Genomic DNA, 72,089 nt, shown 5'->3' with positions numbered 1-72,089 from the left:
AGGACATGGCCCTGGACTACCATAACTGAATACTAATGCAAACTCCATGTTGAACCCCGAGAGGAGTGGAGCTCACCAATAAGCTGATAACTGAGGTGATCCTACTGCGCAGGTGTATGCTCCTGAAAATCGGTATCTGCACCATGAAGTGCAGGCCCCGGGCAAAAGAGACGTTAGTACATGGTGAATAGTACTAGTATGTAAAACCTGCTGAAATGAAGAACATGTCACAACATAGGTATAGGACATGAACTGAAACTGAATGTAACTTGAACATGAGCATGAAACGTGAGTAAAGTCTGAAAACAGTAAATCAATGGAAATACATGTATATAAAACTACTTGTAACGTGGGGAATGCTATAGTATAATCGACAACATGATCTGGTACTTGCGTCCTACCAGCAGAACACTCACACCTTGCCAGGGATATGAGATTTAAGTAATAATAAGCATGTAAGGATCCAAACTGAATAATGAATGTGTTGCCTCCTTGCTGACAACCCTTATCCTACGGTGGCTACGTAGTTTCAGGCTTTACTGAGCCTTCTCGGTTAACTAAGCAAATCCCAAAAAAACATGAACTTGATATAGTTGGGCTAAGAAGCCCATGATTTTTGTGAAATAACTTGTAATCATGATTTCACGAAATAACTTGTAACATGGTTTCATGAAATATCTTGTAATATGGTTTCATGAGTTAACTTGTCATAGTCTTGCAAACATGTTCTTGATTCATGAGTAATAACAATAGTTCATAATTATATATATATATATATATAATTGACTTGAAAACATGCTTGTAACTTGCTAGATAAAATCATAAAGTTTCATATAAACATAATGAGAACACATGAGGAAGAATTCATGATTCATGGATTAAGCTAGGGTTCCTAACAACCGTAATGGAAGATTAGGAATACAATAACGAATATAGATACAAAATTCATGTACATAAATACATAAACACGGGCTACCAATATGTTGGGTTTAATGCCCTAGGATTTGAACTTCATGGATATCAAGAAACGGAGCATGGGGAAGAACGTAGAGATTCCCACATGTGGATGGAAGTTCTACATACCTTAATTGCTACAAAACTTGAATTAAAGACTTGAATTTTGGAGAAGATTTACTAAATCTTGATTATTGAACCTTGATGGGTTTTCTTGAAAAACTTAGATTAGGAAGAATGATTTCTTGCTTAGATTATTAGAGTATATGTTAGAATTGAGTTGGAATAATTAGAGTAGGCTTACCTTGGTGTTCTTGATGATGGAGGAGGGTAGGAGGTCGGTCTAGGGCTTGAAAGAATGAAAAATAATGATTTGAACTGATATGGACGAACATATACTGTTCTGGAAAATTAAATTTTACACTCAGTTAAATACTGGCCGTATTTTGAAATACGGTCTGTATTCCGTATGGACTGCACTGCGTCTCTTCAGTAAAATGGTCATAACTCTTTGCACAGATGTCTGTTTGACCCCCATAATATACCGTTGAAAAGGTATTTCAAAGCTCTACAACTTTCATCAAGGAAGTTTTCCCAAATTCCAGATAACCTTTGAAATACGGTCCATATTTAACAATGTAACCTCTAAGTGTCAAATTCCAGAATGCTCAGAAATCTTTGGTACCAGTTTACGACTTCAAATACGAGCCGTATACTGAAATACGGTCAGTGTTCATGGGCGTAAACCACCATCTTACAACTAAAGAGGAAATTTCAAATTCCCACATTCTTTATCTGGTTTTCTAAGTCTAGGATCATGGTCAAAGCTTAGGTTAAAGGTACGGGGTGTTACACTTATTAATTATAAATTAAATTATACACTGAATCTAACAAATGAAAATTTAATATGATTTGTATAATGAACACTCTTGTATTTCTTGTGACTATTATTTGATAGTTTATAACACTTTTTCAATATTATTACAAATTTATTTCCAAAAATTAAAGTAAATAATTTAATATGGTTAATAAATGAGTGTATAAGAAAACTAACCAATATATCATAATTCATGTTATTTTAAGAATTATCATAAATTTAACTAAACACTATAAATTAAGAATTTAATAGAATTAAAATAGGGGAGTATATAACAAAATCAACAATATCATAGAGGATGAAGAAAGCTATAAAGGAATTCATATTTTAAAATAATAGTTATGTCATACAAAAAGTTGAATTGTTCCATTTACTTAGAGTAAAGTATATATATTTTAATTATTATTTTCATTAGGTAATTTTCTTTGTTATATACGTTAGTTTCATTATAGAATTTGTATATAAAGAAGTACAAGAAAGCTAAAAAAAATAATCATATAATTATAGGTAAAGAAAACACAAATTAATAATTTAATATGGTTGCTAATTAAGTCCACAGGAAAACTAATTACATTATAATGCTTATTAAATAAGTATTACATTTAACTTAGGAATACAATATTTTTAAGAACATAAATTATATCTAATAAAAACTATAGTCTTTTACTAATTTCATTGTAATGGTCATTTACTATCTTATTAGTTTTAATAAATTAAATCTAACAAAAGAAAATTTGAGTTTTATAACAGTTTTATTGATATTATTAAGATATTTAAAAAATAATAATTAAATATGGTTAATAAATGAGTGTATAAGAAAAATAACTAGTATATCATAATTCATATTAAATAAAGTATTTGTTTGTAAGTTTCAAATACAATTTAGGTAAACTTGTAATAATATTTAATTAAATTTGAATATCCGATTATAAAACAGTCTTAAAGGAATACATAATTTAGAATAATATTTATTCCATAAATAGTTGACTTTTTCGATTTACTTAAAGTAAAGTACATATTTATTATGTATTATTTTGCAGTAGGTAATTTTCTAATTTTCTTTTTATTATGTACATCCGTTAGATGTTTTTTTGTATATTAGAAAGTAAAAGAAAGCAAAAAAAAAAAAAAACATATACAAATAATAATAGGTAAAGAAAACACAAATTAATGGCTAATTGGCCGACGAGAATTCTTAAACCTAATCCCTCCTCCAGCCACGCCCTTCCCCAGTTCCCCACTCTCCCATGCCCTTGTCAACAATTACTTTCTTTTTTCCCCTAACTCAAAAGCAAGTCAATTGAAGTCCTAGATCGCCACACTAACTCGTGAGAATTTATACAACAACGAAAAAGATACAAAAGAAGTTAGAGAGAACCCACCACTTCTATATTCAAGGTATGTTCATATATATATATATATATATATATATATATATTTGGATCTCGCCTTACACCTATTTGACTTACATTTTTAGTCCAATCCTTATTCCAACAATTTTATTAATATCACGCCTTTGTTTTTATTAGTATTCAATGGGATTTTAAAGATTTTAAAGTTGTAATAATGTTGGAAGGAGCCATAGTTCGTCGATTGCAACAACAAAGAGATATTAAAATATTGGGGAGAAGATCCTTTTAAGAAGTTTAAAAAGTCAACAGGTTTGTTTACTTATTTTGTTGCTTTGTATTTGCTCTTTTTAATCTGTTAAAATTTTTAGTAATAGAACTATTCGTTTTGAAATTCTATGTACACTCACAGAAAATTAGTTGTTTCTAATTCTTAGTGTTAAAATTCTTTACAATTATTAACCGGTACCTTTGAGGAATTAAACCATATAACTGACAAACTAAGACAGGTGTCAGATCAATCTAAGGTGAAGTTGAAGACCATAAAAGGAGAGAAAGAGGAAGACTATGCAGCCTTGGACTCAACAAGATGGTGTCATAGAATAATTGTGTATTATGGCTATTTTGAAATTGAAAAAAAATTCAATTATCTGTAACTTGGAACGTGGTTTGGAATCTAAAAAATGGATTCCTAGCTATATTATAAAATTCTTGTTACTAACAATGCTTGTAGAAAATTCAATAATTTGTAGTGATGGAATTGTTGAATGCGCAGCTAATTATATATAATTTCCCTATAAATTTTCATTTTCAGTTGCAAATGAAGAAATAATTTAGCTATAATTCTATATATTTCATGACTGAAGGTATATAATTTTAGCTATAATATAAAAATGTTTGTGGCAAATACTTCAAATCATAGCTATAAATTTTTTATTCATAGCTAAATATGAGTACTATTGCCACGAGACTAGACTATAAAAATAGCCACAAATTTAAGTTTGCGTGGCAAACAAATTAAATATTTTGCTACAATACAATACCTCGTGGCTACAATCTGAAGATAGCTACAAATTTTACTTGTCGTGGCAAAAGAACAAAATCAATTGCTATAAGTATATTTTTTGTGGCAAAAGGTTTTTTTTTTATTATTATAGCTACAACACAAAAAAATCGTAGCAATAAGTACTAGTCCTTAGCCACGGACCATATAAAGTTTGTAGCTAACTCTTAGCTACGCTACATTTTGCTACGGATGCTACAGAACAAAAAGTTGTGGCTAAAGTGTTTAGCCACGGAAATTTTTATAATTAGCTACAATGTATTTTGTAGCTATAGATACACAATGTTGTAGTGCCGTCTTCATCTTTTTTCAAAAAAAAAAAAAAAAAAAAAAAAAAGTAAAACAGTAAATGACCAAGTTACAACTTTGTAGGATATGCAAATTTAAGTTTATTTAGTTTGACGTGAATATTCAATGCGAATAAATATTTATAATAATAAAAAATAAGAACTTGATCGCAAAAGAATAAGAATACGGAGGAGCAAAAGAAAAAGAAATAGAATGAGGAGGAGGAAGAGGAGAAGAGAAGCATCAGTTTTGTTTGAAGTTTGTCAAAACTTACTATAGCTTAAATAATTTGAATATATGAATATAACCTAAATAGCAGGATGTAAATTGATTACCAGGTAAAACTTTTATTTTCGGAACAATTGCACAAATAACCGATTGGAGGACCGCTATTAAAGACATAGCCGCTAGTTACAAAATATTAAGGTTTAATCGCTTAGAGTTAAAATTTACAGGGTTTAAGTTAAAAGTTCAGATCTAAAATTAGGCTTGGTAGTTCAAACTTCAAAAGTACGAGTTTGAAGTTGAAGATTGTCATTTTCTGAAGTTTGACATATTGTTTGTGCCGTTTGAACTTCAGACCTTTAGATATGAAATTAGGACCGACAATCTCCAACTTCAAATTTGTATATTTGGAGTTTGAACCACCAAATCTAACTTCAGACTCATATAATAATTTTGAACTTTGATTTAAATGAAGTGCAACTACAGACATACAAGTTAGGTTATACAAAACCTAAGTTCAAACCTAAATGTCTGAGTTTGGCTACCTTAATTTTTGTTATAATTTTTTTTTTATCATAATTTGTTTTCCTTCAACCATTTGACTTATGTCTCCATGGATTTTGTCGTTTGATATACAACTTCCGCAAAACACAAATTTTATCCGCTCAACATAAGATATTTGTTTCCATGTTGCTGAATCCATATAAAGTTCCTCAATGGTGGTGGCATTAGACCACCATTTAGCCAACGCAGAATTGACAAAGTTATTCCCTATGTAGAGATAAGAAATAAAGTCGTATTCCAGTTGGAAAAAGAGTTAGGGAGATGGTGAATATTACAATTCTGCGAACGCAGAATCACAAAAGAAGGCAAAGCAGAAGAGGAGAGCCAGCAACGCTTTTGTCTAAAGCTTGCCAATCTTGATTACAAAATTAAATACTTCAAAAACTAAATATAACTTAAATAACATATATAAAATCAAATATCGGATACAATTCCAACATATTCAAAGAAGCAGCCAAGCCAGGCAAAAAGCTAGTTTCTCAAGCTTATTTTAGTTCTCGTCCCAATTGTAGCAACATTAGTGGAAGGCTATATATGCGCCTTTTCCCCCAAGGCCAAAGCAAGCTGGACCAAAAGTTTAATGTAACAAAGTTACGCAATTTCGTATAGTACAATAACAGATTTGACTTGTATTAACACTGACTTTAGCCTTTTAAATTTTGTTGGATCTAAGTGCAAAAAAATACATATATAACCTGCAGTTCAAGCAACATGACATTCACAAACATATGATTGTAACAGGAACATTACATCTTAGCAAAGCCTGAAGTTGAGTACTATTATATTTCTAACACAAATAAGTAGCAATTTGATGAACCGATAGCATATTGCAAATGACATCCAAGCCAACTAGAAGCACCTTGTGCATTTCTCCAAAAGACAACAACAACAAAGAGTAGCCAAACTGCAGAAAAAGATCAACTTTAAGCAAACAGAATAACTGACACAAGTAGATGAGATGTCAGGAATAAACAATCCAAACCCAGATATATATACTCCTGGTGTGTGTGCGCGCGCGCACATGGTTATCATGTTCGTCTTGATCAACCAAATTACCTTCTTATTTTTCGCTATATTTCGCATGTGATATGCTCAGTAAGTCGGTATTTTCTTAGCTAACTTGCTCTATTTATCTTTTCATTTTTCTTCTATGGGCGTGTTTGGCAGGGAAGAAAATATTTTTTAATTTTCTGATGTTTGTTTGGTCAAAAATATTTTCTCTAGGAAAACAATTTCCTTAAACTGCTAATCATGTATAACCCCCAATATTTTAATGTATAAGTTTATGAAACCTTAAAATCCCATCAAATTTTATCCAAATAAATGTATTTGGAGCCATGTTGGTTATTCTTCTATTTTCTTTTTGACTATCGATGTGTGGTTAAAGATGATTATCTGGCTATGATGACTTGTGGTTGGAGTTTTCTCCGTATTCTTCATCTTTTGTCTCTTTGGCTTGTCAATTTTTTGACTTCTTCGATCAGAGTTTCCAGAAATATCTATAATGAAAGTTTTAGACATCTTTGCATAGTTCGGCTTTACGAGGTAAAATGATTCAATATGCCTAACATAAATATCTCTTTCCCTATTTCTCCCTTTCCCCATCTGTTTGTGGCATATTAAAGTACTTACATTTTCTAAAATATGTTGAGAATTTTATTGCTTTTGCGTATTCATGTGTAGCTTTCTACAAATATATGCATAATTTAAGACAATATATAGTTAGATAGTAATTTCTTTAAAAATAAACGAGTATAATATTTGGATGAAAGAGCAATCGAATCTAAATTTATATGTAATTGTCGCTACTCGAGCTCCACAAATGTTCCATCATCATTTTTTGTTGGATGGACAAGGAGGATGATATAATTTTGATGTTCTGAGCTCTCTAAATTTATAATGTTATATATGTGTAATTTTCTTATTTTCAAGGATGTTATGAAATAAAATGTATACAAAACAAGGTAGATTTGTAAAGCCGTACAAAATTATAAGAGCAAGGTGATTGACAAAAAGTTCTTATCGATAAATGTTTAGAAATATTGAAGTACGTTTGTTGATGCACTTTATCCGCATGTGACTTTTATATTACCAAAAAATGTGGGAGATAATTAAGGAAGATACCCAATTATAAAAAAATTATTTATGAAGTTATTTTTTGGTGTTTAATATAGCGCGTAAATCACGAAAAATATAAGAAATTTATTTTTAACTTTTTCTTTTTGAAATCTTTAAAAAATAATTAAGATGGTAGGATTAAAATTGCGCGCATTTGCCACATCACTGACATATGATTCTTGTGATATATACAGTCAAACCTCTCTATAACAGCATTGTTGGGTCTGAAAATTTTCAGTTGTTATAAAGAATGACTGTTATACACCTATAACAACATTGACATTTAAATAATACTTCGCAGTTAGAAGCAGAAAAGATGCATAAAATCTAATTTTCTTTTTTAATTTTCAAATTCTAAGCTTAATCAAGTTGTGTACAACGTAGGAAAATCGTTTAATGATGAAAATATATCTATATTCATAAGATTTTTTTTTTGTCATAAATAGTGTATTAAATGATCAAATATTTGGTCAAAATCTCTACACTTATTATTGGTAATCATAAATATTCTATTTTTATAAAGATGGCTAATTTTTATATTATCGAAAAAAGAAGATAGCTATTATATGGGGGTAATTTACAAAGAGCGTACTTTTACAAAGTTGGTTGTTGCTGTTATAGGTGAAATTCTATTATAGAGAAGCAAAATATAATATAAAAAATTGGTTCCAAAAAAACTTGGATGTTATAGTGAGGTGATGTTATATGCGGGTGCCGTTATAGAGAGGTATGACTAAGATGGGAGACTCAAAACTAAAGAGGGTCATTTGTTGACATTGAATTTTCTTTTATATTTGTTATCAACCATGAAAATATATTTAGAACACCAGTAGTGTTGCGATTGAAACAGAGAAAAAATAAATTGGTTGATGAGTAAAGGTTGATGTTTTTAAAATAATTAACAAGAATTATTTAACTGTATTTTAACTTTACTTTAATGACTGCGCGAATTGCGGATAATTTCACTAGTTTTAAAGTATATATATATGGGTAAGTATCACGACCCAAGTAGCCATAAGTGGCACCCACACTAATTCTTCTAGTGGTCGAACTAATCCCCTTAACCCATCATCCTTTAATTAATCAATTTTAAAATATTCAAGGATATAATGATAATAATAATAACCAACTGTCTAGTCATGCCATAAATAAATATAAGGTGCGGAAATCCTAACTATTACAACCACAAAATTCGAAAATCATCGTACAAGGACTCTAAAACATAAAGCTGTCTAATGAATGAAATAACTGTCTAAATAATCATAAATGTCTGGAATGAAAGTAGACATCCAAATAAGGAAAGATCTTCAGGTGGCATGGCATGTATAGGAGCTCACCCTTGGATCTGATTGGGAATTGACCTCACACTAGATATGAGGTCTACAAGATGCCTCTAGAACACAATCTACACTCAAATAAAAAGTGCAACAAGGTAGTATCAATATAAACACTATGTACGGGTAGATATCATAGGCCGATTAAGATTAGTATCATGCATACTTTATAAAATAAATAGGATAGGCAGATAGGCACAACAACACATAACCAAATGATGTCATCAACAGAAATTAATCAATCACAGGACTAAGATAAGTCCAGCTATCAATCAATCACCGAGTTGATATAAGTTCAGTCATCAGCCAACAACAAAAATAACATGAGTCCGATGTAATGCAATAAAATAATGAAAGTATCACAACCATGTACACACATGCTGAATATTTTCCCAAATTGTCATGACCTGCAAGGGACCCATGGTGCCCATGTATCACTCGCTCCAAAACTGACCTCGGATCTCGAGCCCATAACTAGGCCATATCCTCATCTGACTCCGGCGACCACTTCCTCGCTGCAGCAGACCCGCTATAGCGGTACTACCACTACTGCAGCGGTCCATATTGACCAGTAGCTCTAGTTTTTCACCCAAAATCTCAACACCAATCCGAGGCCCTACATACGCAAACCAAACATGCACATATACATAAAAACACGCTATAGACTCACCCGTGGCCTTGGAATTCCCAACGGAGGTCTAATTTACTAAGTTACCCCCAACGAATATGAAGACAAGTTTCAGAAAATGCACAACAACAACCAACACAAGTTTCAGTTTTTAGACTTCCACATTTTTGAGTTCCCATTAAGCTCATTTCTATTCTCGGGAAGGTACTAGCAAGGGTAAAATGGTCAAAGCCCCCATAATGACTAGCGGGTCGTTACAATAAGCAGTTACTAAATACCATATCTCCATTCAGGACTTAAATCTTACAAAGAAGTCAATCAAAACTACTCAATTTCTGATGTATCAAACAAGAATGAATTTCTCACTGTTCGCAATTAATTTTGCTAGCAAAAAATAAATAACTGCAATCACAAAATAAACATGAGAGAAAAATATTTTATTGATTATTTGTTAGTACAACTCTGGATGTATCCCTTGATTCTAATCTCCGTGTTGTTCCCCTTGATTGGAGGGCCAATGTAGCGTCCCTTTTGAATGAAGGATGAACTTCAATTAATGTGTTGAATATTTGTAGAACTTTGAGCAACACTTTGGATTGTTCTTGAGGGAAGACGTCTCAAACTCTCCTTTTTGTTGAAGACCTTTGGAGAAGACTTATGTAGATGTCGTTGATCTCTTTTGTCTCTAGTCAAGATGCTATGTAACTTTCAAGATGTCTTTAAAAGGGGATATATGACCCCTTTATACAGGTGTGAGATAGAGCTTAGGGGTATCTTGGTCTCCAAATAATTCTAGCGGACCTTGGGTTAGAAAGATGTGGGTTGGGCTCGTCTTGTAGAGGCCAAATTTAATGGACTAAATGTAATTTGAATTTCATTGAAATCATATAATTTCGACTTAAATAATTTTCTAACTTTATTAATCAAAATTTGACTTAGCAGAATATCAATAACTGAGAATTTAATCCAAATTTCGTATGAATTTATTCAATAAAATTTTGATGTCTACACATGCCTCCTACTTCAAGACTGGTCGAGGTGTAGGCTTGCCGAAACTTGATGGTGAGACTTGATGTATAGCTGATTTGAATATTTCTTTTTTTGTGTTTTCACAAATGCACTCGGCAATATGTTTTTGCGGTAGAGTGAAGCAACTTGTTGAAGCATTTTGTTGCCCAACTTACGGTACAAAAGGAATCTTCCATCTTAGCCTTTCATTTCCAATTTAGAAATGTAATCGTCCAACTCAAAAAATGAAGAAAATGTGTCCTCCTTGAGTTTTTATCAACCTATTCATAACTTTCTACAACCATATGGGAACAAGAAAAAAGGCTTAAATGTACTTCTCTATTTTATTTTATTAGCCAATTTTATTCTCCGTTAGTGAAAGTGAACAAATATACCCTTGCCGTCAACAAAGTTTACACCTGTACTCCTATTTGGATGGAAAGCCCAAATCAAATTAAATTATTCGATTTTTAAAAATAACTCAATTTCTTTCACAACCCACCCCGACCCAGCCCCTATTTCATCTTTTTTCTCCAAGAATAATGCATAATGCTTATAAAATTTGAGTCAATTTCCTTCAAATGAGCTCAAATTTGAAATGTAACTTCCTCAAAATTCAGTGAACAAATTCCAACCACCAATTTCTTCAAACAAACATTGATTTTTTTTTTATCTCAAACTGTTGCCATCCAGCTTCACAAATTGTTTAAACACCCATTACTCCATCAGTCATTTGAAGCCAAAAACAGTGAAATAATATAAAACAGAGAATTAATGTATTAAAGAACCCACCTAAAGTTTGGATTTCTATTGTTAGTGCCAAAGTTACGCCTTTTTTGAGGCTAAAATTGAGACCTTACCATTGGTACCATTGACACTGATCCATTGATCCTGCTGTTTGGTAGCATTCAAGTCATAAAACAGGGTCAAAAACAGAAACTTAAAACATCGATAGGAAAAAAAATGAGATTGATCGAGGGATTTCAAATTTTGAATGCATATAAATACCTCTTTGTCAAATTCTTGGGACCATGGCACTCAAGATGTGAAAATGAGGTGGAGGGTAGGGAAAGAGTTATCATGATTTCTTCTAAGCACTTCAAAAAAAAAAAAAAAACCCATGTTTGTTTGAAGAAATTGGTGGTTGGGATTTGTTCACTGAATTTTGAGGAAGTTGCATCTCAAATTTGAGCTCATTTGATTGAGAATTAAAGGAGATTGACTCAATATTTTTGAGCATTCTTCTTGGAGAAGAAGATGAAATCGGGGCCAGTCATGGAAAAAATTGGGTAATTTTTTTAAAACAGAATAATTTAATTTGATTCGGGGTTTTCCATCCAAATAGGGGTACATGTGTAAACATTGTGACGGAAAGGCTATATTTGTTCACTTTCATTAAACGTTGTTGACGGCAGGGGTATATTTATTCATTATCATTAATAGAGGATAAAGTTGATTAATAATATAAATTAGAGGAGTATATTTGACGGAACAATTGTTGGATTTATGCACATGACAGCATTTCTCTCCTTGTTTATTGTTGCAAAGAATCTTCCTTTCTTGGGGTGACCTCATTCATAACCAAAATTAGTTACCACAAAGTCATTTTATGTGTAGATAAATGAATAGAGGATTTTTTTTTCCCCTTATATTGCTGGTTCATCTTTGTATGGTGCAAAAGAATATATGATTGTTGGGTTATCTTTTCATATGGTGCAAAAGAATATATGATTCTTTTTCCATCAATTGTTGGTTCATCCTTCCATATGGTGCAAAAGAATATATGATTATTTTTCCATAAATTGTTGGTTCATCTTTCCATATGGTGCAAAAGAATATATGATTATTTTTTCATAAATTGTTGGTTCATCTTTCCATATGGTGCTAAAGAATATTTTCCTTCCTTAGATTTTACCACAACCTGTCTTGTATAGAACAACATATCGAAAAATCAAAGCAAAACTCCATCTTGATTGACGTAAATTAATTTCAAATTTGAGCTACAAATTTGCGTTTTTTTTCCAGCACTGTGCAGTCTCGCGGAAAACTCCATAACTTGAGATTGGAGTGTCCAAATGACAAGCGGCTTGATTCTATAGAAAGCAGACATAGAAGGCTACAACATATCCAAAAATCGAAGCAAATATCCTACTGAATGGACGGGATTTAATTTTTCAAGATGGTCTCAAGATCTTGCGGTTCTTCTCACAAATTTGTCTAGTCTCACCAAAGCATCCGTATCTTGGTGTACCAGTGTAAAAATGAGACGCTTGATTTTGAAGATTCTACACTCGTAAGACTACAGTATATCCAAAAATCAATATCGAAATCCTTTTAAATTCACAGGAATTAATTTTTGAAGTCGGCGATACAATCTGACATGTCGTGACTTTGGACACCAGTCATGAGCGTGCTTCTCTTTCTTTTTTTTTGTATCTTCTTTTCTTTTTGTAGGTCTGAACGAAAGTGTAAGTGGTCTCTATTTCACACCGAGAAGATGCACGTGATGGAACAACCCACTCTTGAAGTAATAAGATCAAACAAAATCTCCGCGGCAATGGAAGGACCTTCGAAGTTCATCATCATTGATTGGAGAGGAACTACTTGAAGGGTCATCTGCCCGACTTCGATGAAACTTGTTGTATTACTTTGTCTGACTTTGGTGAGATGCGACTCAGTGCACCCCTCCTTTGTGGTTTTTTTACTTCGGCGAAAAATAAGTTGGCGCTTTCTTCTTCCTTGTGGTATTGATGGAGAACTCTTGGAGTAGCCTATGAGAGGCACGTGGAGAATCTCATTCCCCCGACTTGTAAAATGAAGTGTACTTCATGCCTTATACTTGTATTTTTATAAAGACGTACAAAGCGCATTTCATCCTGCCAACGACTTGATGGAAGAACTTGTAGAGCATTTCATTCTTCAAGATTCGGCAGAGAAATGTGTGTCATAATGCTCACCAGGTCGCGTTGAAGCGTTGTGGCGCCAACATCTTTTTTTTTTTTGCAGGTTTATGAAGGAGAACAAATGTTCTCGATATTAGACTAACAAGATATCCACCTGATCTGTGAGGAATCACTTGATGTGATGACCCTTCGAGTAGTTTCCGCATAAACAACTTAGAGCATCCAATTTCCTTGTGACATTCGTAGAACAATTACATGGTGCATGATCATCCTTGCGGCTTATTACATGAGCATCCAATTTTTGCCTTTTTGTGTGCAGTTTATACTCATTCATCATGGAGTGTTGAAACATGTAGTTTAAGCTCGTGCAAAAAGAAGCATTGCAACTTGCAGTATAGGCTGGTATGTCAAGGAGCGTTAGATGTGCAGTTTAAGCTCACGCATCTAGGAGCATTTTGGGAAAGAACTCCAATAGTGTAACGGGATTTCTAACCCTTTATAAGGAAGCATTGTTGCACCAATTCTTAACGTCAGACTTTATGCTTCTCCGTGTTTGTAGATGATTTGTGTTTACTTTTGCCTTTGGAATTTGACGCTTCAAGGCTTTTTTATGCTTATGTCTTTTGTGAGATAGCAATGTCCAAGTTTTATCGTCCTTATTATTGCAGGGGACATCCAACTTGGACCTATTTGGAGTTTTCTTCAAGGCTGAAACTTCAGCCGGTTCTAAGCTCCCAAATTGTAGCATGATTTTTCCTTGTCTAATCTTCGGAGACGCAACAAAATGCCTACATCTTTGAGTTTGTGGCATCGGGCTCTACTTATTGTGAATACAAGCATACGCACGGTTTGCCTCCACTGTGTCTTCATCGTTAATGATTGTATTTCCATCCCTAACTAACGTCATGATCTTCTCTTTCAAGATGAAACATTTTTCAGTTGGATGACTCACGATGCGATGAAATTTATAGTATTTGGGATCATTGACTTTATTCATTTCATAAGGTCACTTTGATACAGGAAGTTCAATAACCTTCATGGTAGCAACTTGTCAAGAATGGAAGGGACATTAGAATCTGGAAAAGGGTAAACTTTTGCTTCTAATTCCTTCAACGTTGGATGTCGTTTTTCTTCTAAAGGATGCTGACTTGTATCTTTTTCCTTCATTTTCTGTTTAGCAGCAACTTTTACGGATGTTACTCCTACCATCATGGTATCTTCACTTTGGTGCTTTGTTAGTCGCTTGAATTCTTTTTCTCATTCCTTGGAACGAAAACTGATGAAGCGTTCCATCAGTCGCAATGCTCAACTCCATGTCGTATGCTCGTGTAGCCAATTCTTCAAAAGTTCATGATATAAGTCCTTGGAGAATTTATGCGAGGCCCCAGTGCATTCCTTAGATGCACATCTCAACAGCACACATTTCTAAGAGACAGTCTTTGCAGTCCAAACTCAATGATCGTCAGCGATTGATGTGGTTAATCATTGATTCATCCTTTTATTTTCTTGGTGACTGTAAATTCTATCATGCTTACCATTCGACGTGTGCTGTAAAATCAATTGAGAAACTCCTTTTCAGTTACTCCCGACTATCCATTGATTCTCGCTCAAGATCAGTGTACCAATCAAAGCGTTTCCCTTCAGCGAGCGAACAAACTGCATGACAAAAAGATCGTCATGTGTACCATCATTGCTACAAGTCTTCACAAAATGTACAACGTGTTGTTTGGGTTTCTTTTACAATCGAATTGTTCCAGCTTTGGCAGTTGATATCAAATCGGCATAGGGAGACAATCAATTCTCTTAGTATATAGTTTAGAATAGTACAATGAGTTTTGTGATGGTCCACTATATTGAGCTCGAATGGTGTTTGTTATCATATCTTGCAGTTGTTGGATAGACAACATCGCAAGTTGATTTTCACTTTGACCGTTAGGCAACTTGGTAGCAGATTAAATGTAATGACCTGTTTGGTCGTTATAGCTCTTTTGACACTTTTGTCACTTCCGAGCATTGATTGACTCACTTTTGACACTAGGTCGACTTCTAGGCAAACATACCTTTTTCGGAGTTTTGTCAAATATGAGAGATCTGGATGATTGTTTAGAACTTGTATGTGTGATTGCTTTGGTTCCCAATGCATTTGGGTGCATTTTGAGACTTTAGATAGGAAATGGGAAGTAGGCACCGGTGGTTGACTCGGTCAACGAGACCTCCGTTGAAAATTTTGAGACCACGAGTGCGTTCGTAGCGTATTTTTGTATGGGTTTAGGTGGTCGGATTGTGAGCAAATGGCCTCTGGAATAACTCGAAAATCGAATTAAAAACTTAGAGAAATTTGGGAAATCTGGAGTCTGGTGCCCGTAATGGCGGCACCAGAGCCGCCCCAGCGGCACCGCTGTGGTGGTGTGATGACCGCTGGGGCGGTGATGGGTAATAGAGGCCATACCGCTGCGGCGGTAGCCAAGAAGCCATAGCGGCGCCGCTGCAACGACACTCCCTCCGCCGTGGCGGTCACGGGCAGTGACATTTTATTAAATGTGTCTTAAATAAGTCTTAGATCCTCATTATTTCATATCTCGATATTGGAGCTTAGAGAAACTGTTCTTGGAGATAATTTGAAGAAACTCTTAGAGGTAAACTTTGTCCAATCCTTTACTCTCCCTTAATCACAACCATCCTAGAATTCTCCCTTCCCTTTTACAATCCCTTAGAATTGGAATTTGAAGAAGGGTTTTAAGAGATTTTCCCCTAGGGTCCTATATGATAAATTGATGATAAAACTTGATGAATCTACTAAGCTTAGTAATCATATATTTTCCACTTTTAACGTTGAATTTCAGATTTGGAGAATTCGGGTTCATACCCAATTTGGGGGTTTTACTAGAAATCAGATTTGAGATAATTCTTGAACTAAGTCAACAATTAATGATTGGGTTATGATTACCTAGGATTAAATTTAGTATTTTACCCCTGAATTTCTCGTTTTGCCCTTGTGGGACCGTTTTCCAAATTTCTAGGGTTAAAATAGACCTAATTGATATCGTAGCAATATAAGTATCATTATTCATGATTTCTAATTTAGAATTCGATCATGTTCAGCAATCCAGGTAGGTTATAGTTTACCTTTAGTGAGACTTAGTATAGTAAATCACATATTTGGATTATGATGTCAGAGACAGCATGTGAACCTTCGGGTGTGAAGCTAGGATGGATATTGTCTTAGGTTGGGCCCTGATGTGTGTTGGGACTATCCACCCCGTTATATGTGTTTGATTATTTAATTGTGTTGGCTTGGTGTCATGTGTAGTTGGTAGATAACGAATGCCGCTTGTTGTCCTGATTTTGGATAAGATTGACATACCCGTTGTTGGTATTTGTATTTTGATACATCATTGGTGTACCCATTGTTGGTACTTGAGTTATTGATATATGTTGGCATACCCATTGTTGGTATTGTGATGTGATACATTGTTGGCGTACCCCATTTGAGGTACTTGTGATATTGAGCTTGCTTGTTGATGATTGACATATGCATTGTACGCTTCTGAAGGCTGGTTGATATTACAATACGTCAGTTAGTTAAGATTCGATCCCATTCTCTCATAATTATCATATATGGCCAATATTTGGTGATGATCCGGTATTATTGACTAAGTGAAACTGATATTTGATTAACTCTTTTACTTGAGTGATTGTGAAAATGGCCGATGTCCGAAGATCCATTCCGGAATCATTGTTTATATGAAACTGATATTTGATAAACTCTTCTACTTGAGTGATTGTGAGGAGGCCGATGTTCGAGGTTCAATTCCGGAATCGTTGATTTATGAAACAGATATTTGACAACTCTTTTGAGTGATTGTGAGGAGGTCTATGTCCGATGGTCATATTCGGGCATCGTTGTTGCATGGCTGATTCCGATGTTATTCCAGAATCGATTGTAGTGCATGGGTTTCGCGGGTCCCCAGAGTGGTGTCGGTAAGACTCCCCCTGTGAGCAATTAGCCAGGGTCCCGTCTGTGTATTTGGCAAAGATCCGGGACGAGTGGCACTCAGACTTCTCGAGTCACACTAGGTTGTCCAGCCGAGACGTCGATGTTTTCGTCCGGAGTACATGTGTACACCTCATTTTCATAGCATAGCATGGCATCACATTCATACCATTATTGCACCGCATCGCATTATGACTTGAGTGAGATGTCGTGATGACTATATTGTTACGATTGTGTTGATGATGACTGGACTGTGATGATTCTGTTGTGGTGATTGTTTCAGGACTAGATATACTCAGAGTTATTATATTGGGGTTAGATACTTACATAGGTGTTGAAGGATACTCGGTTACGATTATATTGTTTCATGCATGATTGGTTTACTTGTTTATCTGTGTTATTTTCTGAATTGTGTTAACTATGCTTAGTCGGCCTATAATGCCTACCAGTACTGTTGTTTGTACTGATGATGAGTCGTGAAATTACGCGATATTCGACGCTAATTCCTTAAACTTTTGTGACTCCTTAAGCACTTTTGTTGTTACTTTTTGTGTTTCTATGTTGTTTTGTAGGAAAAGATGCCCGAAGAGCATAAAAGAGCAAAATGGATCAAAATGGACCAAAATGGAACAAAATAGAGCAAAACAAGCCAAGTAGCTGAAATGAGTGATCGGAAGATACCAAGTGAAAAGAAAGTCAAAAAAGAGGTCAAACTGGACATTTTTGCAAAACTGTCAAAACTGGACAGTTTTGCAAAAACGGGACAGATTTGCAAAACTGTCAAAAAGTGGACAGTTTTGCAAAAACGGGCAGAATTGCAAAAACAGAAATATGGGGGCAGATTTTGACATTTTTTGGACTTGGAAAAATTGGGGGGAGCTACAAAAGAGAGGCTAGGGCAAAGCATTTTCTATCTTTTGCCATTTTGCAAGTTTTGGAGGCTAGGGTTTTCACCTACACCATTGGAGGAGAAGATTGGAGCACTTTAATGAGATAATTCTTAAACCTTTCTTCAATTCCTTGTTTTGTATTGAATATTTTAGTGTGTAGTATTTCATTTCTAGACTTGAATCTTGTTTATGAAAATATTCTTGATTAAAGTTTGGATTGAAACTCTTGTTTTGCTTATGTATTGAATGATTCTTATTGCTATTGAAGTGGGTCTTTGTTAATTTAATTAATCTCGTTCTTGAATGTTTCCAAAGGGATTAGCTAACCCTAGGACTCACCCATTTACTTAGATTGAGCTTGGAAAAGGAAATCTAGGTTGGGAAAGATTAATTAACAAGAATTTGGGTCATTAAACTCATCTAATAACTTGAGCTCGGAAGAGGATAGTTACTTGAGGTTAAATTGATTGTGCCTAATATCACACTCTAAGGCTTGGAAAAGCTTAGAGTGAAATTCATTGATTTGGTTGGAAGACTTTCAATGAGATTTTAGATATCATTATCTATTGACATAAACCCGTTCTTAGTTGTAAAATCGTGAAATACATTGGATCGTTACTTGAGTGTAATTTCCTTTGTATCCAAACTTGTGGCCATTGATCATTTTACTTGCTTTCTAGGTTAGTTTATATTTCCGCTTTAGTCATATTTTTCTCAAACAAAAATCAAAATATCATTTATCGTTTGGCTTTAGCTTAGTTGGTGAAAGTTCCTTACTTTCTTAATCGCCTAGCATATTGTTCCCTGTGGGATCGACCCTGACTCATAGTTGGGTAAATATATTGCATACGACCGTTTACACTTTCTCTTTGAGGTGTGTATTTGGACGTTATCAAAAATGGCGCCGCTGCCGGGGAACAATTTGGCGTATTTGAGTTAGTTTGGGATTTAAGCTAACTTGCTTTGGTTCAAACTTTCATTGCTTTATTAAAAAAAAAAAAAAAAAAAAAAAAACAATGGCATCATATAATGAAAATTGGTCGGATGGTAGTTATGCATACTTTGATGACCCTTGTCTTTATTGTGGAGGACCACACTCATGGCAAAATTGTTTGAATTCTCCCGGGGGCGGATTGTGCGCACAATCCCAAACCTATGAGTGGAGTATATGTGATAGGTGTGGTGGTCAAAATGGTCATTGGGATAATTGTGATTATTTGTCCTTCCCTTCCCCGAACCCCCACTATGACTATTCTAGTTTTGATTTTGATGATAGTAGGGATATGGAAATGGAAGAAGCCTCAAATGCTCAAAATGAGAAGATAATGCTCATGTTGGAGACCATCCTTGAAAAAGTTGAAAAACAGGACTTAGCGGTTAAGGACTTGAGGCAACCACTTGATGACTTGAGGCAAGCAATTAATTGCAATGACAAAGCTATTCACATCTTGGAGAATCAAATGAAATCATTGGTTCATACTCATAATGCTCAACAACTTGAGGGTGTTGAAAGTAGGCAAGAAAGTGGCCAAAACATGAATGTCTCCAAGGGTGGATTTTTACAAGCTTTGAATGACTCTCACAATGAAGAAAATATTGACAAAATGGAAATTTTGAGCCAAGATTGGCTAATGAATCAAGCTCAACAACTTGAAGCCTATGGAAATCACCGTGAAGGCATTTCATGGATGATGGAAGAATTTCTAAAAGTACATGTTGAGCAAAGTCAAGAATTGGAGCTACTTGAAATTGATATCCGGAAATTGGAGGCCGAATTGAATGCAAAGATTGAAGCATGTAATGCTCAATATCAAAGGGCCATGGATTATAATTTTGAGTTGGTTTCCAATGTAGAAGAGGTCAAGATTGATTTTGATGAGCTAATGGCGAATTGCCAACCTACCAACCCAAAAATAGTGAATGATGCCGAAGTTGAAGAAATGATACTAGAGTTGCATAAAAGAGTTCATAAAATGGTTTTTGAAGACTCTAGTTCATTTTTGGGTGAGGATGTCAAAATTCATGCAAATTTGGAATTTGAGCGCGTTGGACCTCATTCCAACCATTTTTCAACATTATGCTTGGTTAGTGAAATGGAAGTTGAACTAACCGAGCCTATGGAGAATTTTGGAGATGAAGATCAAAGCGTTTTCATTTTGAAGTTTGCTATGCCAAGAAAACAAAATGACATGCCTCACTTACGGGCCAAGAAGTGCAAAATGCGACACTCGAGAGTTGGCCTCCTCGTTTTTCTGCCACCGCCCCATGAGCGTCATCATGATCTTGATTCAAAGTTGGGGCGCAAATTCATATCTTCCAAATGGAAGGAAAAGTGGTAAAGGTAACCGTCGTGCCGCGACGTTAAATCAAGCGCTTGGTGGGAGGTAACCCATCGTTTTAAAAGTTTTTAATCGTTTTTGAAATTTTATTTTTTAGAATAGTTTAGTTTATGGTTTTTGACTAATCTGCAAAGTTTCAGAACTTTTGGAGTTATTTTGAGCATATCGGATACCCGGACAGCCCCCAAAACCAGTAAAAGCTGCAAAAAAATATTTTCTGGTGTCACAACATGCGATTCGCATGTCATACATGCGAATCGCATGTTGCGTCGCATGTGGTGACAGACACTAAAAAAAAAAAAAAAAAAAAAAAAAAAAAACTTTTTTTTTCTGGTGACATCACATGCGACTCGCATGTCATACATGCGAATCGCATGTGGGGTCGCATGTCATGCCAGTAAAAAAAAAAAAAAAAAAAAAATTTTTTTTTTTTTCTTCCTTTTCTATTTTTATGTTTTGTTTCGATTATGTGCAGCGAGGACACTGCAATGTTTATAGTTGGGGGTGGCACGTAGTAGCGCATTATATTTTGAAACTTGCTCAAAAATTTTTAAAAAATTTTGTTCTTTTGACATGTTGTGGATTAGTCACTCTTATTATTTTATCTTCTTTCATTAGTCTTGTAAGTTTAGGCGTAGGTTCTCCTTTGAGGAAAAATGTGAAAACTCTTGGCTTGTTTGGTACTAATAGAGTTAGTCTCTTGCATGTGAAATTGAAATGTGAATACCTCTCCAAATTGTTGTGAAAGTTAAAAAGCAAGGTGCATAGGAAAGAATGATCTTTGTGACAACTTTTTGGCTCATTTTGTGACTCTCTACCTACTAGTGTATTGACTTTGGATTATGAGATACTGAACTAGTTGTTCTTGCTTGGGAAGTGAAATTGATCCACCTTGAATAGTTCATATGCCATGTGTGTGAGTGTTTGTTGAATAAATCTTGTGTTTACTTTTATCATCTAGAACTTGCCCGGTTAGTCGTTCAATGCTAATTTTGATTATGTTGGTTGGAGAGATGACCTTGGGCTATCTTTGTGAAAAAAAAAAAAAAAAACCTCTTTAGCCTTTCTAGCCTACCATTGCATAAATAATATCACTAGTAACCCCATTTGAGCTTATGACCTTTTCTTTGATTGCCACATTACAAGCCTTTACCATGTTTGATGAAAAGTCTCTCTTTTGAACGTTTCCCTCCTTGAACATGAAATTGTGAATTTGAGGCCAAAAGCCTAAGTTGGGGGTGTTAGTGTTGCTTGAGAGTGGTGAAGGTTGGTGTTGTGAAAAAGTCAAAAGAAAGGAAGAAAAATTGAAAAATACAAAAAGGTTGCAAACTTTTTTGTGCAAAAAAAAAATGCATCTTTGTAAAAAAAAAAAAAAAAAAAAAAAAAAAAAAAAAAAAAAAAAAAAAATTTGGCTGGTGACATCACCTGCGACTCGCAGGTCAGACCTGCGATTCGCATGTGGGGTCGCAGGTCGTGCCAGTGAGTAAAAAAAAAAAAAAAAAAAATTCTTTCCTTTTCTATTTTTATGTTTTGTTTTGATTATGTGCAGCGAGGACACTGCAACATTTATAGTTGGGGGTGGCATGTGCTAGCACATTATATTTTGGAACTTTATAAAGGAAGTTGGAATAATTGGGGAAACTAGTATGCAAAGGAAGGAGTGTTGTTTTGAAATGAAGAGGAAAGTGGACGAAAGGTTTTGTGTAGTGTTCAAGGAGGGCGTAGTCACTTGTATCCCAAATACTTATCCTACCCTTCCCTAAGCCTACATTACAAGCTTAAAAAGTCCCTATGTGATCTCCAACTAAATGTTCTTGAGTTAGTGATAAACGAAAATAAAGGCAAGCTTATGGTGTGATATTTGTTAGCACTAGAACTTCTTTGTTGAGTGTGAGCGACTTTTGTGTATTTGTCCCTTGTGTCGTTGCTGTGAATATTGTGATTTTGGGACTTTCTTTCTTGTGAGGGCATATGGATTACGATAGAGTGGTGATGTTCAAAAATTCCAAGTTGAGTCAAGTGAGCATATCTAGCAAACTAGTGGTTTTGAGTCACTTATTGAGACTTGAGTGTTGTTGCTTGATTATTTTAAATCTCTATTGCATTCTTGAAATTGTATTTTGAATGAGGGAGTTATTTGGTTGAAGCTTCACATGCTTGTAGCCTAATTGTTGGTACCAACCAAAGTCATGCTTTTGTGCTTAAAATGGATCCTCATTGAGATTTTGGTTTTAGTTTGCTTGAGGACAAGCAAAGACTTTAAGTTGGGGGTGTTGATGAGTCGTGAAATTACGCGATATTCGACGCTAATTCCTTAAACTTTTGTGACTCCTTAAGCACTTTTGTTGTTACTTTTTGTGTTTCTATGTTGTTTTGTAGGAAAAGATGCCCGAAGAGCATAAAAGAGCAAAATGGATCAAAATGGACCAAAATGGAACAAAATAGAGCAAAACAAGCCAAGTAGCTGAAATGAGTGATCGGAAGATACCAAGTGAAAAGAAAGTCAAAAAAGAGGTCAAACTGGACATTTTTGCAAAACTGTCAAAACTGGACAGTTTTGCAAAAACGGGACAGATTTGCAAAACTGTCAAAAAGTGGACAGTTTTGCAAAAACGGGCAGAATTGCAAAAACAGAAATATGGGGGCAGATTTTGACATTTTTTGGACTTGGAAAAATTGGGGGGAGCTACAAAAGAGAGGCTAGGGCAAAACATTTTCTATCTTTTGCCATTTTGCAAGTTTTGGAGGCTAGGGTTTTCACCTACACCATTGGAGGAGAAGATTGGAGCACTTTAATGAGATAATTCTTAAACCTTTCTTCAATTCCTTGTTTTGTATTGAATATTTTAGTGTGTAGTATTTCATTTCTAGACTTGAATCTTGTTTATGAAAATATTCTTGATTAAAGTTTGGATTGAAACTCTTGTTTTGCTTATGTATTGAATGATTCTTATTGCTATTGAAGTGGGTCTTTGTTAATTTAATTAATCTCGTTCTTGAATGTTTCCAAAGGGATTAGCTAACCCTAGGACTCACCCATTTACTTAGATTGAGCTTGGAAAAGGAAATCTAGGTTGGGAAAGATTAATTAACAAGAATTTGGGTCATTAAACTCATCTAATAACTTGAGCTCGGAAGAGGATAGTTACTTGAGGTTAAATTGATTGTGCCTAATATCACACTCTAAGGCTTGGAAAAGCTTAGAGTGAAATTCATTGATTTGGTTGGAAGACTTTCAATGAGATTTTAGATATCATTATCTATTGACATAAACCCGTTCTTAGTTGTAAAATCGTGAAATACATTGGATCGTTACTTGAGTGTAATTTCCTTTGTATCCAAACTTGTGGCCATTGATCATTTTACTTGCTTTCTAGGTTAGTTTATATTTCCGCTTTAGTCATATTTTTCTCAAACAAAAATCAAAATATCATTTATCGTTTGGCTTTAGCTTAGTTGGTGAAAGTTCCTTACTTTCTTAATCGCCTAGCATATTGTTCCCTGTGGGATCGACCCTGACTCATAGTTGGGTAAATATATTGCATACGACCGTTTACACTTTCTCTTTGAGGTGTGTATTTGGACGTTATCAACTGACTTGCACTTGCTGCATTCTTTTATGAATGCAGAGTATCAGGCCGGATCTACTTCTCTGACTCGTGGCTAATCGACTCCTCATCTTCTACTTGAGTTTTCCAGGGTGAGCATGGTGTCCGCTGACCTCCAAGACTCTTCTATTGCTTATGTCTTACTTTTCACTCTAGACATGATTTGAGACATTTTATGTATTATTATTCAGACCTTAGCATTCGGATTTAGATGCTCTTGTATGACCAGACCAGATATTGGAGTGGATTCATTTACTTCCACACTTATCTATATTATATTATATTATATTATATTATATTATATTATATTATATTATATTATATTATATTATGAGACTTACGTCATTTTACTTCTTCCGATTTTATTATATTTATTGATTGTGAACGTTGAGTTAAGGGTTCGCCTACTGAGGTGGGAATAGTAGGTGCCCGCATGACCTAGGCTAAAATGGGTTGTGACATTTAACCTTTTTTTCTTGTAGTGTTGGGATGTGACTTAACTTGTCGGGGATGTAGTATTTCAACTTATTCATTAATTGGGCTATTTGAAGATCTTTGTCCTCCACGAATTTCCTCAACACTTCAATAGTTTACATCATTGCTACAAGTTGTTCCTCTGCGGTGGTCGCATTAGTCATCATGACACTCACCACGTTAGAAGTTGAAGAATCCACCAATTCCGCAAACTCGTAGAAGTTAGAAGATGCTTGAGAAACTTCTCCAGACGATGAAAATGAGGTGTTGCCCCCAGATCTTAGAGTCGACATTGTTGGTTTGTTCTTGTGTAACGTCTCTAAGGAGATGAAACACTTCGATCGCTCCAAATCACCAGCTTTGAACATGCTACGAGTCATTGGGCAAGCAACAACAATAACACTAGTGGATGGAACATCAAAGCTTTTCTCTGAGGCCATCACAGCAGTAGATCTGAGAATTTACAGATTTGATTTTGGAGATAAAGAGATGAAGGGCAGAGTTTGGCCCACTGGGCGTGCCAAAAATCTGTTCGCAATAAATTTTGCTAGCAAAAATAAATAACAGCAATCAGAAAGTAAATATGAGAGAAATATTTTATTGATTATTTGTGGGTATTTAGCCTCGAGGGAAATGATTGCTTCAAAGATAGGATCCTTCTGGTAGCACTAGCATTGATAAATCCCAATAGAATCTGACGAGAAATCAAGAGAAGAATTTGTCAGCTACGAGTGAACAAGCACCTGAGCAATATTGTATAATTCAACAACTCATTCATTATGTTTTCTTAACCTAAGTTTTTAGATAAAATGATCACATATTGACATATAGAATCAAAGTAGGTAAAAGTCTTCGGTTCAAATCTCCCCGCCACTCAAAAAAGCAAATGAAATATTTCATGTGCTTGGTCAACGAAAAAGAATCAAGCCAACATGTGAGGGGACACACCGTGACATAACATAATTAAGTGATTAAAAGTGTGCTCTTTGTTGTTTATTTTACTTCGATTACCATATTATTTTGTTGTCAATATTTTCCTTTTCTTAGTATTTTCATAAGAGCTTCTTTGCTTTTGTATTTTCAAACCTATTAGAAAAACGTTTTCTTGAGCCAATTGTCTATCGTAAACAATCTCTCTAACTCACAAGGTAGGAGTGACATTTGCTTACACTCTACCCTCCCCAAGTCTCACTTGCGGGATCACACTGGATATATTATTGTTGTATTAAAAAAGTGCTCTTTCTAGCAGCATAAGCTTTTAGATGAAAAGGTCTATAATGAATGGTTTACAAACAATTCCTCTATTACTTCCAACAATGAAAAGGAATTACAACTCAAGAGTCAATATACCTAAACTTCCTAACGATGAAATGGAAAGATTGAATTGAAAATACAAGGATAGAAAGAAGGGGATGAGAATTAGAGATACCGAGAATGGGCATGAGGAGAAATAGACTTTGAGCTTAGACTCAACAATATTCGCATAGACTCTTCAATAGACCACTGCCGCCCTTTTAACGTGCTAACTTTGCTTAACCCGGATCCCAGAGGAAATTCACTCTCTTGTTGGGTTGTTTAGTTCTCTCGTTGAACCTTAACTTCACCTCAAGCCCAAATCCATCATTGACTTTGTTATTACTTGTTTGGTCTACCAAGCCCATAACGGGGTTCATAACAAGGTCACACATTTTTAACATCCACAAAAGGACAGAGCATAGTTAAGAGATGTTTAATATCTCCTAGACGAATTATGTAGCCTGCCACTACAACATTGTGTATCTATAGCTATGAAGTACAGTGTAGCTAATTATAAAACAATTCGTGGCTAAACACTTTAGCCACGATTTTTTGTTACGTAGCCTTCGTAGCAAAATGTAGCGTAGCTAAAAGTTAGCTACAAACTTTACATGGTCATTGACTAAGGACTATTATTACTCATTGCTACCGAATTTTTTTGTGTTGTAGCTGTAATGGTAAATAGCTTCTGTCACAAAAAATTTACTTATAGCAAGTGATTTTATTCTTTTCCCACGACAAACAAAAGTTGTAGCAATCTTCATAATGTAGTCACAAGGTATTGTATTGTAGCAAAATATTTAATTTATTTGCCACGTAAACTCAAAATTTGTGGCTATTTTTATAGTCTAATCTCGTGGCAATAGTACTCATATTTAGTTACGAATCAAGAAATGCATAGTTATGATTTGAAGTATTTGCCACAAACATTTTTATATTGTAGCTCAGAATCTATATCTTTAGCCATGAAATATATAAAATTATAGCTGAAATGTTTCTTTATTTGCTACGGAAAGTGAAATAATTTTATAGGGCAATTATATATATTTAGCTACATGTTCAACAATTCCATTATTACAAATTAAGTTTTCCACAAGCATTGTTGGTAACAAGAATTTTATAAACAAATTCATTTTTTTTTTACTCCAAAACACGTTTCAAGTTACAGATAATTGTACTTGATCTAAAAAAAAAAAAACTGATAGTTGTATTTTTCAATTTCAATATAGTAATAATACACAATTTTTGTATGACACAATCTTGTTTGAGTCCAAAGCTGTATAGTCTTCCCCTTTCTCTCTTTCCATGGTCTTCAACCGCACCTTAGCTTGATCAACATCTGTCTTAGTTTGTCACTCATATGCTCTCATTCCACAAATCTGCCTGTTAATAATGATAAATTATTTTAGCACTAAGAAACATAAACAATTAATTATATGTGTGTACATAGAATTCAAGAGCAAAACAAGTCTTAGATAAATCTATTACTAATAATCAATTTAACAAAGAAAAAATGCAAAGCAACAAAAAAAGTAAACAAACCTGTAGACTTTTTAAACTTCTTAAAAAGATCTTCTCCCCATAACATCGCTTTGTTGTTGCAATCGACAAACTATAGCTCCTGCCAGCATTATTACAACTTTAAAATCTTTAAAATTCCACTCACTACTAATAAAAAATAAGGCACGATAAAATTGCTAGAATAAGTAACACAAAAACTCAAGTCAAATAGGTATAAGTTGAGATCCAAAAATCTTAAAATATAACAATATGAGCATACTTTGAATATAAAAGCGATGGATTCTCTCTTGCTCCATTTTTTATCTTTTTCATTGTTCACTTTTCGAGACTTAAACCCATAAATTCTCACGAGCTAGCGGCCGTTGGGCAATCTAGGGCTTCGATTGATTTTGCTTTTATCAAGTGAAAAGAGAAGCCAATTGTTGAAGAAGGGTATGGAAAGTTTGGAAAGGGTATGCGGCTATGGAGGGATTTAGGTTTGAGTTTTCAGTTCGGCCAATTGGCCTTTAATTTGCGTTTCTACCACTCCTATAAAGTAACGGAAGTATATAACATAGAAAATTACCTAATGCAGAGTAATAATAATTAATGTTTGATTTACTTTAAATACATGAAAAAAGTCAACTTTTTATTTGGAATAAATATTATTCCAAAATATGTATTCCTTTATAATTAATTTTTAGTCCGATATTCAAATTTTATTAAATATATTTACAAGTTTATCTCAATTGTATTTGAAATTTAAAACAATTGTTTCATATAAATTATGATATACTAGTTAGTTTTCTTAAATCCTCATAGATTAATCATATTAAATTATTTACTTTTTTAAAAGTAAATCATATTAATATCAAAAAGGTGTTATAAAATAAAAACAAAAAATCATTTGTTAGATTCAGTATATAATTTAATTTATGAAATTAATAAGATAGTACACGACCATCACAATGTAATTGGTAAAAGACTATAGTTGTTATTAATTAGATATAATTATATTATCTTTGTAAAAATTTATTGGAACTTACATCTAATACTTATTTAATAAGAATTATATTATAATTATTTTTCCTATGGACTTAGATATCAACCATATTAAATTATTAATTTGTATTTTCTTTACATATTATTATATGTATAATTTTTAGCTTTCTTTTACTTCTTTATATACAAATTCTTTATATACAAATTCTATAATAAAACTAACGTATATAACAAAGAAAATTACCTAGTGAAAATAATGATAAATATTATAGACTTTACTCTAAGTAAATAGAAAAAGTCAACTATACGTATGACATAAATATTATTCTAAATTTTTAATTTCTTTATAGCTTTTTTTCGTCTTCTATGAAATTGTTGATTTTGTTATATATTCCCCTATTTTAATTTTATTAAATTCTTAATTTATAGTGTTTAGTTAAATTTCTGATAATTATTAAGATAGTATTAGATCAATCATGAATACTCTTATACAAATTTAAAATGAATATAATTACCCATCTACATAGATAAGCACATGCACAAAGTCGTTTAAGTCTATTTTATTGTCAGATATTCATATTTAATTAAATATAACTACAAGTTATATAAATTGTATTTGAAAATTACAAACAATATTTTACTTAATATGAATTATGACATACTAGTTAGTTTTCTTATACACTCATATATTAACCATATTAAATTATTCATTTTTTAAAAATAAATCTTAAAATATTGAAAAAGTGTTAGTATAAACTATCAAATAATTGTCACAATAAATAAAAGATTATTCAATACAAAAATCATATTAAATTTTCATTTGTTAGATTCACGGTATAATTTAATTTATGATAATTAATAAGATAGTTCATGACCATTAGAGTGTAATTGGTAAAAGATTATTGTTAAGAGTTAGATATAGTTTATTGTTTTTCAAAGTGGAGCTTACAACTAATACTTAATTGATAAGACTTATAATATTATAGTTTTACTATTATTTAGATATCAACCGTATTATTCTAAAATATGAATTCCTTTATAGCTTTTTTCATCGTCTCTATTGTTAATTTTGGTATACACTCCCTTATTTTAATTTTATTGAATTATTAATTTATGTTGTTTAGTTAAATTGATGGTAATTATTAAAAAAAAACATTAGATCATAGCATGAATAACTTTTATACTAATTTAAAATTAATATAATTACCAATTAATGTAGATAAATACATGCAGATAGTTGTTTAATTCTATTTTATAACCAAATATTCATATTTAATTAAATATAATTACAAGTTTGTCCAAATTGTATTTGAAATTTACAAACAATATTTTATTTAATATGAATTATGATATACTAGTTAGTTTTCTTATACACTCATATAGTAACCATGTTAAATTATTTACTTTTTTTTAAAATAAATCTTAATAACATTGAAAAAGTGTTATAAACTATCTAATAATAGTCACAAGAAATACAAGAGTATTCATTATACAAATCATATTAAATTATCATTATTTAGATTCATAATTTAATTTATGATAGCTAATTATATAATTGGTAAAATAAGAAATTACTCTAAGCTCTTATATGAAAATAATAAAATAAAATAAAATAAAAGTAATATTGTTAGACCAATTCTCATCATGATTTTCGTAACCGATGCAAAATTATTTATCTTTTGTAGCTACAGAATTTTGGTTAAAATACTAGTATTTCAATGATAGCCTCATGTATATATAAAACTTATGGCTAACTATGAAATTTTATTGTCGTTGACACTCTAAATTTATTGTTATTCATTTTGTCATGACTAATAATTGTAATTATTAAGCAAACTATTTTCACTTTTATCTCAAATATAACTTAAAGAAAAAATATTCATTTAGCCACTAGATTTTGTTTTGTATATTTTAATGTGGCTAAAAGATTATTATTGCTACAGTAAACTTTAACTCGTGGTAAAAAATAATGATTAGCTACGGAAATTTTAGCATAGCAATTACCCTGTGGCTATTTAATTTCTTCATGACAAACTATTGTAGCTATTAGTAGACTATTGCCACGGATGTTAGTACTCGAAGCAAAAATATTTATTTAGCTACAATATTTTGTTTAAAATAACTTTTTGTGGCTAAAAGGTTACTATTGCTACAACAAATTTCAATTTGTGGCAAAAACTAATGATTAGCTACGAAATTTTATTATACCAAAAACTTTGTAGCTATATCATTTAACTATTGCCACACTTGTTTATAATTTGAAGCAAAAATATTTACTTAGCTACGACATTTAGTTTCAAATAATTTATTGTGGCTAAAAGGTTACTATTGCTACACTAACTTCTATCGCGTGGCAAAAACGTATGATCAGCTACAAAACTTTATCGTAGCAATAAAGTTGTAGCAATTTAGGTAATTATTGCCACGATTGTTAACAATTATAGAAAAAATGAGGAATTAGCTTTGTCAATTTAATTTTCGTGGCTAAAAAATTTTACGAATTTGGAGATAGCCATGGAATTTAAAATTTTGTAGCTATTACTAGCTATTAGCTACAATTTTTGAATTCATAGCTAAAATACATGCATTATGTTGTAGTGTGCTATGGTAGCTTACACAAGAGAATGCTGCAGTTGGATTTCAATTCCCTTGTATAGTATGATCACATTTATATGAAATATATTCCCTATCAGCAAGTAAACAGCTGCTTTCATCCAACTAAAAAAAATCTCATTAGTCAATGATAGTACTATGATATAATGTGTACTCTACCGTCCCCCACCCCCCTCGGCCAATGAGAAGAGGCGAAGTTTATTTACCTCGTGGGTAAAGGAAGTAAAGAGCAGGTGAAGCAAATGTGTGGCATTTGTTATTTTACTATCCGGACAAACGAATGAAAGCTACAGGTGAATGATAATACTCTACCTAATGATATTAAATTGATAATTATACTAAAGATTGAGCCCAGCTATGCCCTCAAGTAATAAAAATAAGAAATCAAGTCCGAGCAGAGCAAAAAATGTTGTGATTTCTTCCCATTAGCTCAAACCTTGATTGGTAGAGTAGCTAAGTACTTGTGTTGGTGGGAGGTAGCAGGTACTTGATGGAATAGTCGAGATATGTGTAAGCTAACCGGACACCACCTTTTTAAATAAAATAAAATAAAAAGAGGAAAAATCAAATGGCATGGCTGAAGAATAAGCACACTATATAATTTAATCACGTCGCTATGATTTTACCCAATCACTGACATAGGTATAGAAGAGAAGAAACCAATCAGGGAGAGTGGAGACTGTTTGACATAAATTCCTTCGGATAAAGATGCAATTAAGCGAAGCTCTGACTAATAGTTCCCCATGTTAAGAATAGAAAGATGCATCGAAAAAATGAGTGCATAAAGAACAAACAACAATAATCTATATATCTACATAAATTAAAAAGCACGAATAATTTTCGCTAAATACGACGAAAATATTCTCTAAATGTTGATCGACTTTTATGCCCCTAAAAAGAAATTACTCTATAACTCTGAAGTTGGATAAAATTGTAATATTTGTCTAATCAGTAGTAAAGTCGATCTTTACTAGAATACGAATGAAGAATTATAGTAGTAATATGATTACAAAAAAAAATTGTTAAAACGTGAAGTTATATATGAATAAGAGACCTAATTTAAATAGAACATACAGATTTCACATTGCGAAACTATATATATATATATATCGGAAGTTATATATGGATTTTTAGCTAAACTATTTCAGCTAAGGAGTCCTATACGTGCTGTGAACATAATTGGAGTCCACTTTTAAGACTCAAAATATTTGATTTTGGCTCTTGGAGTCTTCTTATAAAAACAAGAAAAATAAAAGAAGACAATAACTTCTTTCTCTTAGACGTGATGTTTTTTGTTTTTTAATTTGGTGAACTATTTTCTATCAGGAAAGTATAATGCTGGAAACATATGACAGATCATGTTTCATTTCGAATTTAGTCTATTCATAATTTTCCTTTCTATTATTATCATGAAAAAGATTAATTTGTCAAGAACCTACTTTTTAAATAAATTTACGACTATCAAGAAAGTATAATGATACGTATTTGATTTGCTTATAGGTGCATTAATTGTTTGGGATCTTGAAGACCGATAAAATGGAAACATTTGACAGATTTTTGAAAGACTTTTTGGATGGATTAATGGTGATCTTCATCTGCAATGGAGAGTCATTAGCAAGAAGCCAAAATTTGCCGAAGTGCATTGTGTTCCCCGTAGGCAATTAATTTGATGTAATGACTTCATAGGCATGGGACTATTTTATTTCCGTTCTAAACTTTCAATTGTCTACTCCACATGCTTTGCTATTTGATTAATGTGTGAATAGCTTCTCACATTATAAAGATAATTATAAAGTGCTGGTGAAGAAAAAATAATATGAAAAAAGATAAGTGAATTTCCTCACATATTAGTTTCAATGCAATTATTTAATCAAACGCTGCTCTATCAAGTGTTACACAATCTTTGACATATTTTATTCTAATTTCACACTCCATGTCATATCGAACTTTGTTTTATCATATATTATGCGTACAGGGGTTTGAAAAGTATGTTGCAGAATGATGGAGAAAAAGAATCGGCAAAGTAGCGCCTTGAAGGCCACCACCCACATGAGTCATTGGTCTAATAAGGTGAGTAGTAATTATTTTTGGCAAAAAAAAAAAAAAAAATATGACATAATCAGATGATGTAGATTTTTCTTTTTTTCAATTCTAATAAGCTCATAGGGAGAACAAGGTATGACAATTGTAAATTTCAGCTTAACTATGATATTCTACACTATAAAAAGTTTATCAACATAACAAGATGATGCTACAAACCCAAAAATTAAATATGCAATGAAGAATAGGAATGTTATCCTAAGAAAAAAAAAAGAGAAAATTAAATATGCAACGTTGAATAACAATGAACAAAATATTATGATGTAGCTTAGCGTTCCTGTCGAACATAGACGGTAAAATTAAAAATGGTAAAAGCCAAAAGGTTGCGTTTAATATAAAAAAATTATTTGATTTCAAACCCTAAATATTAGAAAAGTCGATATTGAAAATTTTATTTAAGGTAAAATTATAATTGATTTTATAATGCTAAATATTAGGACTTTCCTATACATAGTTCAAATAAGCAAAGATAATAATCAAATTTTAGTTGATTTTGAAATCCTAATTTCTTTTAAAAAAAAATACGATTTCATCTAATATAAAATACTATGTTTTTAAAGGTTAAAAAAACGCAATTACGAACTTATCTCACGTTTTAGATTTTAGTAAATTGATCACCTTTTCTTTTTTACTTGAATTGTATTCCCAACTTAATTTGATATGGACTAAACACTTTTATATAAAAAAGTCATTGTTCCACATTCTCCATCGTAAACTTTTCAAGAAGTATTAATTTTATTATTCCTTCATAAGAAGAAAACGAAATTCAGCAAACTTCTCGAAAGGTATTATTTCTTCCCATTATTATAATTTTTATCTTTAACTTAATTATTTGTGTTTAGAGATCGCTGTTACAACTTATAATTAACTGTGTTGTTGTGCTTTAGCTTAGAATTTTTATATTTTATTATTTCGTAGATTAAAAATCAACTCATACATATAAGTTTTTGACAGTGAGACTTATTACATGTCCTAAGAAAAATATAATTGCAATGAGTTTAACTTTCTAACTCCATGCATGCAGTGGAAGATTAATTAGATTTAGTGACAACTTCTAATCGAAATAGGTTGATCAATGGTTGTAGAGGATAGACAGTCAAACGTAAGCAGTATATCCCAATTTTGAACAACTTTTTTGGATAGAAAGGCAAAGCATCACCTAACGGCAAATTTAGACGATAGTTATTTGAATTGATTTAAGAAATTTAATATTTAGTAATATAATAATGATTTTCAATATATAATGAAAATAAATACAATATTTGGTCACTAGCTTAATTCATAATAATGGATTATTTTAATACTAACATATTTCTCACACAGGCAAATACATAAAGTATATATACCAAAAACAACTTTTTAATATGGAAAATATTAAATTGATAGTATAAAATAATATTTTTATGCCTCATAAATACAACAACCCAGTGAAATCCCACAACGTGGGGTCTGGGGAGGGTAGAGTGTACGTAGACCTTACTCCTACCGAGGTAGGACGGCTGTTTCCGAAAGACCCCCGGCTCAATAAAAAGCATAAAAAGAGGTCAGATAAGGCTAAGAGATTCAAAGCGATATGGAAATGCAAATAGCGAAAGCGACACAGATAAAATAGGATAATCAAAGCACAGGAAATAACAGATAATAGCAGAAATCAGAGCACAAGAAATTATACTGCAATAATGCGACTACTAATAAGGAAGGATAACGAGACTACCTACTAGCCTTCTACCCTAATCTGGGTCCTCCAAACCCTCTTATCTAAGGTTATGTCCTCGGTAAGCTGTAACTGCGCCATGTCGTGTCTAATTACCTCTCCCCAATACTTCTTCGGCCTACCCCTACCTCGTCTGAAACCATCCATGGCCAACCTCTCACACCTCCGCACTGGGGCATCTGTGTCTCTCCTCTTCACATGCCCAAACCATCTCAATCTCGCTTCCCGCATCTTGTCTTCCACCGAAACCACTCCCCCCTTGTCCCGAATATCTTCATTCCTAATCCTGTCACTCCTGGTGTGGCCACATATCCATCTCAACATTCTCATCTCGGCAACTTTCATCTTTTGAATGTGAGAGATCTTAACTGGCCAACACTCCGCCCCATACAACATAGTCGGTCTAACCACCACTTTGTAGAACTTGCCCTTAAGTTGTGGTGGCACCTTCTTGTCACATAGCACTCTGGAAGCGAGCCTCCATTTCCTCCACCCTGCCCCAATACAATGTGTGACATCATCGTCAATCTCCCCGCTGCCTTGCATAATAGACCCAAGATACTTGAAACTACTTTTCTTCTAGATGGCCTGGGTACCAAGCCTCACTTCCAAGCCAGCCTCTTGAGGTGCTTCACTGAACTTGCAATCTAAGTACTCTGTCTTGGTCCTAATCAGCTTAAACCCTTTAGACTCCAGAGTATGTCTCCAACCCTCTAGCTTAGCGTTAACTCCGCTACGAGTCTCGTCGATCAGGACTATGTCATCCGCGAAAAGCATATACCATGGCACCTCACCTTGAATTTGCCGCGTCAATCCATCCATCATAAAATAAATAATATAATTCAACTAACATTACTTAACATTTATGATTGATAGGGAATAATGTGCGGGGCACGTTTATAGAAGCTGGACATGACCTTAGAAATGTTAATTGAACTTTTGTCCTTTATTAAAAAACTCTACAATAGACAAAATTGTTATTTACTATTTCCCTTAAGTTATTATTTAATTATTTTTATAATCTATTTTGAAAGAACCCCTAAAATTTAGGAATATCAAATCTAATTAATCACAACTAAATCTCCGTATATACTATTTGCAAATTCTTGCGGTAGTTTTACTTTTCCTAAGGGAGTGATCAATTTACATTCCTTTTAGGCTTAGAAGTTCTGCCTTTTTTTCCCCACCCGTCCAATTCCTTTTGTTTTAAGATTGAATACACTAGGGTTTGTTCCATAAATGTCCCAATGCTAAATTAACTATCAAAGTCACAATTAGATGTCATCGTACTTCCAATATTTATGGTTTGGACGAACTCATGAAAAGCTAGCATTATGTGCAAGATCCAAAATAAGCAAACTATTATATGATTCTACTAGGTGTTGATGAGTTAGAAAAACAAATGTTATTGCGAATATCGCTAAAGTCATGAATTTGCTCACCCAAAGATTCTACGGTTGGTAATAATATTAATTTTTAATCGAAGTCCTTACATTCTCTTAATTTTTAAAAAAATTTAAAGTGAGTTCAACTATTTCAATTCTCGTAGTACTCATTCAATGATTTTATTTTCTATATATCTTACTTATTAGTGGAAACAAAACGTTTATTTAGTTGGGGGACGTGTGAATAATTTGTAAGATGTATGTTTGAGTGTAGTTTGTTAGTCAATTCAATTAATTTAATCCAATTTCTGAGACCAAACTATTTGATATATTTATTCGCTATAAATCGCGTGCTTGTGAAACTTAGAGTGATGAGTTCATAATTCATAAGATCTATTTGATATATTTATGCGGTATAAATTGTGTCTTTGTGAAATCTAGAGTGATGAGTACCTAATTAATTAAATTCTTCTGATGAATAAAGATATTAAACATTTTTATTTGCAATTAATGGAATGGCAGGAACAAAGCGGAGAGCAGGATCATATTGTTAAGGACATCTTTAGCAATTCCAAGATAATAGTCTAGAAAAAAAAAACATGAATTACTGTCAGCATTGTCTCTTACAATTTTTTCAGGTATATTCTTTTATTTTTTTGAAAATTTTAAGGTGAGTTCAACTATTTTAATTCATTCATAGTACTCATTAAATGCTTTTATTTTCTCTATATTCGTAAATGTATTTTAAATTGGATAAAACATTAATTATAAACACCAGTAATAATTATTATTTTTTTAAATACAAATTTTTTTTGTTAATTATCTTTTTTTTTTTTGTTGAATACGACTTTAGATTGTTATAGCTTAGAATTCTATACTTTTGAATTAAATAAAAGTTCGTAATTGCACATCAACTATATATTATTTGATAATATTTACTTAAGTTTTTTAAAGTTGTATAACCATTAATATAAAGGACAACATATTTTTTAAAGTTGTATAATTATTAATATAAGGAACACGAGCAAATCGCGTACACTATACTAGTATCATATAAAATGACATAAAAAATCTTTCGTGTGCATATTTTTGATGCAGAGCAGAGATTATCCAACTAGATAATAGCAACCTTGAGACCACTAAAATTTAGATAGTGAACTGCAGTTAAAATTGTGAGCCCTGATTATCGAGATTAAAATTGTGTGCTACAATTAAAATTATGATATTTTGACCACTCGATTGTTCCATTAAAAATAAATACGAAAATAGCAATTTATCTAAAACTATGAGACCTACAATTAACAAGAAAATGTGACTTGTAAGCACGAAGAGGATACCTAAAACAAGAGAAATTAATATATATATATATATATATATTTTTTTTTTTTTTAAAAGGAAAGGTGTAGCAAAAGGAAATGGGGTGAGAGAGGCTCAAACTCTCGACCTCAGGATCACTCAGTAGCTATGAGACCTACGCGCTAGCCAACTGCGCCACCACCCCTCTTGTTTCAAACATTACTATTATATGTAAGAGACAACCAATGGGTTTTTTCTAGTCTTCACAAAAATTTTCAATAAAATATTAAACTTTCAATTAATTACTTATAGGTCCTGATCTTAATTTTTAAAGTAAAATTTACTTTTTGTTGATCTACTTTTCAAAAGCTGTCGAACCTTCTATTTTACTACTATATATAAGAGACAACCAAGGGGCTTTTGTAGTCCTCACAAAATGTTCCAATAAAATGTCAAACTTTTCAATTAATTATTTATAGTTCCTGATCTTAATTTTTAAAGTAAAATTTACTTTTTGAACGTATCATCTACTTTTCAAAAGTTGTCGAACCTTCTACCTTATTTTCCCTAGTTTTTTGGATTTTTATTCGATGTCCGATATCTGCATTGGGGCCCAATTAATTCAGATTCACATCACATAGGGCTCATTCGGGGAGAAGTGCTCCCTACCAAGCATTTTTGCATACCCAGACTCGAACCTAAGACCCCTAGTTAAGGGTGGAGTAGCCTCATCTGTTGTACTTTATTTTCCTTGTTACTTTCTTCTATTGATCTTATCTATTAACCTAAAAATTAGTCATTTCTTCGCTAGATTCTTGCTTCTTGTTGCTCTCTCGTTTTTTTTCTTTTTCATTTTTTTCTTATTGTAGATTTTTATATGTAGACATTTCTTTTACTTTATATTTATATTATGAAATTTAAGAATTTCTGAAAATTATTGTAATTCCATGTAGACATTTCTTTTACTTTATATTTATACTTTAATGAGCTCAATTTAAAAAGTTTTTTTTTTGGTAAATTAGTGACTTTTATTTCTTCACCAAAAATTGTAACATTACAGGGCCATAACTAACTCAACGCAGTTAGTTATCTAAATCAGCACACTAGCTACACTATGAGCAAACCACTAGAACATGTAACTATGAATTAAAGTTTGGATCCTTGGTGGAGCTCAGACACAGCACATACATGCAATATCTCTAGCAATGGATTCCCAGTGTCTAGCCTTATTTTCAAAAATCCTCTAATTTCTCTCTTTCCAAATTCCATGGACAAATTTAGTATAGATCATCTTAAAAGCTTGAGCTTGTTGAGTTTTCCCCTTTGCTTGTACAACTACTTCAGTCACATGTTGCTCCCAGTTAATTCCAGCGAGGCATTGTTGTTGAATCCATTGTAGGAGTCTCGTAATCACCAGTCTAGCATATGTACACTGCACAAACAAATGCTCCTTTGTTTCATCATGTTCAAGGGAGAGAGCATATTTAGCATCAACATCAATTTCCCACTTTATCAATCTATCAGAGGTCAATAGCCTTCCATACAGATGCACCCATTCTGTAAAGCCTGCCTTTGGTCTAGCTGCATTTGAGAACATGAAACACTTCCAATTCACTCGAGGTTCAGGACCAAGTAAATTTGCCTTATCAGGCTCTTCTTGTTATTGTTATCTAACTGCATTTGAAGCATTGCAGTTCTAGTTCCCAGTATCCTTCTAATCATCCAATATGCTTGAGTTGGTGTGGTCATATTACTCATGTGCCGCCTTTTGATGAAGTGTGCACCCATTTGATCAAGAGTTTGTCCTGTTTATGAGCAAGATCCCAACAGGTTTTAGTAATAGCAGCTTTATTCCATAGTCCTAGATTGATCAAGTTTAATCCCCCAGTGCACTTTGGTGAACATATGCTTCCCCATGCAATTAATGCCTTCTTGGATATGGTGTTAGTGCCTGACCACAAGTAGCTTCTACAGTATGCGTTAATCAATTTCAACACCTTTGATGGGAGAGTGAATAAATGTGCCTAGTAAGCCTGTATACCAAAAAGAACAAATTGGATTAGTTGGGTTCTGCCAGCATAAGACAGTTTCTTTGCAATCCAATAAGTAATCCTAGCAAGTATTTTATCAATGAGTGGCTGCCACTGGATTAAAGTAAGCTTCTTTTTGGATAATGGGATTCCTAGGTATTTGAAAGGAAATTCCCCAAAACCAAACCCAAGGTGATGGTTGATCCTGTCTTGATCATTTTGTGTCATATCCCCACAATAGACAGAGTTTTTGCCCAAATTTGCTTGAAGTCCAAATGCCATTGAGAATTCTTTGAAACAATTATTCATGATAGTGATGGAATCTAGATCTCCTCTAGCAAATAATAACAAATCATCCGCAAAGCACAAATATGTAATTCTAAGCTTAGAGCATCTTGGATGAAAGTGAAACTTCTTGTTATCTGCTAGTCCCTTTAGGTTCCTATTTAAGTATTCCATTGCTATTGCAAAACGGAAGGGGGAAATAAGGCCCCCTGCCTTAGCCCCTTGGTAGCATTGAAAGGGATAGTAGTTTCACCATTTACCAATATAGAGTAGTTAACAATTTTGACACACTCAAGTACCCAAGCAATGAACTGTGCAGGGAAGCCTAGACCCTCCATGACTTGTTGTAGGTAGATCCATTCGACTGAGTCGTATGCTTTTTGTAAGTCTATCTTTATCATGCATCTTGTTGAAATGTGTTTCCTGGTATATGCTTGAACCAGTTCATGTGCTATCAGAATATTGTCTCTAATTTTCCTTCCGGGAATAAATCCAGCTTGTGCTTCACATATTATGCAGGCCATCACCTTTTGAAGTCTAGCAGTAATAACTTTTGCAATTAGCTTGTAGAGGATAGTACAACAGGCGATTGGCCTGTATTCTTTGGCTGAAGTTGGGTTTGCAATTTTTGGCACCAAGGTAATAGTTGTGCAGTTGACTGGTTTGTACATTTTCCCTTTAGCAAAGAACTCCTGTATAGCTTCAATCACCTCTTATTTGACTATAGGCCAAGCTTTTTTAAAGAAAGTAACAGTATACCTATCTATGTCTGGAGCCTTGTCCATACCAATTGAGTTTAAACCTGCTATGATCTCCTCCTCAGTTATAGGGGCAATTAGATCCAGTCTCTACTGTTGAGTGGGGGTTGGGCCCATTTGCATAACCTTGTTGTTGATTGCAGGGAGGGAATGAGCTGAGGCTCCCATCAGCTTCTTGTAAAATTGTATGATCTCCTCTTTGATATCCTCTGGTTCGGTGAGTTTAGTTCCATCAAATGTAGTAATATCTCTTATGTGTTTCCTTTGGCTTCTTTCTTTAACAACAACAATGAAGTACTTGGTGTTAGAATCTCCCAATTTCATCCATGTTGCCCTAGATTTTTGCCTCATAATGCTCTCCTCCACCATAGACCATTTCTCTAGATCCTGTAGAGGTTTCTTCTCTTGATCTATTAAACTGTCTGTCCATTGGTTATTGAGTAGTTCTTGGATGGTTTGTAGCTCCTTCCTTGCTGTAGTTATTCTGTTTGTGGTATTCTTATACTCTTCTTTTTTTCAGTTGTTTGAATAAAGGCTTTAGAGCTTTCAGTTTACCCTATATGTTTTCCATCTTCCCTTTACCAAATCTTTGATCCATACACTGTTAACTAGGTTCAAGAACGAATCGTGTTCAGCCCAAATGTTAAAGAACCTGAAAGGTACTGGAAAGTTTGTATGAGTGTCATCAATAGAGAGTAGCATGGGGGAGTGCTCTGACATTCCAGGTAGCCCATATTCCAGTACTGTTTGCCCTTATTCATCATCCAATCATAATTAGCAAACGCTCTGTCTAATCTGCTGCAGACTCTATCACTACCCTTTTGTTTATTAGACCGTGTATAATATTCTCCTTTCCAGGCCAGCTCATTGAGAAGGAGATCATGCATGCATTATGTAAATTCTTTTATTTCAGCTAGTTGGACAGGTGCCCCATATAATCTGTCCTGGGGGTATAAAAGTGCATTGAAGTCACCACATACCATCCAAGGTTCTTGGGTGCTTTGGCCTAGGTCTCTGAGTAATGTCCATAAGTGTTTCCTTTGCTCGATTGTGTTGAATCCATAGACAGCACTTAGTAGGGATTTAAAGTTATTTCCCCTTCCTTTAACTAAGCAGTGGAGTACCTTGGGATCTTCCTGGAGTTTATCAACCTGATACGCCCAAATTACGCCTTAAATATCAGGAGTAAGCGGTCGTTGTCAAATATAGAACCCAACGAGGTTGGGGTCGAATCCCACAGAGAATACAGTGAAGAAATATGCTTATCAAGTGTAACGCTCGACTATTAGTATATATTTCAAGGGAGAGGGGAATATAATAATAATTGATTTGATGTTTGTTCAGTAATAACTAAAAGGTGTTGTTATAAGAAGTAAACTATTGGAGACAGGGGCTAAGGTTGCGGTTCCAATGGAAAGTAATGCAAGTGGGTATCAATTCAACCTTTTTAAATGTCTAAATGCAATTAACGAGGGATTACTTAATTTTATCAAAAGTCTTTCGACCAAATTGATAAATATCATTACTAAGCTTTCTCAAGCCTTAGAATGTGGAGAATGTAAACACCCAAAATGCTACAAGTTAGCTATCTTATCTCTAGCTCAAGCTATTAGATGGATTTAATGACCCAAATCCTTGCTATCTAACTCTTATCCTAACTTTCACTTTCTTTCTCAAGCAAAGTAAGAGTACTTAGGCAAAAATAATGTTTGCAACCATCAAGAGACATTAAAGTATGAAGAGTTGATAGAATGCATCTTTAAATATATAAATGAGGTATAAATATGAAACTCAATCACATAACTAACACATTTGGTCCCACAACCTTAGCTAATGGGATTAGCTACTCATTTCCATTAAGTAAAAGGCAAAGGAAGATAAAGTAGTCATAATGCTTACAAAGTTTTATGTAAGATGACAACAAAAAGTGGAAGATTCCCCTTAAAAGCCTTCACCCACCAATATTCAATGTTTTCAATGCTAAAAGACAAGAAAATTAAAGTGCAGATCTCCTTTACAAAACCCTAGGAGAATATTTATACATCCCAAAAACGTGCACAGAAGATTGGACAAAAATGCCCTTGCGTGCCTCTTCTGTGAATCACGGGACGAGCCACAGGCGCAGCGCGCGAATCTCGCGTTTGCACAAAGGTCTCGCGCGCTTCACATTTCCATAAGTTCCTCTTCAGTGATGGCAAGGCTCACTGTAAGTCCGTGTCTCGCAGGTAAGGCGTGCGAGTCAATTGTGTGAATCACGGGCGACGCTTTTTTCTTTCACATTTCTACTCCATTCTCTGACACGTCGTGCGTCTCCTGTGCGAGTCACCTGCAATTCACAGGCACTGCCAACTTGTATCCTTGGCTCATTTTTGCTCATTCCTTATCTTCCAATGTCTAATCTTTACAAACACTCAAAATCGTAAGAAACGGCATAAAGCACACTTAAAAAGTTGCAAAAGTTCACAAAGATGGCATCAAATGTGTCGTAATTTCACGGTACATCACAACCTCATATACATCTGTATCCTATAGCAACCATACTCTACTATTGCTTGCATTCGTATAGTTTGTGTGTAGTCCCCATCCTTGTGCAATGTTAGCACTTATTCTGTTCGCCTTTGGTGCTTTCACTCTAATCTCAATTAAAACAGCTAAGGAGATTTTATTGGTTTTCAGATACAACTTCATCTCTTTTTGCTTATATCTCTTATTCATCCCTCTCACATTCCAAATTAACCAAGTCATTGAGTGTTGGATCCATCCCCTTTATCAGGAGGAATTGAATGACTCATAGCTTTACTCATCTCTTCTTGTTGTAACACCACAAACCCATTCTTTAGGGCTGGCTGCTTGTTTCTCCCAAGCTATGTCGCCTCAAGTCTTCTTCTCAGGCTAGGGAATTCAGTTTCATTTAGAGCAAGACTTTGATCCACCATCACCTCATGAGGTGTAGGATTGACAGGCTGGTCATTTGGATCTTGCACTTGTTGAGTGACTTGTGTTGGAATCTCAGCATTACCCTGAGGTGTAGCAATTTTTGCGGGAATATCAATAGTATCTTGAGGTTCACCAGGAATTTTATTGACCCACTGCTACACTATTCCTCTTGGTCTTCTTCTTCTTCTAGCTGGTATAGCTGGTTGTGGTTCAGGGGGGAAACTGTGTCCTATAACTTGGCATTTTTGACAGAAAGCTGGTTTCCAATCAAATACCACATCCTGCTAAAATATTTTCCCTATTGGGTCCATGACATTCACTTCATCTGGAAGGGTTTGAGTAATGTCCACTTCCACCAGCATTCTTGCATAAGATACCCGTGTTTGCTTTACTGTGCACTCATCAGCATACATAGGAGTTCCAAGAACACTGGTGTTAGACACCCAAGTTCGGACTTAGACGCATGCGGGCGAGGGAAGTGTCAAGGGCTTGTACATTGCCCCTTAACATGGGCCTATGTGGGTGTTGAAAGCAATGTGCGGGGTTGCATGCCTATGGAATGGTGTGCAGCTAAGTCAAGGTGTTTGGGTGTTGGCAAAACAGCTTAACGAATGTCAATGGCACGGACAGGCACATAGCACCAGTCGGGCGTGCATGCAGGCAGTAGGTTGGCATAGGCAAACATGGGCATTGACATGCGCTGGCTGGGGCCAAGGCAGATGGGAAAGGTAAAGTGTTGGCATGGAATTGACATGAAGATGGGCGAAAAATATTCTAAGTGTTGGGCGAAGCTATGAGGCGAAAATCAGGCTAAGGCACACGCGAGGCACATAAGCGAGGCAGGTACACGGCACATGAGCGAGTCATACGCGTGGCACATGCGTTGGTTACAGAGTGTGCGAGGCATGTGTGACGGTTAAGGCCGGTTTTTGAAGGTTTTGCCCACATGGGTGAAATATTAGGCTTAAGATCTGTATGCCATTATCCCAATGTAACTGCTGGCACGTGCCATGCACGTCCTTCCCCTTGTAACTGCTTGTAACTGCCCCTGGCAGGTTTATAAAGTAGACAGAATTTAGCTAAGGCATTATTCAGTTTTATAAGCCTCTAAATTCGTGAGTCCTTTTGTATATCTGAGAGATAATAAAAAGGTTGGGCATTTCCTGTAAACGTTGTGTGTTCCTTTCATTGTGTTTGACCCGAAATTAAATCTAACTGTCAAAAGTGAGTGTGTGTGCGAAGGCTGAAGTTGGTTGTGACGCTGAAAAAAATCACCCCTGTTTCAACTGGTATCAGAGCATGGTTACGTTCATGGCACGATGACGCGCGGAAGCAGTACGTACAATGAACTGAGGGATAGAGTGGCTGCCTTGGAGGCGCTGGTGGGAATAGCTGAAAGCGCTGATGATGTGACGTCTATAATCAGTCGCATTCATGGCTTGAACACGGAACTCGCTCAGTTTCGTGAGATTATGGCAATAAGAACAACGGGATATGATGAATTTCGTGAAGGTGCCTTGGTTCAGATCATGGATCGGAAAAAGGCAAACGAAACTTTGAACTTGGAAGTGGTAGTGCCGCGGAGGGCAATGGCTGGTTCTAACGCAGGCCATCAGGCAGAACGTTCCAAGGTAAAAATCCCGGAGCCTAAAGCCTTTACTGGTTCAAGATCTGCAAAGGAATTGGAAAATTTTCTGCGGGATATGGAACAGTACTTCACAACTGCCCGTATTTCAGAGAACGACAAGTTAAGTATCACCACTATGTACTTGACTGGTGATGCAAAATTGTGGTGGAGGACCAGGGATGCGGACGATATGAGTGCTGGCAGGCCAAGGATCGATACTTGGGCCAAATTGAAGAAGGAAATGCGTGACCAGTTCCTTCCTAGCAATGCATCTTGAATTGCTAGGGATCGCTTGAAAAGATTGAGGTAAACAGGAATTTACTTCTTTGATGTTGGACATCCAAAATATGTCGGATGAGGATAAGTTGCACAACTTCATTTCTGGGATGCAAGCCCGGGCCCGAAACGAACTGATGAGACAGAACGTGAAAGATCTCCGAAGTGCAATTGCAGTGGCAGATTCGTTAGTAGATTTTCGCTCAATACGTGTTCCATCTGAAATTCCCACTTCTTCTAAGTCGAAGAAAAATATTGAAAAGAAGGGGAAGTGGAAGAAGGAAGGGCGGAAAGAAGGTGCTAACAAAGGAAAGGCTGTTGTGGGACTTGGAAATTCAAAGAACAAGAAAAATCTAGCGAGTGACCAAGGTTGCCGGACTTGTGGAGGGTCTCACTTGGCCAAGAATTGTCCAAATCGTGAAAGGGTGAATGCTATGCTTTCAGGGAATGTAAATACAAACGAGGAAGGTACTGTAGTTGCTGCTTTGGCAAACCCACTTGGTTTACTCTTAAACAATCAAATTTCATTAGTGAACACGGTGGGGGAGTCATCTACAAATTCTCATTCTTCGTTGCTACACATTGAGATGAAGGTTGACGATAAAGTGTTAGTGGCGATGGTGGATACTGGAGCTACTCACACTTTTATTGATGTCAAACTTGCTGCAAAATTCGAACTCAAATTGACAAAGAGCCCGAATTATATGAAAACTGTGAACTAGGTGGCCCAACTGATTGAATGTATGACGTATGATGTGAGGGTGCTTGCTGGACCTTGGGCTGGATAACACAGTTTGATGGTGATTCCGTTAGGAGATTTCGATATGATACTTGGAATCGATTTCTTGAGGAAGAACTGCTTCATTCCAATGCCCCATTTAGACGGAGTTATGGTGATGCAAGAAAATATTGTGGGGTTCATAAAGGCTGTTCATCCATATGGCGAGGCAGAAAAATTGAGTAAGTACAATAGCCCCATTATTTTTGCTATTTCGGTTGAGAAAGGCTTAAAGAAAGGTGAAGAAACTTTCCTTGCTGCTTTGGTTGAGATGAAACCTGATGTAAAGATAGAGGTGCCTGATTGTGTGGCACAGGTTTTGGGGGAATTTAAAGATGTTATGCCACCTGAACTCCATAAAACGTTGCCACCAAGGAGAGATATTGATCATAAGATTGAGTTGTTGTCGGGTTCTGTTGCTCCTGCACAAGCTCCTTATTGTATGGCTCTTATGGAGTCGGCTGAATTGCGGAAACAATTAAATGAGTTGCTAGACGCGGGGCTGATTCAGCCCTCAAAAGCTCCTTATGGTGCACCCGTTTTATTCCAAAGGAAACAGGATGGGTCAATGAGGATGTGTGTGGACTATCGGGCGTTGAACAAGGTAACTGTGAAGAACAAGTATCCTGTCCCATTGGTGCAGGATCTCATGGACAGATTGTGCAAGGCAAGCTGGTTTACCAAGCTAGATCTCAGATCTAGGTTTTGACAAGTAAGAATAGCAGAGGGTGATGAGTAAAAAACAACGTGTGTAACTAGATATGGCTCATATGAATTTCTTGTAACGTCGTTTGGGCTGACTAACGCCCCGACTACTTTCTGTGATTTGATGAACAATGTTTTATTTGAGTACCTAGATGATTTTGTTGTAGTGTACTTAGATGACATTGTAATCTATAGCTGCTCTTTGGAAAAACATGTAAGCCACTTGAAAATGGTACTGTCTCGGTTGCGGGAGTGTTGACACCCAATTTTGTCCCTCCTTTATTCTAATTTATTTCTTCGGGCTTCTAAATTTGTTGACGAGCTAAGTAATTTATTTTCACTACTATTTCTACTACTATTAATATCATTACTTTCATTTTCACTATTCTACTATCAACATTAATAGTATTATTTTATCACAAATTTTGAATGGTTCGTCATCGTTTCATTTTAGGATTTGGACGCGTTAAATTAATTTTACTTTATACATACTAATTACTATTTGTCTTCACATAATATATAGTGTACTAGTTATTAAGTTAAAAGCCCAAGAATAATTAAAATAAATGAGGAATGACCAATGTTTTTTCAGCCAAATTAATGGCCCAAAATACATTACCATTTTCTTACCCGTCCAGCCCATTATCTATTGAAACAAATCAGCCCACCAGCCCAATTCCTCTCCTACCCGGTCCAGCCCAACCAAACTCACCCGACCCGGCCCACTATCTTATTCAGCTAAAACCTAATCCCTCAACCAGCCGCATACCTCGTCTTCATCCCTTTCCTCTCTCCTCTCTTCTCTCCCTTCCTCTATTTTAGCAAAGTTCAGTCCCTCTTTCAACATCACAGAATTTTGACACTCCATTTTCGTGCAATACGCACAGCTCCTGACCCCTTCTCTCTTCTTTCTCTTTCCCTCTTCTCTCTTTCTCGTCGTCTTCCTCTATTTCTAGCAAAACACAGCTCCCCTTTAGCCATGGCAGATATTTGCCACCCCTTTTTCATGCTAGTAGCTACGGTCAACACAAGAGGCCAAGCTATTGTTTTGAAATATGAGCATTCACGGACCATTCCAAATGGCTCCTTGAACTTGTGAATTAAAACGAAACCCTAGCCATTTTTAGCTATAAATACTATCTCAGTTCTCAGCCGAAAGAGAGTTTTTCGGATAGCAAGAACCACCGGATATTTTATTACCCTCGACATTTCTATTTTTTTTACTCTAAATTTGGGATTTTGCTCAGATTCCGTTCTGTTTCGAGTTCCTTTCAGCTGCTGAAACCCCTCTTAAAATATTTACATTTTTCAACCACTGTATCTTGAAACATTCATTTGAAGTACCAAGTAGGTTACCGTTTTTCAATTCGGCTATTACTTTAAAATCGAGGGTAGATCGGAGACCTCGACGCCCCATTTCACTGCACTCGAAAGAGGTAAACAAATCTTATTTCATCAGTTTAATTCCGGTCTTTAGTCGTTTAATAAGTGCTTGTGTGTCCAACATGTTCGTTGTCTTAATGGGTTTGATTTATGCTTAATAGCGGAATGGCATTATATATGCTCCTGTTTAATCGGTTTACTTTCGGTTTGGTGGGTAATAACATTTGTTGATTCATGCATGAGTTTGGTTTTAATTTAATCTTGTCTTATTTGATGCTGTAGTCATTTAGCTTTATGTGCGCTTGGAAGATTAGTCATATATAGACTTTAAAACTCGTTTGCATATTTTGATTAAGTTATGAGTTAGCTTTAGGTTAGCAATCCTCCATTCTCTTCTATCTTAGCATTTTTACATTCCTCTGTGTTTTTTTTTTAGGTATTTTCACTTGTTTAACTTGGTTTTGCTACATCTGTTTTTCTGTTGCCTGTCTGATTTAGTTGTCATGTTCTAGGGTAATATTTACCTTCTGTCTAGTTTAGTTATCGGGTTAGTATAGTTTAGTTATCAATGTTTAGTGTAGTATCTATGTCCTGTTAGTTTGATTATCATTTTTAGTTCGTTTAGCCTAGTTGTCATATAGTCTGGTATGAACTGCCATCTCTGTGTTTAATTTGGTTTTGGTCACGATTATGACAATGCCTGTTTCGAGTTACTGGTTCAGATTTCCCCTGGATTGTTGGTTTAGTAGTTCAATGTCACCTTTGTCACTTAATAAACATGTATAAAAACCAGTAGCTTGTTCTCTGTTCCCGTAATCCTCTTTCTCTTTTATTTTTACAGCATTTGCTTGTTTTAACTGCTTTTCTATTAATTATGTGCTTAGCATGTTGTTAATTATGTTATTAGTATGCATTTATTAGTCTGAGGGAAAGTACATAATGCGGTTATGCTTGGTTTATGATTTTGCTAAGTAGTTTATTGTTTTTTTAACCTGATTACGTAAGTTAAGTGTTGTTCAATGCATGTTAAGCATTTTGGTCCCTTCACTTGTTTGTGTCTTGCATAGTTGAATATGGTGTGGACCCATATCTGAATGCCTCTCTAAATAATATTTCTATCACATTTGACCTCTACATCCGGTTGTCTATGTTTGGCTTTGAACTTGCATGTATAAAGTAATCTTCTAAGTATAACCCTGCATGATCCCCTATCCTGCCCCCCGCATTCCTACCTGTTCGTATAAATGTACCCTCTGAGCTCATGTACATACTAGTCTTAAATGCACACTTTAGTACTCATCTAACTAAGTTAGAAACACACACGCATACATACGGTCTGCTGAATCTTGAACCATTGCCATGACCTTGCCTCTGCATATTTGCTGGTTTGATATGTCATTTCCTTTATGTGATGGTATTTGAAGTTTCCTTCTTTGAGTTATAAAATTTTGCATTACTAAGTATCTGATTATATACTAATTCTTTTTCTTTTCATTTTTGTGCATGACCATCTCGCACACGAGTCCAAGGGACTCGTCATCTCCCGCATTCGGTGTTGGGCTAAGACCCAACGAAATAATATTCTCGAGTCCTCCCTCATTCAACCCATCCGCAGCGAAATAAAATTTTCTGGGCCGAAGCCTAACAGTAGCGGACAACAACAGCCCTAAAATGGGCTGAGCCCATTTAAATCATTCTCACTCTTCTATTTTATTTTTTTGTGCCTTTAATTTGTATTGTGCAACGAGTACTTTACTTGATTTTTTTGCTCTATTTGTTTGTGTGGTATTTGGTGAACAATAAGACTAATAACCGATTTTATTTAGTCATGCTAAAATTTATCTACAACTAGCAAATTAAGGGAGTATTTTTATCACATGTGGTAGTGTACTTCCTCAAGGGCAGTAGCTAAGATATTTTGGTTATTATCTAGAATGTGATTTAAGTTTAGAGATTAAAATCAACAACCCAACTGCTTGAGTAAAGGAATTAATTATCGGATGAATAAAATATCCAAGAAATATTGATAAGTAGTAATAATCAGGAGTCCATAAAGAGGATACATACAACAATGTTGTTTATTGGGGATGAGTTAAGTGACACTTTAACCATAGATTTTATGCAATTCAGTTAACACAAAATAGAGAGACCCAAGTTGGAGATTTTAAGAAATTTAAGATATAGAGTTGCATCCACATTTTTAGCCTTAACTAATTAATTTAAGTCTAGTCGGTTAACCATTATTAATGGAATTTAGAGGATGCCTAATACCTTCCCTCTATATTAGTTGAACCCGTACCTAGAATTTTTTTTGATTTCATAGACTTTAATAAAATCAACTCTAGATAATTACTTTGCAAAACTTTAGGTGTCCTAATTCACCATAAATAATTAGGTGGCGACTCTTAACTTTAAACAACCCCGGAATTACCGGAATGTTATAAACTATTTTGACTTAGGTTAAAATAGGGTATAACAGGGAGTACAAGCTTTATGTAAAGATGGAGAAATGCGAGTTTGCTCAACAAGAAATCAAGTTTATTGGGCACTTGGTCAGCCAGAACCAAGTGAGGATGGACCCAAACAAGGTGCAAGCTATTGTCGATTGGCAGGCACCACAGAGTGTGAAGGACTTGAGGTCATTCCTTGGGTTGACAAACTATTATCGCAAGTTCATTGCAGGGTATTCAAAGAAGGCTGTTGTTTTAACTGATTTGCTGAAAAAGAACGTGGTGTGGGCGTGGACTGAAAAATGAGATGGCACATTCAATTTGTTAAAGGAGGCCATTGCTTCAGAACCCATACTAAGGCTGCCTGATTTTGAATTGCCCTTCGAAGTGCATACTGATACTTTTAACAAGGCTGTGGGAGGCGTGTTGGTGCAAGAAAGTCACCCCGTGGCCTTTGAAAGTAGAAAGTTGAATGAAGCGGAACAAAGATACTCTACACATGAAAAGGAAATGGTTGCTGTGGTACATTGCTTGCAGACTTGGCGTGTATATCTGCTAGGGACAAAGTTTTTGGTGCGGATGGACAATGTTACTAATACTTACTTTAAAACGCAACGCAAGCTAAGTCCCAAGCAGGCCCGTTGGCAAGAGTTCTTGGCTGAATATGACTTCATGTAGGAGCATAGCCGGGGAAACACAACTAGGTTGTTGATGCTTTGAGTAGAAAAGAGGTATTCGCTGCTATATATTCAATTTCTTGATTGGAGTCTGATTTTATTGATAAAATTAGACTGTGTGCTGCAAATGATTCATTATACACTAATTTAATGAGTCAAGTTAAGATAGGACAGTGCGGAGGTATTGGATCGAGGACGATCTGCTCTATTTCAAAGGGGGGAGAATCGTGGTACCTCAAGGTGGTGGATTGCGTAAAGAACTGATGAAAGAGGCTCATGACACTACTTGGGCTGGACATCCGGGTGTCGAACAGATGTTGGCTTTGCTGTCTAGGGTGTCTTTCTGGCCAAAGATGAAGCTTATGTGAAAACTTGTCTGGTTTGTCAACTAGATAAAACTGAGCGCAAGAAGGAAGCGGGTTTGCTGCAGTCTCTTCCTATTCCTGAAAGGCCTTGGATGTCTATTTCGATGGACTTTATTAGTGGGTTTCCGAAGGTAAACGGTATGGCATCAGTCATGGTGGTGGTGGACAGGTTCTCAACGTATGTTGTTTTTATTGTTGCCCCAGTTGTGTGTTCGTCGGATGTTGCTGCAGATTTGTTTTACAAAAATGTGGTTAAGTTATTTGGTGTACCAGCTGATATCATCAGTGATAGGGATACTCGGTTCACGGGTCAGTTCTGGACTGCTTTGTTTAATATGATGGGAACTGATTTGAAATTTTCTACGGCGAACCATCCTCAAACTGATAGGCAAACTGAAATAATTAATCATTTATTGGAAGAATATCTGAGGCACTTTGTGACAGCAAGTCAGTGGAACTGGGTGGACTTATTGGATAGTGCACAATTTTGCTATAATTTGCATAAGTCGTCGGCAACGGAGATGAGCCCATTTGAGTTAGACCTAGGCAGACAGCCTATGACTCCACTTGATGTTGCTAGGAAGAAGACTCAAGGGAAATGCCCTGCTGCCTATCGTTATGTCAGGGACAAGCAAGAGGTGCTTGCAGAAGCGCAAGACAGTTTGCGCAAGGCCCAGAAACGGATGAAAAAGTATGCAGACCAGCGTAGAAGAGCATTGGAGTTTAATGTTGGTGATAGGGTGCTACTCAAGCTTACTGCCCAAATCTGGAAACAGATTACAAGTAAGTTTAGGCACCGCGGTTTAATCCCAAAATATGATGGACCATTTGAAGTAGTTCAGAAGGTTGGTGAAGTTGCTTATAGGTTGAAACTACCTGAAAGGTTGAAATTACACCCAAACTTCCATGTAAGTTTTCTGAAGCCTTATTATGAAGATGCTGATGATCCGGGCAGGAACCAATCAAAGAGAGCACCGACTGTGGTGCGCACACAGTTCAACGCTGAGATTGAAAAGATATTGGATCACCGGGTACTTGGTGTCAAGAAGAATAGGCGGACAGAATTTCTGATTCAGTGGAAGGGTAAGCAAGAAGTTGATGCTACCTGGGAAAAGACTAAGTCATTTTGGCAGTTCAACAAGCAATTGGAGGATTACCTGAAAACAGCCTCGACGAGGACGTCGAGTTCAACTGGTGGGGGTGGTTTGTTAGACCCCCAAATTCGGACTTAGACGCATGCGGGCGAGGGTAGTGTCAAGGGCTTGTACATTTCCCCTTGACATGGGCCTATGTGGGTGTTAAAAGCAATGTGCGAGGTTGCATGCCTATGGCATAGTGTGCAGCTAAGTCAACGTGTTTAGGTGTTGGCAAAACAGCTTGACGAATGTCAGTGGCACGGACAGGCGCATGGCACTAGGCGGGCATGCGTGCAGGCAGTAGGTTGGCACAGGCAGACATGGGCGTTGACATGGGCTGGCTGGTGATAACGTCCAAATACACTCCTCAAAGAGAAAGTGTACACGGTCGTATGCAATATATTTACCCAACTATGAGTCGGGGTCGATCCCACAGGGAACAATGTGCTAGGCGATTAAGAAAGTAAGGAACTTTCACCAACTACGCTAAAGCCAAACGATAAATAATATTTTGGGTTTTTGAGAAAGATTATAACTAATGCGGAAATGTAAACTAACCTAGAAAGCAAGTAAAATGATCAATGGCCACAAGTATGGATAATAGGAGATTACACTCAAGTAACGATCCAATGTATTTCACGATTTTACAACTAAGAACGGGTTTATGTCAATAGATAATGATTTCTAAAATATCATTGAAAGTCTTCCAACCAAATCAATGAATTTCACTCTAAGCTTTTCCAAGCCTTAGAGTGTGATATTAGGCACAATCAATTTAACCTCAAGTAACTATCCTCTTCCGAGCTCAAGTTATTAGATGAGTTTAATGACCCAAATTCTTGTTAATTAATCTTTCCCAACCTAGATTTCCTTTCCCAAGCTCAATCTAAGTAAATGGGTGAGTCCTAGGGTTAGCTAATCCCTTTGGAAACATTCAAGAACGAGATTAATTAAATCAACAAAGACCCACTTCAATAGCAATAAGAATCATTCAATACATAAGCAAAACAAGAGTTTCAATCCAAACTTTAATCAAGAATATTTTCATAAATAAGATTCAAGTCTAGAAATGAAATACTACACACTAAAATATTCAATACAAAACAAGGAATTGAAGAAAGGTTTAAGAATTATCTCATTAAAGTGCTCCAATCTTCTCCTCCAATGGTGTAGGTGAAAACCCTAGCCTCCAAAACTTGCAAAATGACCAAAGATACAAAATGTTTTGCCCTAGCTTTTCTTTAGTAGCTCAGATTTTTCCAAGTCCAAACAATGACAAAATAAACCCCAAAGTTTCAGTTTTGCAAATCTGTCCCGTTTTTGCAAAACTGTCCAGTTTTGACAGTTTTGCAAAAATGTCCAGTTTGGCCTCTTTTTGACCTGCTTTTCACTTGGTTTCTTCCGATCACTTCTAAATCAGATTTTGGCTTGTTTTGCTCTATTTTGCTCCATTTTGGTCCATTTTGATCCATTTTGCTCTTTTATGCTCTCCGGGTATCTTTTCCTACAAAACAACATAAAAACACCAAAAGTAACAACAAAAGTGCTTAAAGAGTCACAAAAACTTAAGGAATTAGCATCGAATATCGCGTAATTTCACGACTCATCAGCTGGGGCCAAGGCAGATGGGAAAGGTAAAGTGTTGGCATGGTGTAGGCATGGCATTGACATGAAGATGGGCGAAAAATATTATAAGTGTTGGGCGAAGCTATGAGGCGAAAACCAGGCTAAGGCACGCGCAAGGCACATGAGCGAGGCAGGTGCACGGCACATGATCGAGGCATGCGCGAGGCATATGCAGAAAGGCCATGCGCGCGGCACATGCGTCGGTTACACAGTGTGCACGGCATGTGCGACGGTTAAGGCCGGTATTTGAAGGCTTTGCCCACATGGGCAAAATATTAGGCTTAGGATCTGTATGCCATTATCCCAATGTAACTGCTGGCACATGCCATGCACGCCCCTCCCATTGTAACTGCTTGTAACTGCCCCTGGCAGGTTTGTAAAGTAGACAGAATTTGGCTAAGGCATTATTCAGTTTTGTAAGACTCAAAATTCGTGAGTCCTTTTGTATATCTGAGAGATAATAAAAAGGTTGGGCATTTCCTATAAACGTTGTGTGTTCCTTTCATTGTGTTTGACCCGAAATTAAATCTAAGTGTCAAAAGTGAGTGTGTGTGCGAAGGTTGAAGGTGGCTGTGACACTGACTGCCGAGCAGTGGTGACGCTGAAAAAAATCACCCCTATTTCAACTGGCCATTCTACTCAGGGAATTGCTACCCTAACAATTCAAGGGAAGTTTAGGGAATTTTACCCATAAGGGAATTTTAGTTGGATACTCCTTATCATAGTCAAAATCAGCACTCCAGGGCTTCAGTATCATAGGTCTATTATTGAAAGTGTAGGGGCCTGAGTATAAAACATTTTGCATATCTTCAATTGATTGGAATTTGACTATATAATACCCTTCTTCATGCATAAACAAGTTTGGGTCGGCACAATTGTTCCATGTTTGAGCAACAAATCTACTCATAGCATTGTATCATGGTGTATCCCCTGTGACATAAGCTATCAATGCACTTTTCCACTTCTCATTTTCTCTACTAACCTCATCTTTGTCTAGTTGTACTACTATTTCCCCATCCATAAGTTGAGGAGGGATATAAGTGAGAGACATACCATTTTGTACAGCTCTGTTTTTCGCAAATAGGTTTACCCATGGTTGTAGTGGATTCTCTGGTGTCGGAGTCGCCACTGGTTGTGTGATTGCGCCGGTGTTCTGGGTCGGTGTCGCTATATGAGTACTAAGAGCACCAATCGACGGCAGATCTATCATCTCTGTAGGTTTTCTAGACGCTTCTGGTTGATTTGAGGTGGATCCCTTGTCACTGGGTGTTCTTGCAAGTAACACTGGGTCTGGTGTACTGACTCCATTTATGGTTTCTCCTGTTGTATTCGTGCCCCAGTAGCACTTTCACAAGTTAGGATGGGCTCCTTCCTTGGTCGGTCTCGGCCCCGGGCTTGCCCTTGGCCCTGGCCCTGCGTTTTTCCTTTCCCTTTCGCCATAGCTATTCACGGCTGCACAGGGAGGTTACCATGCGTCAGAGTTAAGTAGAGAGAGAAAATTTATTTGCTAAGAGTGTGTTTGGTAGGAGGGTTCTAATTTTTTCATGTTTTGCTGGTTTAAATGTTTTTGGAAACTTAAAAAGTTTTTTACTAAAATGATTTTCATGTAGTTTGAAGAATTATTAAAAGATGCCATATAGTGTTGAAAATGAAGACAATGTTATCAGTCAAGATCGGGTTATCTTAATAATCTCTTATTTGGTTAACTAACATTAACCTTTTAAACACAAAATAAGTTTGAAGCAGCGCGGAGTTAGAGTGTTGGCTACGGGTTTGGTCGGATTCGGTAGCGCTTTGGTTCAAATTATGTATTTGTCTTAATAGTTCATTAAATATGTATAGATTATTAATTTAGAACTAAATAATTTTAAAAATTAGGCTTCGAAACTCATAAACTTCAATTTCTAGCTCCGCATTTGATTTGAAAATAAATAATTTTGTCAAAATGAAAGTTAAAATATTAAAGAAGTGAAATGAAAGTTTTCCTTTTATATATTTTCAATATACTTATTTGAAATTTAATTATTACTATCATAAATTATATTTTTTTATTAGCATTTCTACTTTTATATTTTGAGTAGCATGAACCTCGGGGAACTAGTTTACTAAATCTGACTTTATATGATATTTGAAATAATGGAAAGAGAAATTTTTCCCCTCTGTATGTTTTACAACACTTGTTGGCAATATAGAGAGACTTTTTTCTCTCTTAGAAATAGCGGCAAAGTCATGGTGGTATTACTGTTTCAATAGCTATCCACAGCCTAACAAGCAAAAATAGTGATGGATAAATAATCTATCGCCTTCAGAATGTAAGGAAATGTAGGCAAGGTGTATAGGTAGCTTTTAGCATTTGTGTTGGAAATTAGCTTACTGGATATTATCATAAGAAAATTCAATATTCTCCTCCACATAATTAGACTAGTAAATCTAGTTACGCGTGGTCATAGAAAATCTCATTAGCTTTACAAATTAAATTATTATATTTGAAAATTTGAAAATATTTTAAAATATCCTTTTTTTAAGTCTTAAACCGTTTTATTATTATTACCACTTTCTTTTAAAAGAAATTTTCTCTGATGTTTTGTCACTTAAGACTTGGTCCTTAGATAATTAGATTTATCCAAAAAAAAAAAAAAAAAGGAATCCCTTAAATTATGGGTAAAAATCATTTTTCCTCTCTAATTTTGCTATAAAACAAATACCTTTCCCAATTTTGAAGAATTGACATATTTTCCTCCTATCCTAGGCAATGTCTATTTTGCCTTCATCGTTATCAATCTCATTTACTATTTATATTTTTTTAACGCCTACCAATCATGAGAAAGATAAGAAAATAACAAAATCAGAGAGAGGAGATTTACTCAGGCGTTTAGGAGGAAAAACAAAACAAAAATTCAAAGAAAATATAAAAAATATTAAAGAATAAAAGAAGAATTTTACCTGTGATGAGCGAAGGGAGAAGAGGAAAAGAAGAAGGCTCTATAACCAGAACAAAAAGAGCAGTAATTAAGAAGATTTTAGAAGTGACTATTTTATGTAAAAAAAAATAAACATATGGATAAGTAATTCAACACCAATCCGAGTCAAGCATTAAAACAATAAAATTATCAGGTTATTTAGAATTCCTTGACAGAAAATATGTACCGTATATATAGCTCAAGTCAGGAATAAGTTTTCGTTTTCCAAAGTTTTATGTTTTCCTTAAATTTTCAGTCTTAGATTTTAGGAAGTGGTACTAACATGGTTAATATACATGTATAAAGATGTCAGAATAGAAATGAAATAGAGATGACAAACAAGAAAAGGAGAAAGAAATTGTTGTGACAGGAAGTGGGTGACGAAAAAGCCAAGAGAAGGGTATTATGCATCTCTTAGTAATTCTTTTACTCATGACTTAGCTTCATGAGTACATCAAATGTCAATTACGGTACAAATAATAAAAAGAAAATATTATTTTAATCACAAAGAAAACGAAAACAAAAATAACATGGGAGAAAATATTACCTCTAGGCTCTAGAGCTGAATTAACATTAGGACTGGGGCACTATTACTGATATGACAAGAAAAGGATAGTGCAACCTTTTTGTTTTATATGCTAAAGTAAACCGTTTTAGAAATTGAAAAGCTTTTGTAGGTATTTGGCCATGAAAATTAAATATTTTTCATTTTATTTGGTATTTTAGAGTTGGAGCTGAAGATGGAATTGTGTTTGGTTATAGTTTTTGCAAAGAATATTTGGTTGTTTGAATGTATTGAAAGTGAAAAAAATAAAAAGTAAAAATTGAAAAACAAGTTTTGGTTGTTTTTCCAAATTTCAAATATAATTTCAAGTTGTATTTGAAATTTTTATGGCCAAACACCATAAAGTGAAAAAAGCCAAAAAATATTCCGAAAAAAATGAATAATTCTCATGGACAAACGGGCCCTTAGTCTTTTCATCTTCCATTTTCTTTAATGTGTTTCAATTCTTCATTAATCTTAACGGATGTACTAAAGTTTAGCGGTAGGTGTATTCATTTTTGTGAGGCCATTTTAAAGTCATTTACTTGATTTTTTATAGAGAAAAAACTCATAAAAAAGGAAAAAAAAAGATGAATGTCAATGGAGGTCATAGAGAGGTGCCACATAAGATTGTTTATGTCTAGCTTTATATTATATATAGATTTACACCCGTGATTCACTCGGGGTTTGTTTGACATGACACAACTAAGATGGAATTTAAAAGAACGGAAAAGGTCCAAATATGTCCTTAAATTCGAAATGGCGCAAATATGCCCTTAATTAGTATTTTAGCTCATATATCTTCTACTAGTTTAGCGTACGTGCGTTGCACGTGCTTATCGCGTTGATCAATAAAACAATATATAAAAAAACTATATCATAAGCAAGAAACAAAAATTGAAATAAGAAGAACTTAAAGATATTTTCACGAAAACTCACCTCCTAATTTTTCCCTTACAAAAATTTGGAAGCTGTAATTTGATAAGAAATCTACGAAAAATTGATAATAGAAACATAAAAGGGTCAAAAATACCCCTGAACTATCAGAAATGGATCACATATACCCTCCGTTTGCATTTGGTATCAAATATACCCTCGTCGTTACCAAAGAAGGCCACTAATACCCCTCTACTTGACCATTTAAGTTGATGTGGTAGTGCCACGTGGAAAACATTATCCACGTGGACGGCCACGTCAGCCTCTCTCCCTCTTCCTCTTTAGTTCAAGGGTATTTTTGACCCTTTTTTTTGTAGTTTTTAATTTTTTTTCTAGATTTTCTCCACCACCACATACCTCTCCCCCCTCCACACACCCACCCCCCCCCCCCCCCCAATTTTTTTATTTTTTTTTGTAGTTTTGATTTTTTTTTCTGAATTTTCTACACCACCACATACCCCCGCTCCACACCCCCACCCCCTCCCCCCCCCCCCCCAAAAAAAAACTTTTTTTTGAAGTTTTTAATTTTTTTTCTCGATTTTCTACACCACCACATACCTCTCCCCCCTCCACACACCCACCCCCCAAATTTTTTATTTTTTTTGTAGTTTTGAATTTTTTTTCTGAATTTTCTACACCACCACATACCCCCGCTCCACACACCCACGCCCTCCCCCCCAAAAAAACTTTTTTTTTGAAGTTTTTATTTTTTTTCTCGATTTTCTACACCACCACATACCCACCCCCACCACCCAACCCAACCCCCCCTAAAAAAAATTGAAGTTTTTATTTTTTTTCTGAATTTTCTACACCACCACATACCCACCCCCTCCATCCACCCCCATGACCCCCCTCCCCCCACACCCCACTACCCCCTCTAAAAACTTTAAATATGAAGTAGAAAATTCGGAGGGGGTAGGGGGGCATGCGGGGGGGAGGGGTGGGTGGGTGTAGAGAATCAAAAAGAAAACTTTTCAAAAAAATTTTTTTGGAGGGGTGGTGGGGTGTCATTAATTGGGGGGGGGGGGCGTGGGGGTGGTCGGGTGAAAAATAAAAACTTTTTTGATTCTACTTCATATTTAATTTATCTTTTATAAAACAATTATAAAAATTTAAAGTTTGTGTGGTTAAAAATTAAAATTTTTGGAGGGGGGGGCGGGGATCATGGGGGCGGGTGGCGTAAAAATCCAAAAAAAGTAACTTTTAAAACTTTTTTTAGGGGGTGGGTATGTGGTGGTGTGGAAAATATAGAAACAAATTAAAAACTTCAAAAAAAAAAAGTTTTTTGTGTGGGGGGGGGGGGGGGAGTGGGGTGTGGGGGTATGTGGTGGTGTAGAAAATCCAGAAAAAAAATTAAAAACTACAAAAAACAATGAGGGGTGGGGTATGTGGGGGTGTAGAAAATCTAGAAAAAAAAAATTAAAAACTACAAAAAAAGGGTAAAAAATACCCCTGAACTAAAGAGGAAGAGGGAGTGAGGCTGACGTGGCCGTCCACGTGGATAATATTTTCCACGTGGCACTGCCATGTCAGCTTAAATGGTCAGCCGTTAAGTGGAGGGGTATTAGTGGCCTCCTTTGGTAACGGCGAGGGTATATTTGATACCAAATGCAAACGGAGGGTATATGTGATCCATTTATGATAGTTCAGGGGTATTTTTGACCCTTTTCCGTAATAGAAATATCAATGATCAAATTTTATTAATGCGCCGACATGGATACCAAAAAATCAACTTACATAAATACTTAGTTCAGTTGGTGTTAGTATATGAACCACACAAAATATAATAATTTAAAAAAAAAAATACATGGTAAACTATAATCAAGATTCATGAGCATGAAATATTTATTTACATGTTAATACAACTACCTGATCAATAGCAAAAAAAGATGAAGATAAGTTTGGTTTTCGACTTGACCTTACAATTAAACCAAGTATTTTTCTCAAGCCACCAATATTTAACCATAGAGAAAAATAAATTTCAAGAGTTAATTCAATAAAATACTACAAAATAAAAATCAAAACATCCATACCTTGTACACATGTTCTATTTAACCGGCAAATTCACTGTACATTAATCCACGTATGCAAGAATAACGGAAAAAGTATGTAGCAATTAGTTAACTATATGTTCCTGTTTCAAATATTCAATCTGTAAAATACATATTCTCTGAAAGCATCCACTAAATTGCGAAGTTGACTGAATGTAATTCTCCATGGCTATACTAATTGATAAGATTGGTTCATCAATCCCCACCAGTTGCCTGTCATTCTGGAAGTTATATATGTGTTTCTTTTCTGCTATAAAAATATCGTGTTTTCTTCTGCCATTGCTTTCCTGCGATGAACATGATCATGAATGAAAATTGGATAACAATAAAACATCAATTCCAACTATTCGTATGTATAATATGGGCACACAAGAGTCCTGCTTTCATGAGAATGCAGAAATTTACGTATTTGTTTATCATACTAACTATACTTTCAGGGAGTGGTACATATTAACAAAGAGGTAATTAATGGGCAAGTGGTTTAACGATATCTTTTGAACTATGATGGCTTCCAATTATGCTAACTACCTCTATAAAGCTAATTTTTCGTTCATGCGGTAACCTTAAAATCTATCGTTAAAGAATTCAACGAGCCATTGAATTGCCTACGCGTGATTGGAACTGATATGGTGTGAAACTTCAAATAGGTTTGGTTTTCGACTTTTCAATTAATGTGTATTTATGACTCTTATGTTTATAATATAAGGGAACTTTTAGGCTGCCGAAAGAAAGAGAAAAACCCCAACTTTTGTTGAACTATTATTATAGGTACGAAGCTCTATTTAAGGTAGAGTTCTGGATTTTGCAATTTTATTTATTGTTACAAAGATAATTAAATAATAATTGGAGAAAAATAGTAAATGACAATTTTATCTATTGTAGAGTCATTTAATGAAGGGTAAAAAGCCCAATCAATATTTCTAAGGCCCTTCGTGCTTTTAATATAGTATAGATTGTTCAATAGTTGATCCAAATATACCCTTATTTTAATTGAAGCCCACAGTTAACCTAATTAGCTAATTGATAAGCGAAAAAGGGTCAAATATGCTCTTAAAATATGTGAAATTGAGCGGATATCCAAATATTTTTGTCCATTCATGTAACGACTTTTTAGAGTCTTTATTTAACTTGGAGTATCAAAAACCACATAATTAACTACAAAAATATTAATTAACAAAAATATCCTCCAATAACAATGAACAAAAGTTCTAAAAAATATCCTTGCCTTATAAGTTTGAGTCCGATAATTATTGGGGTCACACAACAAAAAGAAAAATCTGATTTTCGTGAATTTATTTTCTAGCTTTAAAAAAGGGAAAAGATCACGCATGCCCCCTCAAACCAAAATAATTACATGCTCATACCCCTATTACTTTCGTACCCCTAGAAAAAAATCAAAAGTATTTACCCGAGATGCCTTCCAATAATGATACCAACATGGTATATAAATATTAAGATGGTATCGTGGAAGATGCTTCAATCCTTTTCTTAGTCCTCCATGATACCATCATGGTATATAAATATACTGAAATGGTATCATAGAAGATGCTTCATTCCTTCTCTTAGTCCTCCATGATACCATCATGGTATATAAATATACTGAGATGGTATTATGAATGATCATGTTTATTTGTTCAAAATGACAACACTTTTCTCGAAAAAAATCTCTTTGATACCATCGTCTTATATACATATACTATGATGTTATCATAGAGGACTGCTTCAGTCATTTAATGAGACACTCCTCAGGACCATGGTACCATCATGGTTTATAAATATACTGAGACGGTATCATGGAGGACTGCTTCAGTCCTTCTCTTAGTCCTCCATGATATCATCATGATATATAAATGTACTGCAATGATATCATGGAGGAAGGAATTTGGGCAAGGGAGGCGCATCAGATAATTAGTTTAGACTGGGCTGGGTAGAAGCGAAAATAGTTTGAGAGGGGATATGGACATGTAATTAGTTTGGGTTGGACGGGCAATTAGTGATGTTTTTCCTTTAAAAAATATGTATCAATTTTATGATTGATTAGAATCTATTAATATTTTACTTATATTATATGCAAGATGATCTTGTACGCGTGTGTTACATGTGATTTCCATCACTCCCTTATTGGATTTTCATTATTTTTAGGCTAGATACGAAAGTTAGAAAACAAAAGGGTAGCTTACTAGCTTGCAAATAGAAGATGTACTCGCTTCTTGTAGCTTTATAATTGGATCATATCTTTCTTTTTATTTTTTTGATCGCCTTGAGGGAAGAGGGGAGAAAGGATAGGGATGGGTCCTTTTTATCCGATAACTATAAAGAAAAACTGTAACTGTACATTCATTCCTTTACATACACGGTTCAAATGCTATGATATTCTTGTCGACTTGTCCTTTGGAAACTGCAAGTCCCCCATACTAAAAACGTGCATTTTGACTACTAGTGAAACATGTCTTGCTGGTAAAGCCAACAGCTAAGCAACTTAAGAATAGTACTGACCGACGAGATAGATATTTCATTTAGACATTCAAATTAAGTTATGTCTCAATTAAATATCTTAATTTCTAATTAAGTATTTTAATTAGATGCTTTTAGTTTAAATTATGAAAAAATATTTGTGTGTATTTTAATTTATCTATTAGGTAGTTAAGTTAATCACAAAAAATACGTCAATTTTCTTTAATTATACGCATTTACCTTAATAAGCCGTAAAACCCAGACATTTTCTACTTGAGGTTGATGTGTATAATGAAAGTGTATTACATATTTTATGTGATTAACTTAAATACTTAATAGATGAATAAAAATACACATAATCTTTTTTCAAAATTTGAACAAAAAGTGTCTAGTTGAAATACTTTAGCATGAGTTAAAATATCCAATTGAAATAGAATTTAGTTCGAGTGCCAAAATGAAATATCTTAATAAATTTAAAAAACTAATTATGTGTGGTATAACTCAAAACCCATAAATTAAAATTTTTAATTCCATTACCAGATACCACATCAACACTTCCCATCAAGATCCATATCTACATTAGAAATAGGGTATCTTCTGCTAATTCTTGTTTCCAGAGCCATTGCTTGCCGGGCCATAGGGTGACACCATATATATTCGGCAGCCTCCAAAAAATTACAGTCATTTTCATGTCAAGAGTCTGTAAAAAGAAGACTAGTCCAGTCCTAGCACCTTCTCCATGTGCAAACTATGTAGATTAATTACTCTTAGGAAATACAAAAGAACAATGAGAAGCAATTAGGAGTATCCGGTGGCAAATGAACAATTTGAACTGAATTTAAACGCATTAAAATAGATTGAATCAATAAATGAACAGTTGTTCTTCTCCAAAATTTACCTGAGTTAAGATAGGCATAAATAAGAGATCATATATCTCATCAGTCAAACTTAACCCTATTTTCATTCTTTCTTTTTGAAGAGATTTACAAATATTCTCAATCAAATTGAAAATACATACTTCATATTTTGTCACTACAATTTCTCAAACTTGTTATTTACATAAAAACTCCTAATCTTAAATTGAACTTCCTTTTCTTTTTATTTTGGGCAAAACTTATATTTTGTTTTCCAAATATTAAACTTTGCAAAGATACTATAAAATTAATTATAGCAAGACCAAAAATAAAATCGACATACATAACAAAATAAACCTACAAAAAGAAAATCACGCATAATCGCAAAAGAATGCAACTTACCCTTTCTAAAATCATTGTTCTTTCCAAAGGAGGGTGACAAAATTAAAATAAGATGTATTTTCAGTTCTGCATCGTTACAGGAAGCCTTGAGATGGTTTGCAACAAATATTTTGAAAAGAATTGTGAAACTAGTTAAGTCAAATGATAAAAAAAAAAAAAAAAAAAAAAGGATGACACGTGATTTCAGAAATCTTTGCTAGTTTCCTAATGAAATTAAAGAAATAAAAGTGTCACATAAATTAAAACCGGGCAAGAGTAATTTGTAAAGATCTAATAAATGCTCCAGTTGAAAACAATAATATGACTCTGTAATTGCCTAAATTTTACTACAAAATATGTATGATAACAAATAATGTAAAGGGTAATTAATAATCCTTTATGTCTATATTATATGGTGTTTTTAGCTTGTGCTAAAAGGTAAGAAGTGTTTTACTAAATTACCTTAGTTTAATACTACCAGTAATATGATTTTTTGGTTTTGTATAAATTCTCTTATCTAAATAATAGGAAATTTAGTACAATAACTATTAATACCTTCTCAATTATATATATAAAAAATTATTCGAGTTAAATATAAAAGCTAAAATATTATATAATAGAACCGAAGGAAGTAAAGAGCAACAAAATATTCACAAAAAGTTATCAATTTTTTTGCCTTCTTAAGAGGTGATCTTTAATTTTTGGCCCTCAAATTGCTGGTCTTTAATGCTTAAAAAAATGATCGAAAATATCCCGAAATTCTAGGTTCGAAACCCCCGCTCAGTAAAAATAAAAAAAGAATCTCAAAGCAAGGATTAGAGAAAAATCTACCTTATGCGGCATAGGTATCATTATTGATAGTTCCCCCACTAGGGAAACGTCAAGAGGGGGACATGCTTTATGTCCACTGATTCTGTTTAGTATAGTAGAGGAAGTCTTGCCTTAAGGCATAACTAAAATTATGCCGAATCCGGCAGAAATTGCCTTGAGGTATAATCAAAAGTTTGCCTTATAAGGCAACCTATGCCGGATCTGACATAACTATGCTGTCTCCGGCAGAACTTTAATTATGCCTTAATGCAACCTATGCCCGTAAAACAGACTTTTTCAAAATCCTTGTCTTGCGAATTTTTTATTTTTTATTTTTATGCCTGAACCGGGATTCGAACTCAGAACCTCAGAATATTTTAGGCGAAGGGCAAAAGTTAAAGACCATCAATTTGAGGGGAAAAAATTAAAGACCACCCAAATAAGGGGCATTCCTGCGAATTGGCCAAATTTTATTACAATTCAATATACACCAATTATATAAGCCCACATAAAAATTTATTTAAGATAAAAAATGAGTCAAAAAATGAAATTAGACAAGACAAAATCACATGTAACAACACCATAGGAATAAAAAATTTGTGAGGACTACAAAAGCACCTCATTTTCTCTTATATATAGTAAAAATAATTTGACTGGGAAAGTAAATATCTTAGTAACATATAAGAGTAGTACTACCAAATCCCCAAAATTAACATTTTACATTAAGATCCATCTATATCATCAGCAATACTGTATGATACTCCCATCTTCTGCTAATTCTTGCTTTTAGAGGCTGTGTGAGCTAAAGAACCATAGATAGGGGGCTGAGGGAAACCATAAGGTGACACCACGGTCAGCCTGCAAAAGATGCATAATCATAATGTATTAGATAAAAAGTGGGAGTATAACTCAAATATTTAAAACAATGAGAAAAAGTTGTGGCTAAACAAAATTTTGTTTGTCATACAAAATGAGAAGTCAAAACAAAATGGCATGGAAGGAATAATAACATAGTCCCAAACACAATCTTAATGCTTTTTTCTTTTTTAAGCGAGTTTACTCCATTAGATAGTGTGTCTAGCAGCCTTCTTATTAATATTAAAGACAACTCATCATAAAGGAGAAGTACAAGCAAGGAAAAATAGATCTTACCTTACCGATTTTAATGAGTAATGAACCTTTACTAGTTACGCAAAAAATAAAAGCTAGAGAGAATGAAATATTCTATGATCATAATAGAATTTACATTACACTTCTATGATGATTTTAGAGTTTATATTACTCCCTACGAGTTAGTCATATGCACAAGAATTTGAGATTCAACTTATACCAACTAACAATGCAAATATTATTATACAATCAGTCTACTTGTGATTGCTTTTAAATAATTGGAGATTGAAAAAAAAAATGAGCTCTGTGATAATCAATTACTTCACCGTATATATCGCTCACCCAAATCATGTGAGCACCAAGGTGTTTTCCTTGTGATGAAAAATAAAGCACCAACAAACCCTACCAACTATGGTTCTCATAATTGCCTAATCCACATTTTTTAATTATGTGGGACATGAATATTTAGCTAAGGAAAAAGCTCCATTGCCTCCATATTTGGTTGACCTAACAAAGACTGACTTAAGGTCTTTGAAATATTCTTACTCAGAAATGTAATTTAGTACTCTTTGTAAAGTTTAGCTTTTATATCTCCTAAATTTACCCTTTATGTCTTCTTAAACTATTTGATCATTATTCATTAAAGTTGAGATAAATTTGAAAAAAAATAATTAATATCTTCTTGATTTCTAAAATGATACTTATGGTGAACTAAATTTGAAAGGCTAAGTAGGCGTTTAAACATAAAAAATGTGATATTAAAAAAAAAAACAGTATTTTGGAATTTTGAAGTACTGTTTGGATATACATTAAATTTGAAAAAAAGCAGAAGTCGTGTGAGTGGAAAAAAGTTCAGATCAAACTACTTTTCCAAACTTGAAACTCATCTTTAAAAAGAAAAAAAATAAAAAATTCAATGTATAACTAAACGTTATTTTGAAAAAATATCACGTCCAAATGGATCACAGGGAGTATTGCTATTGTTCTGATTATCGTTTATGTTGTAGTTATATTATACATGGAAAAATCTGAAAGTAACATAGATGAATAACCAACCTCTCTTTTCGCTTCTCCAAGAATCTATGCAAGGAGTTTCTCCTTGCGAATGGTAGATCTACATGCAATAAACCAACAAAGTGTTCTTCCATTTTAAGAAAAAATTTGAACATGATAAAAACATTCATCAAATTCTTTCTAAAAAGAAAAGGAAGAAAAAAGGTGTTTACCTCCACTAAATGTTTCAACAAACAATTGTTTTCTTGGAGAAAACGCATCCATAATTTTTGACCTTTCTGCAAACCTTAGAATACCTTCCGCCTACGCAACAAATTCAGCTAGAGTTTGGACGTAGATTTGATTGAAATTTGAAAAGAAAAAAAATTGGAGATGAGATGAAAAATGATTTTGGAAGTTAAAATTGTGTTTGACATGTATTTTCCTTGAAAGGAATTCACTCCCGTTTGGCTATAGATTTTGAAGTTAAAACTTGAAAATTTGAGTTTTTGAAATTATGATTATGAGAACTTAAAGTTGTGTTTGGACAATAATAACAACAACAATATGCCCAGTGTAATTCCATAAGTGGGTCTAGAGATAAGGTAAAATGGAGACCTTATCCCTATCTTTTATAGGAACAAAAAAATTGTTTCCGATAGACCTTATCTTTTGGACATGCAATTTAGTTGGAAAAAACATTGAAATATTTTGAGTGAAAGCGAAATTTGTCCCAAAAATCGGTCTGAGCCTCTTTTGGAACTTAAAAAATACTTTGAAGATAAATTTTCAAAATCTAATCAAATTTCATGGCCAAATAGATATTTGAAGATAAACTTTCAAAATCTTATTCAAAATCTATCACCAAACGCTAGCAAAATTGAAGTTTTGTGAGTAGAAAACATCAAGAATCTCACTTTTTAAAACCTGAAAAGTTATTTTCAAAAACTGTCCAAAAATTAGGCACTTTTTATAACCAAACAATGTTTTCTATAAATATTTTTGGAAAAGAAAAGTGAAAAAGAAATAAATTATGACTAAACGGAAGCTCAGAATAATAATTATACGTTTAACCAATTTAAAAATGAAAAAAATAAAGCCAAGAGAGGGGTGACATTGATTGATTAAAAAACCTCGTCACTGGTAACATCGTAAACCGCAGCTGCTCCATCGTAGAAAATGGTCAGAGGTGCAGTTTTTGTGCCATTTTCCAAGCCACAATGAAGCCTAATAAAATCAACACAAAAATCATTCCATGTGTATTTCAAATCTATGCAGGCATATGTTTGCTAAAATGTCACTAAATAGGCGTTTGGACATGTAATTTCATCTTATGGTTTCATGTCAAATCTCAAATCATCCAAAAAAAATCATAATTTGAGATTTCAAACTATACCCAAACGGCTCCTAAATTTACCTTGAAGCAGGACTAAAAAGGGCCAATTGAGAGTAATCTTCCCTTGAAATTGCAGTCTTCATAACTTCAGTATTGGTCTTCAAAATCACACTTCGAATATCTGCTAGAAAAGTTTTAGGATTCGAAAACTAAGATTTCAAAAAAAAAAAAGTTAAAGATTTTAAGTTCGAATTCACGGATTAAATAAAAAAGTTTAATTCTCGAAATTTAAATTGTATCACATAAATTGGACACACAGGGAGTAGTAAATTAAATATGTTAAATGGATCTTTCATTTGTAGCCACTGGAACACTTCGTATTGAGATATAACTATTCTTGTACAGATATTGTTGAACATATATACATACGCATAAACGTGAATTTATCTAAAAATATACTAAACGGAGAGAAAAATAAAACCTCCAAAGCTTATTCCATTTTCATGTTTTGCATAATTAGACTCTTTCTCCATGCTGAAGAAATCGAGTTCCACTGCTGATCTCGCCATTTTTTTTTTATTATTATTGAGAAGATAGTGTGAGGTTATGGGGAATATGATCAGATATATCTTTTTTTACTTTTTCTTGTTTTACTAGAAATATATGATCAGATATATATAACAAGGAAGTGGGTAAGTAAGATTAATTGAGCGTTTTGCGGGATATGCTGAGTAAAATGACTCATGACCCTTGTGCGGGTCGCGTGGGGTCAATCATGCACAGTTAGAAGTACAGGATTTAAAGTAAGGAGTCATTCGGTAGGGTGTATAACAATAGAACTATCTCATCAGAAAATCATTGGATAGGTTAGCAGGCAATGAAGGTCCCTCAGCGTGGGGATCTTTCTGGAAATAAAAATTTGTTTTGTGATGCTATTGAATAAGGTGTATTAATAATGTTGAGATTATTTTTTATTCACTATTTCGTTTGGTGTATTGAGGTTGGTTTAAATGGCCAAGTTAATGGTCATTAAGTCCTCTTTAATGGCTAGGAGCCCGTTTGGAATTGGCTTATAAGTTGGTTAAAACCATGACCAACTTATAAGCTATTTTTTAACTTGTTTGGATGTTTGGTAAAATAGAAATCGACTTAAATTAAGTTAAAAAGTGTTTAAAATAAGCTAAAATCAAGAAGTTGCTCAATCTTATTTTTTTTTTTTTGGCTTAAAAGTTATTTTAGTTTAACCAACAACTTTACATTTTTATTCTTTATATTTTCTGTTAATTCTAATACTACTCTTACCTCTAAAAACCCTTTAAGAACATTTATCCAAATACATAACTGTTTATTTATAAAATAACTATCAGCACTTAAAAGGTACTTTAAGCACTTATGCTTAAAAACCACTTTTTCAGCTAATCCAAACGGGCTCTAATTCATCTTCTTTGAACCCTTCAGATTTTCAGCCTCTATAAATCAGCTTTCTTGGTGAATTACTTACCAACAGAAAAATTCCTTCTCCTCCCTTTTTTTATTTTTTTTTATTTTTGGTATCTAGTACCCACAGTGGAGCCCTACTATATCCGGACTAGCGCCGCGTAGGCCCCATTTTGAGAGGAAGCGCTCCCTACCATGAATTTTTTCATACACACAGCTCGAACCCGATACCTCTCGTTAAGGAAGGAGCAGCCTCATTCGCTGTACCACATCTTTTGATTCATTTTACTGATTAATATTGTTAATATTTCCCACGATTACTGCTGCACTTCTTCTTACTTTCAAAACTGTTGAGTCTGGGATATTGGATTAACGTCTCAATTTTTCTAGAGTCAACAGACAACACTTACCTGCTTCCATCCACATCTATACTAGAATGAGTCACTGGGAGCATTCATTTGTTTACTTACACGGTTCAAATGTGATGCTAATAAATACTGGCACTCCTGCTAGGCGGTAGCATTAAATAAATACTCTTATGATAGAGATATGTGAGACTTTGTTAAAAAGGTAATTAAATGCAATAAAATGGAGCCGCTCTACCTATACTGGTCCAAACGAAGCCCCAATTTCCCCAGCTACGACTATCAGGTAATCCTGGATATGTACTAAAACACACAATTGAACCGTATACCCACCATCAGTGCTACTACTACTAGTAGTAGTGATATCCCATCTCTGACTTGTAAAGCCACCAGCTGAGCAACGAAAATAGTACTCCGTCTGATCCAATTTACATGACACATTTTTCTCTTAGTTTACCTAAAGAGACTACTATTTTTAATACTGGGTGGATCCAAAATTTAAATTTGATGGGTTAAAACTTTAGGGGTTGTTTGATAGGTATATTAGGTAGTATAATTCTGTAGAATTTTCGGACAATGTTTGGTTGCAAATTTAAGTCTAGTACAACTAATATCAGTATCACTTATACACCCTATTCAGTACTATTCTATACATGGTAAATCTGACATTAGCAATACCAACACTATTCTTATACTTATACATCTTATTCAGTACTATTTAAAATTTATGCAGTGCATATTATTTTTAATATAACAAACAAACAGTCGATACAAATAACGTCAATATGACTAACTTCAAAAATACTATGGCAACATTACTGATCCTTCTCTTTGAAATTAACCCAAGGATCCACTAGATTCTTAACATTGAATCCACTTTACTTTTTCATATTATAGTTGTCTAAAAAATTAAGATATAGTGATTTTCTATGTTTCTTGTGAAAAAGATATTGGAATTAGTTGAATTCGTTGACGGTATGCTACATCTCCAATACTATTAGATTTAATATAGCCATTTGGTTTAATTATATACAATTTTTTATTTCAAAATGAATTTGAGGATTTTGAAAGAACAAACCGAAAAAAGAATGAAGTTGAGCCCTCACACTCACTTGTAGAGGGTTACCCAATAACAATTGCATCATAGAATTCTTTGAGCTTCAACACACACAGATAAGTAGTTTGAAGAGATATAACATTGATATAATTAAACCAAATGTTTAAACTTATTTTAGACAATATTTTCTTTTTTGCTTTTTATTCATTTTCAAAACACAATTAGATCTAATTTGAGCTAAATACA

At 34.4% G+C, this 72,089-nt stretch overlaps 3 protein-coding genes, 1 long non-coding RNA gene and 1 other non-coding gene across 7 annotated transcripts; all 5 read right to left on the bottom strand.

Moving 5' to 3' along the window:
* Positions 1 to 27,062: 27,062 nt before the first annotated feature.
* Positions 27,063 to 27,922, bottom strand: LOC132629346 (uncharacterized). The gene is made up of 3 exons (XR_009578196.1): positions 27,693 to 27,922; positions 27,455 to 27,533; positions 27,063 to 27,295 (listed from the first exon to the last, which is right to left on the bottom strand). It is a non-coding gene; the product is annotated as an uncharacterized LOC132629346 (long non-coding RNA).
* Positions 27,923 to 37,642: 9,720 nt separating this feature from the next.
* Positions 37,643 to 37,727, bottom strand: TRNAM-CAU (transfer RNA methionine (anticodon CAU)). The gene is given in 2 exon segments: positions 37,643 to 37,678; positions 37,690 to 37,727. It is a non-coding gene; the product is annotated as a tRNA-Met (tRNA).
* A 1,038-nt stretch (positions 37,728 to 38,765) lies between these two features.
* LOC132628376 (uncharacterized) lies at positions 38,766 to 39,119 on the bottom strand. The gene has a single exon (XM_060344161.1). It carries the CDS (start codon positions 39,117 to 39,119, stop codon positions 38,766 to 38,768), a length of 354 nt encoding a protein of 117 aa, XP_060200144.1.
* A 14-nt stretch (positions 39,120 to 39,133) lies between these two features.
* LOC132628375 (uncharacterized) lies at positions 39,134 to 40,011 on the bottom strand. The gene is made up of 2 exons (XM_060344160.1): positions 39,564 to 40,011; positions 39,134 to 39,327 (listed from the first exon to the last, which is right to left on the bottom strand). Exons 1-2 carry the CDS (start codon positions 40,009 to 40,011, stop codon positions 39,134 to 39,136), a joined length of 642 nt encoding a protein of 213 aa, XP_060200143.1.
* A 26,013-nt stretch (positions 40,012 to 66,024) lies between these two features.
* LOC132626233 (protein TIFY 9-like) lies at positions 66,025 to 69,875 on the bottom strand. Of its 3 annotated transcripts, none has more exons than XM_060341036.1 (6): positions 69,466 to 69,872; positions 69,066 to 69,168; positions 68,782 to 68,875; positions 67,882 to 67,972; positions 67,712 to 67,769; positions 66,029 to 66,403 (listed from the first exon to the last, which is right to left on the bottom strand). In XM_060341036.1, exons 1-6 carry the CDS (start codon positions 69,551 to 69,553, stop codon positions 66,319 to 66,321), a joined length of 519 nt encoding a protein of 172 aa, XP_060197019.1. In that variant the 5' UTR covers positions 69,554 to 69,872; the 3' UTR covers positions 66,029 to 66,318. The 3 variants fall into 3 exon arrangements, with proteins under 3 accessions (XP_060197021.1, XP_060197019.1, XP_060197020.1); XM_060341037.1 differs by having other exon boundaries at positions 66,030 to 66,403; positions 69,066 to 69,165; positions 69,466 to 69,864; XM_060341038.1 differs by lacking the exon at positions 67,712 to 67,769 and having other exon boundaries at positions 66,025 to 66,403; positions 69,466 to 69,875.
* Between the last annotated feature and the right edge of the window lie 2,214 nt (positions 69,876 to 72,089).

The sequence above is a fragment of the Lycium barbarum genome, chromosome 2 (assembly GCF_019175385.1).
Source record: "Lycium barbarum isolate Lr01 chromosome 2, ASM1917538v2, whole genome shotgun sequence".
NCBI classification, from domain to species: Eukaryota; Viridiplantae; Streptophyta; class Magnoliopsida; order Solanales; family Solanaceae; genus Lycium; species Lycium barbarum.
The sequence above is the reverse complement of the archived record's forward strand: the minus strand, read 5'-3'. Positions and strand labels throughout refer to the sequence as shown.

Bases quoted from the DNA above. Each gene is read 5' to 3' on its own strand.
- LOC132628376 (XM_060344161.1), bottom strand. From the start codon at position 39,119: ATGTTCTCAAATGCAGCTAGACCAAAGGCAGGCTTTACAGAATGGGTG.
- LOC132628375 (XM_060344160.1), bottom strand. From the start codon at position 40,011: ATGGAATACTTAAATAGGAACCTAAAGGGACTAGCAGATAACAAGAAG. The intron at 39,328-39,563 runs GTATACAGGCTT...GCTCATAAACAG, and splicing joins AATCCAATTTGTTCTTTTTG to GACAAACTCTTGATCAAATG.
- LOC132626233 (XM_060341036.1), bottom strand. From the start codon at position 69,553: ATGGCGAGATCAGCAGTGGAACTCGATTTCTTCAGCATGGAGAAAGAG. The intron at 67,770-67,881 runs GTAAACACCTTT...TATTGCATGTAG, and splicing joins TGTTGAAACATTTAGTGGAG to ATCTACCATTCGCAAGGAGA. The intron at 66,404-67,711 runs GTTGGTTATTCA...CATCTTTTGCAG, and splicing joins TTGGAGAAGCGAAAAGAGAG to GCTGACCGTGGTGTCACCTT.